We start from the raw sequence: 69,604 nt of genomic DNA, 5'->3' as shown, positions 1-69,604 counted from the left end.
GCGCGTTTCCCAGCGCACCCGATCTCTTGGCAGCGCCGGCCTGCGAGGAGCGGGGCTGGCTGCGGGCTTTTGCAGGGGGAAGATGTTTATTTTTCAGTCATTGTTGGCTCCCTCCCCTGGATTATTTTACTGCTGCAGATTTAAGCCCTCTACTTATTTCTTGATTCTCTGGCAGCGCTTTCGGCGAGCGCTCCCAGCTCTGCGCTTTCTCCCTTCGCCGTGTCTCGGGGTGGTGAAATTACAGGGTATGAGGGAAATGTGTAAATTATAGGGTTTATTAAAATGTAGGCGAGCGCGGCTCTCTAGGCGAAACAGATGCAGGATGGCTTGAAGTCAGCCGGCCTGACGAACTGCAGAGCAGGGAGGCAGGGGAATCATTAGAGGGACATTTCCCGCAGGGAGAGAGGAAGCGGCCCCGGGGTGGTGGTGGTGGGGGGAGAAGCTCCGCCGAGCTATTTGGGGACGTGGAAGGTTGGGATCCCTCCAGGATACCCCCTCAAAAGCAGAGTGGATTCCCCCCGGGTAGCACCCAGGAGGTCGGTCCCGGTGGGCTGGATGAGGTCTCCGGGTGCTGGGCTCCTGCACGCAGCATCCCTTCTCTCCCAGCCCCCGGGGCGGGGGTCCCAGCGCTCCCCAGAGTTTTTCCCCCCCTCCTTCCCCTACCCAGCCACAGACCCAGCCTCGAAGGCGATGATTTATTTAGGCTAAAGTGTAATTCTCAGTTTATAGTTTGGCTTCTCTGTTATTAACCTCAGCTGCTTTTGTGTTAATCTTAGGGATGATGAAGGGACTTTCTGCGCTCTTGGAAGGACCTCGGGGTTTGGGCACTGAGAATCCCTTTTCCCCCTTTCTGGAAGAGCAAACTGGCAAGAAATAGGGGTGCGATAGAAATGTAAAGTGGGGAAAGAGAGGAAAAAAGCCCCGGACGAGGAAAGTTATCAGTGCTGCCCCGTTCCCCATCAGTGCTCCCTGCAGCAGGGGCTCAGAGCCCCACCAGAGCCTGGGAGATGCCGGTGGGTGAAGCCAGCTGAGATGCCACCAGGAGGGTGAGGGCTCATGGCAGGAGCCTCTGCAGCTTTCCCCGAGGTCGGGTGGAGAGTGTGTGTCTTCTCCTCAGCAGGGCATCCGGCGCACTGCTGTGTTCTCCGGAGCAGTTGTCATCCTGCAGGAGAGCAGACAAATACCCAGCCGTCCCTTCTCCTCTTATCGCAGAACCCGGGGGCTGGCCCATGCTCATGCCATCACCCTTCTGACTGTTCTTGTTGTTGTTTCTCCACCAACCCATAATTTAATGCCTTGAAGACACCTTCTCAGCCGTGGGTAACCCCCCCCACACCACCTCCTTCCACGCCCGGGGCCGTGACGTCCCTATAGCAGTATTGGCTTTCCCAAAAATACGTAAGGAAAGCAGGTTATGCTGCTTTAGCTGCCTCCGTTATACACTTCGGCATGTGGCAGCAAGGCTTAAAACAAGGTAGCCAGGCAGGCAACCCTGACCAGGCTGCGGGGACGTCCTCTGTGGATCCCAAACAGTCCAAGGTAAACAGCTGGAGCATTGCTAGCAGCGTCACGCTCACGGTCCCTCTGAGATTGTCGTCAGCCCTGCCGCCCTGCGAGAAGCAGGGCACAGCCTCGGAGCTGCAGAAAATCCCGGGTGGAAAGATCTTGCAACTCTTTTAGTCTCGTGGTATCCATTACTACCGTAAAAGATCCCGTAATGGGAATTCTGGGGATGTTCTCTCCTATCCATCAAACTAACGGGACCGAGCCTTTTTTGCATCGCTCTTGTTCCCACACCTTGTGGAGCCGCTGGAGTCTTTATTTATTCGCGTATTTTCTGTTTGGTTTGGAGGGTGTCGGGTCTTGGCAGAGCAGCCGAAAGCAGACAGGAAGGTTAACAAAGGAAAGCGTTATTTACTAATCCCTTCGCACACTCCATTCGAGGTAACCAAAACAGGGTAATAAAAAAGAGTAATTAAGAAGGGCATTGCAGTATTTATTTACTCAACTCTCCTCTCCAAGAGCCCGGTTTGGGGATCTCGACCAGCCTGTTCACTGCGATGCGGCCGTCGGCCCCTCCCGCTCCTTGGGCTGCCGGTCGGTGAGAAAGGCTGCCCACCTCTCCCTCAGCCTTTCTCGGTTTTGCAGCATTGGTTGTCAGCCTTGCCTCTTAGTTTATGGCCCGAAAGCTCATCTGTAAGCTCATCTGCCTTTCTTTCTCGGTTTTTTTTTTTTTTTTTTTGGTGTTTCTAGCTACTACATTAATTTAAGAGGAATACACGGAATAGGAAATGGTGCTTATGCAGCTCTGGGAGAAGAGCTGAGTGGAAGAGGAGACAGGTCTGGGTAGCAGAGACTGGAAGAGCAGCTGGATTTTCAATAATAAGGATATGGAAGAGCTCAGGCTGAATAGTGGGAAAGGGAAAAGAGGGCACGTCAGCAGGGAACAGGAGGAGAGAGCCTCCTCGACCAGCCCGGTTCCTCCTCTGGGGAAGTCCTCGCTCTAGGCAGATGCAGGAATTGGTGAGAGCTTCGTTTTCTCATTCGGTGAAGTTTCCTGGCTAAAATGCCTTTGAAAGACAAGCAGATTTGCAAATAAAGGACTGTCAAAACCAGCTCCTCAGTTCGGATTTCTCTCGTTTTCCAAATAGGAAGGGGAGTCGAAAGAGGCTGGTTGCTGAATGGAAGTGTGCCTAATGCGACGTGGAGAGAGCTTATGCACTCAACAGTTGTATTCTCAGTGCAAATAGGGGGCTTTTGTGCTGTTTGATATTTCAGCAAAAGCTGAAGAGGAAATGAAGCAAACCCGTCTGCGTTTCCAGAGGGAATTCTGCTCTGTGCGTGCTAGAAATATCTCCCTCTTTTCCCTCGGCTGTTTTTATGTTACCTTAGATCACGATCCTGGGTTTTTTGATTGATACTTCTGGAGTGTTATTATTATTCCTAATAGCATTCATTTTCCATTTCCGATTGTTGGGTGGTTTTTAATGATTTTTTTTGAGACAACAAGGTTGCCTCTTCTCTTTTGCTGCTGGCTCAGCCCGAGGGGAAGGAGACCTTTGCGTAGATGTCTATACTTTGCCTCCGGGCTTATCTCGACCATATGTAATTCTTCCAGTGCTCTGCTGATTTCCCAGACACACGCGATGTGGCGAGTGCGACGCTCATTCCTTCGCGTAGGGGACCAGGGGAGTGGGTTCATGTGTTTGGAAACATCGGGACAGCTGGCCAGGCAGTAGCTATCAAGTGTGAGGGCGATTAACCGAATGGAAGGCTGGAGGCTGGAGCAGCAGAAGTACCGGGCTGTGAAGATGGAAGAAGGCAGGTGTCAAGTGTTGGCTCTCAGCTGCACACAAAACTTGAGTTATTCCATGATGTAATGCCCAGGCCAGTCCATCCCTAGAACCGAGCTTAGATGTTCCCCAACTAAGGAACTAAACAAAGCAAAGCTGAAGAGTCTCTGGTTAAAATTGTCCTGGTAGAGCCCTGGCTGTGCTTGTAGGACGTGTAGGCAATATTCCTGATTGATGTAACCGTGGAGAAAAGAGTGCGAAAGGCTGGCTGCGTGCAGGAGGCGGTGATAAAATAGGCATTATTCGGTGGAAGGGAGATCCTGCCTTGCTCCCAAGCGGATCTGAGCTTCTGCCACTGAAGTCAAGCGGCTTGGACAGTCGCCTGTGCTCTCTGCTTCCCTGGGCTGTTCCTCCTGCTACGGATGGAGCCATCTGGCTCTGACTTTATTTCCGCTCCCGAGCCAGCCTTGCCCATCCCTGTCACCTTCCAGAAGAAGAAGGTCACATAACTCACTCATGGTTTCTCTCTTGCGCTGTCTGCCTTTGAAGTCACCGCATTTTTGATCATCGAGTCCACTTTTGCTGCAACGGTTTGTGCGTTCCCAGTGTCTCAACAGCAGATCTATTGTCACGACAATTTTTTGCTTCCATGGGACAGAGGCAGCTGTCCCTGCCTGGGCAGCTCTTGCCCGACTGTGTCTCTTGCCCAGTTGAGGTGGGCTTGGAGGGACGTGAGTTTTGCTGGCTCAGAGCAAAACCAGCACGGGATCTGACACGTGAACTGGGCACCAGGCACGAGCGCTGTGTTTAGGAGCGTGTATACACCAATATGGATATTCACCCCATACTTTATGCCTAAAAGTGCCTTAGTTTGTTGTAACAGTCCATCTCGAGGTGAGCAACGTGTCTCTCTCCTCTCTACTGCTGTGCCTTCAGTTCCTCTTACGGCCACTTGGGACTCGACGTCTATTTTGTATCCCGAGACAGAAAAGACTAAAGGATTGCATTGTGCGATACAGGGAGGACGGATTGAGATGGGAGCCCTGAGAATTCCCAGCTGAGGCTCGGCGGAGGCGCAAATGAAGCCGAACTGAAGCGGGCTCCTTGGGGAGGGGGATTGCTGCTGGTGGGATGGCAGCAAAAGCGGTACTGGCTTTTCCATTTGAAAGGAAGAGCAAGGATGTGGGAAGGGAAGAGGGATACGAGTCCACTGTGGGAGAGCAGAGGCTGAAAGGAGGCCCCAGCACGAATTCTTCCCTTCCCGCTAACTCAGAGCGTTTTCTCTATTCTGTACAGAACATGATACTCTCTTAGGAGTGACCCCGCTGACCTCCCGCCTCCTGATAGGATGGCGAGTAAGTGAGTGCAAAATAAATGGCACCAAATAGACCTTTTCAAAGAGAACGAGGGAAATAAATCAGGTTATTCTGGTGCGGCATTGACAGCACGTCAAAACAACTCCCCAAAGCGTGAAACTTGGCTGGGGAATGGTAATTCCACTGCCATGATACTTACATGCCAGATGTATGGCTTATCATCGTGTCTGTCTGTCTGTCTACCTGTCTGCCTACCTGCTGGTACTGTAGTATCAATTCTTTAAGCGCGCATAAGCTATTTATGGTCTTATCGCCCGTTCTGGAGCGGGAAGCGGGATGTAAACGTGTGCGAAGTGCTCAGGGAGGGAAGTCTGCTAGATGGTAATGGTCGGTGGCTCACCGTAGCAAAATAATTCGCTAGTCAATGCCGCGTTAGATTGATGGCTGTATTTTACTTACTGCAGAAGCTTTGTGGTCTTGCAGAGACACCCAGATGCTAAGGCAGGTGGATGACAGCAGAGGCCCACGGATGGTGTGGACTCAGGCTGGTATTTAAGGCTTGTATTACCCAAACCGCCTTTCCACCTCTCTAAAGAACAGTGACAAACAGATCTAGGGCTCGTCCTGCCAGAAAAACTGCATCGCATCGTATTCTGCTGAGACCAAGCCTTCACAATGCACGCAGAAAATCACCGTGGGGTAATTCCACCAGGAAAGGGGGAAACGAAATCCAAACGCGATGAACACCTCCAAAGCCCTCGGCATTGATCTGTGCTGATCAGTAAGAGCTGATGAACGAGGTGTAAGGACGCAGGCTGGAGAGCTCCACACCCTCTCCTGTGTGGTTCTCCGGACACACATCGCCGAACGCGCCGTGTGCAGGAGTCTTTGAGAGGCAGCGCAGTTGTGGATTTCATGCCTGCGAGCTTCACGGTTACCCCAGTACGAGCGGAATAAAGAAGGCTTAGAAATGCTGATGAAGTTAGTTAGTATACTGGAACATTCCTGTAGATTTCTCGAAGTTCAGAAAAACTGTAGAAAATTATGCTCCCTGGTAATTTCCAGGGCTAAAATCTGAGCTCACATCCAGTAGTGCAGCTGCTGTAAATTTAGACTAATTAGCAGTAGTCTGAGTAATTTGGGGAGTAGCTAATGTTTTGGCATTTGTATGCTTGTTTGTTTTTCTCTTTGGAGGATTAGGGGGAAAAATATCTGTGCTGCACATTGGATGTGGTAGCAGAAGCCGGGGGAGGTTTCTGTTGCCGGTTTCGGACCAGATTTGCCGGCTGTGCAGAGCGTGTTTGTAGAAGCGGAGCTCAGGACACGGCCGAGGACCGGAGCACACAGAACCCCTTGATCCCAAGCAAACCCCACGGCTTGGTACCAGCAGTTCTTGCCTGTTGGGTATTTTGCGTTTCTGAAGGCAATCTTGGAGCCGCCTGTGTCCTCTCTGGGCGGGGAAGTGCAGGGGTCTGAAGGAGCACGACGTGCTTTAAACAAAATCACTGCTGCCTGCCAGAGGCTGATGAGACAAGAGCAGCAGAAGCACCCAGATATGACGCCTCATCCACAAAGCATTCCTGATCCGCAGGCACCCTTTTTGCCTAGGCTGAAATTTAGCAATTTAGGACTGAGTTGCTACGTCCTGAGTGCAGGATGTCTTTTATCTTACCTACCACTCTTGGAAATGACCAGGGCAGCAGCAGCATCTCTCCTACTCTCTGTCTGGAGACCTTAATAACACAACCAGGGATGAAATATCTACCCACTTAGGTACCCCCGCGTTGTAGAGCGGGAGGCATCGTGCTGTACCGCTTCATGCCCTTTTTGGTTTCAAAGGCCTTGCACTCGACGTGGATGGATCTGCCTGGAGGAGCGCTGGAGCGCTGGAGAAGGAGCACTGGAGGAGGAGCGCTGGAGACCCAGCCAAGCTCAGAACCACAGTGCTGATAAGCTCATCGCACGCATTCATCAGGGCTGAGAGATCTAAAAAGTACTTTGTTTAATCTGGTTGTTGAGGCTCTCTCTGTTATCCTTGGATGCGTAGGGGCGAGTCAACCCTAGTGTTGCAGGAAGGTATCTTAGGACTAGATAAAACGCTTTCCCTTTGACTTCAGAGGGAGCCTGGGGTAACCAGCGTGGTCTAAATGCCGAATCGAGGGAGCGTGAAGGCAATCGTTTAGTAGCAAGACAGGAGCAGAGCCCAGGTCTCATAATTTCCCAGTCCCAGGGCTTCCACCTTGTTTATTATCCTAATATCCCCCATCACCTTGGGTTATAAGCATCACACTCCAAACAAGAGAGAGGGGAGATGTCACACGTGGCTACGCCGCGTGTGTAATTGCCCAGTAGTTGGATGTCAGAGCCCTGCTACTGGAAGATAAGGGAGGGGTGACAGGAGCACGAGAAGGGACCACCTGCCTCATCGAGTGCAGGCGCTCGCAATTACAGGTGACCATGTAATAGCCGCTTAATCCAGCGGGGTCCCCAGAACATCCACCGCATACGCTGCAGGCCATAAAACACTTCCCAACACCCTATAACAAATTTAAGACCGTTAGTACAAAAGACCAAAAAGCCACAAAAAACTCCAACACGCAGGAGAGATCAAGGGCATTGCCAGTGTCCCGGGTCCCGGCAGTAGCAGGGAAATTGTTAGGTGAAAATGTCCAGATGATCTTAGGAAGTGGACCATGGCCCACCCTACAGAGGAAAGCAAGAAAACCTTACCAGTCCCTGCCAAATCTGACCCGAGGGGAAATTCTTTCCTGAATACAGGCCAAAACCCAAAGTAATTGCACATGTACTCTTTAAAAATGGATTTTATTTAGGAGAAACACATTGTCATCATCATCCTGTAAACTGCGCCAAATGTGTGCTAAGGACTTCCCATAGAAGTAGAAGTGGAAAAGCTATTGGTTTTTTGGAGAGATGCTGCAATGAGTGAGGTACCTCCAGCCCACCACGACCTGACCGGTGTTAGATGAAGGACCCTCTGTAGATACTCCAGGTTTCTTGGGGAAAGAGGCGTTACTTAGCTGGAGCTGCTTTTTTTTTTTTTTTTTCTTGCCAGAGTCCCCAGACAGCTGTGGTATACTGGATTTATGGCTTATAATCAATCTTAGTCCCTTGAAAGCAAGAAAAAGCTTTTTGGAGGGTTTACTTGAGGTCCTGGCCTGAGGAACCTTGCTTAGGGTTGGTACATCCATCGTGGGTGATTTAGCATAATGCAGCTACTCTCTGCCTCCGATGAAATTCTCTCTGATGCACAGGGCTTGTAAAAGTCCTAAGTACCACTTAAATCCAGCTAACGGATACTGGAGGACTTGTTCTCGTGGCAAATTTGCTTCTGTTTCCCGCAGTCCCAACCCAGTTTCTCCCTTTTCCATCTCTGTTCCCCTTGACTTGACTTTCTGTTCTCGGTTATGGCGGCAATTGCAGGGAGGGCTACGGAGGCTGAAGTTTAACTCTGTAGAAGCAGATGGATTTTGGAGCGTTTGCCAGTAAGACTTACCCAAATTAGAGGGCTGCTGATTTTCCAGCCTTACTGATGTAGCCAGCTATATGCTCTGGGTGGAATTAAGGGAACAAACAGATGCTCTCTTGGCCTCTTACATCCTTTTGCAAAGTTGTGTGATGCTGAAGCCCCCTATTTCCATGGCGGATGAGCCCACCATGGGATCTCAGAGGACTTGTCCTAGCCAAGACCGTAGACTAAGTCATGACATCATGAAAGACATCAAACTACTCCACCATGTTACAGATGGGCCCATAGTTGTTAAAAAAATGGCCCAAAACTGAACAGAGCAACTGGACTTGGACTTTCCATGCTCCTGCCCAGTGTGTGAGACCCAAAGATGTTGCTTGTACTGGGTGGGGGGGATCAGGGCTGACACGACTGGTCTCCCCAGGGTCTGGGGACCATCTGCAAGAGTGGGACATGCTGCTGGCCCTGAGACTGCACGGTGTAATAAGGACACTTATGCACTAGGGACTGCACAGACACCACCGAACCAGTTCAGAAGCTCCCGAACGGGGTGAGCAACAGCTCTTTCTCCCAGGGTTTCAAAAACATGTCAGAAACGTAGGTATTTGCACCCCACTGACATTGAAGTGGATGCCTAACTCTCTTGATGTTGTCCCGTGATTGTGTTGTGACAGTGGTGATGCATGTGAGGAACTAATATTTCCAGCTCCATGGGGACAAGAAGTCGGGGCAGGGAGGACCTCAGCTAGGGACTGTCTTAGGGTGAGGTCTTAGCCCTGCAAGACTTTAGTGTGTGCCATGGGTAGATCTGTCCTCCCTGCTCCATCCCGATGACCTTGGCTCTGTTCCGGCTGTGCTGAGGTGCCCCACTTGCCCCAGGAGGGTGGCTTGTGGACAACCTGGGCAGTGGCCACTGTTGGGAACCCGGCAGCGTGCTGCTCATCTGGAATCTGGTGGTAGAAAAGCCTTTGGCAAGGGGAATGCTGTGAGCAGCACCGGTGTCTCCAGCATGCCCGGCTGACCGGCAGGGATGGTCCAAGACAGGGCAATTGCTTCAAGCTGAAGCAACTTCACGCTTCTTCCTGGCCCTGAACCTGCTCTGGGTGGCTATCCAGAGCCAACATCCCTTGGAATTCCCTCTGAGGAAGCTCAGGCTGATTTCTGAGCACGCTGAGCTTTCTGGCAGCTTGGGTTTGACGGGAGCCTTGCCGCAAGCTCCCTTCTTACCCCTGGTGAAAGCCGGGAGGAACGTGGTCCATGCTGAGAGCTGGGTTCCAGCCCTCCCAGCCAGCAGAGCCCTGCCCAGCTCCCACTGGCGCTTCCCATGGGAGTCCTTACCCATCCAGTTGTCATTGCAAAAAATAAAACAAGGCTTAACGACAGCTAAACTGTTAAAGTTGAGCCAAGTGTTGCTGGGAGAGTGTTGGCATCTATTTTTTTTAATAGAAGGATTTTGTGTATATATATATAGGAAGGAGCAGGTTAAAAACAAAAGCCAGTGTTAAGTTAAAGCGTGCATGAAAGAAATAAAAATAGCCCAGGTTGGACTAGGTGGGGAGAAGAGGAGGTTGCGCTATTTCCACTAAAAATGACATTTAAATGGAGAGTGAGCTTGAAATTCTGACAGGACCGGCATACATCCCCTTCGGAGCCTGCTCCTGCAGCGCAAGGGCTGCACGGCTCTTCTTCCCAATGATCGCTTGCTAATTTGTGTGCCCCTTTTGGGTGTGGGGAAAGTTCACTGAAAAGAGGGATATTTTCTGAAATACTCGTATCGGAATCAGCTGCTACAGACAAACCGCTCTCCTGCTGGGGTTTTGATTTGGGAACTAACGGATGCATTCCTCTTTATTCCTCTCTGTGAGGGGAAAAAAGCATTAAAGGATGTGCTCGGGTACTGCTGGTTTTGAAGACCCATGAACAGAGCGTGGGGTTATTTGTCTAGACTTTAATAAAGCCCAGTTCCACCACGCTTCAACACCTGCTGAGCTTCAAGGCCAGGGCTGGAGCATGTTTGCTGGGATGGGGGTCCCAAATCACTGCATGGCAGGGCTGGGACTTTGGGATTTTTTTTTCCCCACGGAGCTTGGCTTTGCCCCACGTTCCCGTCTGCAGAAGGTCCAATGGGGATGTGAACGGCTGCTTCTCCTTCTGAAACCACTCCAAGGAAACCATACCGAAAAAGTCACAGAAAGGCAAAAGGCATGAGCACAAGACACAAAAAACATAATCAAAACAAACACAAACTAAAACAAAAACCCCACCTGCCTTCCTTCTTTCCGTGACTTTGACTGGATGGTTTAAAGCAGTGGGACCTGTTTTGACTCAACCGAGTGGGACCTTCCTGCGGGGGCTGCCGTAGCAGGGCAGAGCTTGGTCCATCCCCACAGGCCCCGCACCCCAGGGTGGCTGAGGTGGCCGTAACCCTAACCCCACGGGCTCGGTGGGGCCGGGCAGAGCCCTCGGCAAGCATTAATAACCCGGGGGAGAAGGTTCATGCTGCTCTGGCCAGAACAGGCCTCGCTGCGCACCGAGCCCCGAGCCAGTCATAGGGGTCAAGCTAATGCTGACACTGGGGCCTTTGATTGCGTTTGATTCATGGGCGTACACCACTGGTAGGTCAGATGGGCCGTTAATCCCCCAGTCCCTTCCCCCTTCCCCAGGAAAAAAGAAAAAAAAAAAAAGGAAAATGAGAAATAAGTTTAGCAGGCGACTTCCCGGCTCGCTTCAAGGCTTGCGATGCGAGCTGGCTGCGAGGTCCGGGTGTTCAGAAATATGTTTCTTCCATGCTTTGGTGGGCTGTTTTTTGGTAACCTGGTGAATAAAACACTTTGGAGGGAAAAAAAATCTCAGCTGATGGACGGAGCAGAGCTGGGACTGGCGGCAAGATGGTCGTGGTGTGTTTCAGGGGGACCTGGGCTCCCTGGGAAGCTGTGGGAGAAAGGGGGTGACCCCGCTTTGCTTTTCGCGTTTAACCCCAGGGATTAAATTTCTATTTAATCTCAGCACCCGGTGGGTCGGAGGAGTCGGGGTTGGTGCAAAACTGTGCGTCTCCACCCATTCCCCATCCATAGGAGAGAGCTTTCGCCCTTCTTGAAGGCATATTTGTACATGATCGGGAAGTTCTTTCTGGTTGATAAAATGCATTTTGTGTTGCAAAAAGACCTAACAGGCAGTTTGTGGGCGCTCTCAGCCAAGACACAGAAGGCGGTTAGTGGGACTGGGATGTGGGCACAAGCTCTCCTCAGTGGACAGTCCCGAGGGAGCGATTCCTGCGGGAAAGGTGAGGCTGGGAAACTCTCCCCCGAGCCCCGATCCCACCCGGCGGGTCCCCCCGGGATGTGCGGGGGGCTGCGGTGGCAGCTCTACCCTTGGCCGGGGCTGCGGGGCTGCCCCATCCTCAGCCTGTGCGGGTGGGTGGGAATGAGGAGAAGCGATCTCGGAGGATTTCGGAAGGGAACAGCCCGGGAAGCAGCGGCTGAGCAGGGTCCCGGGGCGGGGTGCGACACCCCCTTTGGAGGCTGAAAATAGCGTCTGCCGGGCCCCGGGCTGGGGAGGCTGCTGTGGGCAAATGACCAATTAGGGAATCTTTGTCAGATTCGGGAAAGCCGAGATAAGTCTCTTTTATCAGCCTATAAAAATACCACTTTCACTTATCTGGAGCTACCTACGCCGCCCAGCTGCGGGAGCCGGGAGGGGGGGATCGGAGCCGCTCCGCAGACAGAGGAGGAGTTACGGATGTGCTTGACAGCGAGGAGTGGGGGGGGGGGGCTGGAAAACCATTTTCTGCTGGAAAACGAACCCTCTCCTCTCTTCCCCCCGGAGCCCACCCGCTCCCCATGCCGCAGCCTGCCCGGGGCGGGGGGGGGCCCGCACTCGTAGGGTCCCGCTTCTTCCCCAAATCTTGCTTTTCCCTCTTATTTTCCTCCCTTTCCCCCCCCGGCATCATGCCGGGGGCGGAGGGGAGGCTCGTCCAGGCGGCAGAGAAGATGAGTTATTAGGACAACGCTAACGGCCTGAGCGCGGAAGGGGAGCACCCACGGACACGGGTGGGTGCTGTGCCCCCCCCGGTCTGCTAGCATGAACCCACGGGGTGTAGACACCGATGCGAGTGGGTAGAAGTTGGCTCTATGCCTGTTTGTGCACCCAGATATATATCGAAATACTCAGATCCACGCAGCTCTCCTCACCTATAGCCGCACCCCCGAGGCCGTGGGGACCCCACGTCCGTGGGTCCGGGTGTTGTCTGGACACACCAAAGGCGTTCTGCATCTGTGTAGGATCCGCCCTGAGCCCATCTCCGTATGGATACCCCCACACAAACAGAGGATCAAGACGTGGAGAGAGTGCTAACATGCATTCCCACTGTGGGAAAACATGCTGCACTTTGATTATTTTCTCTGTGGTTTCCAGTCTCTTTGGGCTGTAGGAAAACGATCAGATAGAGCGTGGAGCCGGGGGGGGGGGGGGGGGAAGGGGGGGCAGGTGGAAACCCCAAAACCATTAGGCAACCCAAATCAAATCAGTGCTTTCTAGGGTTTTTTTTGGGGGGAAGGGTGTTAGTGGAGAGAAAAACGCCCAGAAAACTACGTTTTTCGCTAAAACACCCCAAGCAGGTTTGCTCAGGTGGGACCTCGGGATGGGAGCAGCGCGGAGAGGCGGCGGCTCTCCCTCACCCCCCGCCAAGGTCCACAGGACCCCCCTCCCCCGCTATTTTTTTTTTTTTTTAAGGCAAAACAAGCAAATTTGGCTGGCACAATGTTAGATCCTTTCTACGAAGCCTTAACCCACGCGGGATTGGGGTGTTTGCTAAACTTTGGCTGTCGTGCCAAGGGCTGAGTGTCTGTTGCCCCCCAGATAGACGCGGGGAGCGGGTGGGGGACAGACCGGGGTGAAGCGCTTCTCTCCGGGCTTGGGCAGGCAAAGGTTTGCCCCAGAGTTTTTCTTGCGTCGTTTCTCGTTCGAGGAATAAACACGCGGGAGCGGAGCAGGGCAGCAGGGTGCTGCCACCGGGGCGACCCCGGGGGAGAGGAGGGAGGGGGGGGTTGCTCAGGGGAAGGGGCAGCCCCCGGGGGCAGCCTCTCCCACCGGGCCGGTACCTTTCGCACAGATTTGCTGGAAGGGTTTCCAAATTCTTTTCCAAATATAGCCCCGGGGCGACCGCCCGCCTCTCCCCCGTGTGCCCTTCACGGCTCTGAGGCGCAGCCGAGGGACAACGGTGACAGCCCCCCCGTCCCCCCACCCCAAGCTGTGCCCAGCACACGGGAGGAAACCCGGCGTGTGTGTGTGGGGGGTTACTCCCACGCAAAACACGCGTGGAAGCTGCGGGTCCGAGCCCCGGTGCCTCCCGCGGCTGCCCTCCGCTTTCCCCGCGGTTTCAAGCAGGTTTTTGGGGGAGGGAATAGGATGTTTTGGTCCCCCGCTGTCACCTCCGGGCCCTTCCCGAAGGCGGGGACCTTCCCCGGCTGCCCTGACACGGGGACAACGAGAAGGGCCAAGGATTCCTGCTCCTGCCCACGCGGCCTAACCCAAACCTGGGCATTCCCACCCAAAATGCCTTGGAGGAAAGGTGCGGGGGGGGGGGGGGGGTACGAAGGAAGGTCTCAGCTCCCGTAGGGGACACATACACCCCCTTTTTGGGAGAGACACCCCCCCCTCCGAGTGGAACCTGGGCTGGGGGAAAGAGGCAAAGGCCGGGAGGCTGGATACCCCGACCGGCATCTGGGGTGGGGGGGACCCTGAGAGCCTTCAAAGATCATTTTAACAGCGATAAATGTGATTTTTCCCCACTCCCCCACCCCACCCCCCTTTCCATTATAAAAGGCTCCGCCTGGGATATTTCTCCCCCATCACGTTTTTATAGCAAGATCAAGGACAAACTTGTTGCGCTCTGGTGGCGGGTCCTTGGGGTTTGGTGTATGTGTCTTTTATTTTTTCCTTTATTTTTTAAATTTATTTTTTTTTCTTTCCAAATGTTCTTCGGGGTAAAGCTGGGAGAAGTTTGCAATTCTCCCGCCGCAATTAAGAGGGAGAAGGGAGCGAGATCTTGATTGCTTCTGCTCGTTCTGATGGCTTCGGAGGTGGGGAAGGGGAGGGGGGGGACGGGTACGACGGGCGGGAATTGATTTTAGATTTCTCTTTTATGTCGGGTCTGGTTTCTGGTGATTAAATTTCTCTCTTATGTGGACTGAACCTAGGGATAACTGATTAATAACATGCCACTTGGCGCCAACACGGGGTCTTGAGGCCTTTAATCGCCAAGATGCACAAGAGAACAGAGAGAAACACAGAGCAGGACAAAACTCCACCAACTATTTTCGCCTGCTGGTCTCTGCCTCGGCGGAGTGTGGTTTTTTTTTTTTTTTCTTCATCTTTTCAGTATTTCCTGCTAAACTCGTAAACTTTATTTGATTTACAGCTATTTCATGAACCTGCTTAAACTAACATATGTTCCGTCTTGTCCGACCGAATCATAAAAAACAATCTTGGATCCAAACGAGATTTTTTCTTTTTTTTTTTTTTTGGGGGGGGGGGGGTAAAGAAACGAGTTATTAATGACAGAAAAATAGGCATTGTCCTGAACGGCGGCTACTTCGGCCCCCGGAGCAGGGAGGTTGGCGGCTCCTGAGCCCGGCAGCCGGAGGGGGGAACCGGATTCGTCTCCGCAGGTACCGCCCGGGCTCCGCGGTGGAGGAGGGAGAGTTTTGAGCGGAGATTTCAGCGCTTTATTTTCCCCTAAGAAAAAAAAAAAAGTAAAAAAAAAATTATTCGTTGGAAATGAACGATTTCCAAGCGTACAGTACCCAAAATGCGCTCGCAAAAGCATTAACCCCCAGCCCCCAGACACTCACCGCAGCAGGTAACACGCAGGTTTGTCGTGTCCCCCCCCCCTCAAAAAAAAAAAAACAAACAAACCAAAAAACCAAAACCAACCAGGCACGAAATGAGCTCGGAATTTCTCAAAAGCGTGAAAAAAAAAAAATATGGGATTTTCTGTGCCCGCGACCACTTCTCCGCCCAGATCAAAACAGACGAGCACGTAGCCAGCGCGAACGCTTAATATAAGCGGAATAAGTGGAATAAGTATAAATCTACAGCGATGTATCGATAAATTGGGTTCACCAAATCGAGTTGCCAACACCAGCATCTCCCCGCACCCAAACCCTCAGCCCCGTTCCCCACCTCTGTTCGCGTGGAAAAAATCTCTCCGCTAAAGCTACCTGCAACCCCCAAAATTTGGAGGCAGCAGGACACGGCTGAGGCCCAACGCGCGCAAATACCGCTGGTTTCCCCCCACACACACACCCATGGGTCTCTGCCTCTCGGAAACCGATTTTCTCTTCTGCGTTGGTTGCCGCGGAGCCATCCGCGGCCGCGCAGCGCACCGGGCCCTAAAATGGACAGCTTGCGGCCTCTTCCAACTGTGGCACAAGTCTCTAAAGGGGGGAAAAATGTTCTTTTTTTTTTTTCCTTTTCTTTCCCTCCTGTGAATGTTTTCTTTGCACTGAATATTTTTTAAAGGCAACAAAAAAACCGTTTCAGGCGCTGTTTAGGTGATTCCCAGAATCTGTATTTTCCCCGCGAGGATAAAAGGTGGATTTTAGGATGCCTGTGACACCCGCACGAACCGGGGTTAACGCGGTTCCCGTCCGCGGAGCGGTACCCCGCCTCCCTGGGAGCTTCTGCGGCTCCCGAAATTTGTGGGTGTCCTGTGGAAAACAGAGGAATAATATTGTGGTTACAGACGGGCTGCGCTTTGCCTCTGCGTTATTTGGGGCAGGGGAAAGAGAGGGAACGGGAGTGAGAAAATGGGAGAGAAACGGGGGAAAAGGAAGGAAAAAGGCAGGATGGGTTGGGAAGGGGGAAAGAGAGAAAGAAAAACGAGTTGGAAGGAAAGGGAGGAAGAAGGTTTGCAGGGATGAGGGAGAGCTGGAGAGCTGTGCGGGTGCCTCCGGCCACCCCCTCTTGTCTCCCGGGGGCAGCCGGGGCACAAGCGGGGCCGCGGGTCGGTCCTGCCCGGTGCTGGGGGGGGGGGGTGTCGGGAGTTGCGGGGGGAAGGAAAGAACTAATACAGGTGTCGCTTGTGTGGCCTTTTTTTCAGCCACTGATTCAAAGCCTTGCGGTTCGGGCTCCTCTCCCCACCCCACCCCCGGTCCATCCCGCCCCCCAGCTCTCCCTTCAAGGTCATTGCAAGATCACTTTCAGGGAAAGGCACGGGGGGGCGCGGGGGGACGGCTGAGGACTTTCCCCCTGTTGCCCCCATTAGCTTTCTTCCCAGGGCGAGAGCGAAGGCCTTATCTGCTTTTATTTTCTCCTTCGGGCCGAGATAACGCCCTGATTGACACCCTGTTTGGCGAAGAGCGGATTAGCCTTTCTATTCTGGCATCGATAACGCGCAACCCCCCACCCCGCCATCGGGAGCATCAGCCATCGATCCGGGCGGGGAGGGGGATCCCCGTGGGCACCCTGTGCCAAAAAAAAATAATCCCCGGAGTCCTCCCTGACAGGAGGGAAAAAGAGAAACGCAGCCTGATTCCCCCTTGCCCCTCTGCCCACGGGAAAATCGGGGGGGAGGGGGGGGCGACCCCCTGCTCCCCGGGGCTGCACTGAATTCCTGGGGAGATGCCTTTTTGGAGGCAGAGAGCGGAGAGGGGATAGGTCCCTCTTTGCTCCAGGGATGTTCCTAGCTTGATTTTGGGACCCTCTCACCCCTTCCCCGGTTGTTATCTGGGAGAAAAAGGGACCCCCATCCCCCGGGCACGCGTGGGAGGCTCCGAGGGACAGCGATGTCCCCTCCCTACCCCGCGCCACGCGGGGCTGCAGCCCTGCCTCTGCCCGGCTGCTTATTTTTCATTTTCCTCACCGTTTTAAAGCTGGGAGTTCGCCTGGGAAATTATTGGGCTGAAGGGAGGGGTGGGGGAAAACGGTTTTTAATTGCAAAGTTGGGTTGGGTTTTTTTTTTTTTCCTGAAGTAGCCAGAAGGGCGGGAAAAAAAAAAAGAAAGAAAAAAAAGGATCCGAAACCACAAACTTTAAAAGAAAAAGGCTGTTCACCTGTAATTGCGAAAAATAAAAAGCTCGAGCCATGTATCTACCCCCGAAGGGTCGTCTAAGCATACAAATTCTAGCCCGCTAAATGCAGGGTTTTGTAATGGAAATACTGACACGAGGAGAAATACAGACACATTTTGCTGATAAACCCTCGAATTAATGCGGTCAGTCACTGCTCTAGTAATTTGGGGGGCGGGGGGGAGGGAGTGAATGGACCAAAATGCTTCCAGAGGGGACGATTATTTTAAATACTTGTTTTCTCCCAGGTGGGAGAAAAGCGGGTGTGCGGCCAACAAAAGGGAGTTAGCAATAAAAGAAGGGAGAAGTGGTCGGAGAGGGGATATAAATTAACTGAAAATAGAAGGGGGGAGAAAACAAAAAAAAATCTCTGCTATGGGGGAGCTAAATATCTGTGGGGAAAAAATATAATAAAAAAAAAAAAAAAAAGAGAGAGAGAGTTAGAAAGCCCAAAATGCCGAAGTCTCGGTGTTTTCCAAGCCGGGGGCGGCCGCCGGTGCCCCGTCCCCGGAGCCGCCGGCTGCGGGCACAACGCAAAAGGCTTTTCGATTTGGTTAATCCGCCTCAAGAAGTGATTTTAAAGGGTGTGCGTGGGGAGGGGGGTGTGTGTGGGGGGGGAGAGTGAGTTCATGCTCGGCACTATTTCTTACTGCTGACACCTCGACCCCACTGCAAGCCAGCACCCCGGCCACCCCCCACCCCCCACCCCCCTCTTTCCTCCACCTCTCCAGGGTAAAATCCGAGAGGAGAAACCTCCAGGGCGAGTGACACCCAGGGCAGAGGGGCTGCGCGGGGCTCCGGCCATGCCGTCCCCAAAAACGGGGGCTCCCGGCGGCCTGAGGCCCCCGCGATGGGCGGCGAGGCCCGGGCCTGATCCTGCGCTCCCGACCGCGGCGAGGAGCTGAGCGACAGGGATCGAGCCCGGGGGAGGGCGGGGTGGGCTGCAGGGGGCTCGGGACCCCCCCTCTGCCCAGCCACGCACCCCCACACCCACGTAGGTAAGTGCCCGCCGTGTGGGTGTTTGGGCCCCTGGCTGCTGATGGGCGCTCTGGTAATTCTATGCATGCGGGAGCTTATATATATACATATATATTTTTTTTTATTATTTTTTTTGGAATACGGTGTATAGGCGCACATTAATCCACTCGCCGGGGGTTTGAGGTGCGCGCAGATTTGCGCACCCTCGCCTTGAGTTTGTGCGGGGCGTGGGGGGCAAGAGGGATGCTTGCGGGCACCCAAAACCTGGGTGGAAACCATAGGTGAAATGTAAATATTCCCTCGTAGGACTGAGGGACGGGGCAGGGGGGGGCTTGCACTTGCATAAACGCTGTGGTGCGGGGCTGCGTAACGACCTCATCCCCCGCAAACCCACGCACCTACGGTTTTGCGTGTGTCTGTGCATATATACGTGCACAAATAGGCATACAGCTTGCACGCGTGGCTCGATATTTCATGCGTTTACGTTGCGCGTTCGGCTTACTGATATAAAATTTATTTAAACGCTTGGGGAAGGACAAGGCGTCGTATGTGTGTTTGCGAACTGGGCGTGTGTGTCTTTCCAGGCTTATATATGCATGGACACCTATACTTTTTTATATATATGTATATATATGCATATAGATAGGTGTGCTGGCTTTCTACCGGCTCTCTTTCCCCGGTGCCGGGGGGGTTTTAGGGTCCAGCATCAGCAGGATCCCGGCGCTCCCGGGCTCGGCTGGTTCCCAGCCAGCGGTTCCCGGAGCCGGGGGAAGCGCTTCAGCCGGGGGGCGGGGGGGAACCTCAGGGGGCACTGGGATGGTGGGGGTCGGGTGCAGGGGGAGGCTTTTATTTCGGATTTGGGGTAAGGCGTCGGCAGGAAGGTCCTAGCCTGCCGTGGCAGCGCCAGCAGCTCCGGCCAGTCAGTGCCAGCCTGGCTCCCCGCAGGAGAAGGCGATGCAAAGTGCACCATCGTCATCCTCCCTGGAATTTTTTCCCCCCATCCCAGTTATTTGGGGGGGGTGGACGCGACGCCGATTTGAGGAGCGTGGCCGGATCCAGCGCTGTACTGGGACAAGGGGGGTTCCTCCCCAACCCCACTTTTTTTCTTTTTTTTAAATTATTATTTTTTTTTTCCTGGTGCTTTTCGCTAAGGGCCTGGCTTTCCCTGGGTGTCCCCAGAGCCTGGAGGCGGTGGGGAGGGCTCAGCCTGGGGAAACCGGGTAAATCCAGGCAGGATTTTGCCGGCCGGGAGGGGAAGGTGCCTGCAGCCCTCTCGGCCGGCGCAGGGCTGGGGGTCCCTGCCTGGGAACACTCACCGTCTGCAGTGTCCAGCCCTTGCAGGAACTTCTTGCTCTTCCTTAGGTGTTGCTCTTTATTTTCTCTCTCCCTATTTCTCCTCCTCCTCTTCCTCCTCCTCTCTTTTTCTGTTGGAGGAAACAACTATTTAGCATCTTTTTTTTTTTTTCCTTTTTTCTTCTTTTTGTGTGTGTGTGTGTTTGTGAAATCTTTCTGCAGCGCCCGCGAGCGCATCCCGAAATCCCTCCAGGTTGAGGGAGAACCGGGGACGCGGGGAAGGGCCAGCGGCTCCTTTGCAGCCACCGGCTGCACTTGGAGGGATTTGGGGGATTTGGGGTGGGTTTGGTTGTTTGGGGTTTTTTTTGTTTTGTTTTGTTTTGCTTTTTTAAATTCCCTTGTCAATCTCATTTGGCAAATAATCGCCTCGATTTACTACTTTTTTTTCTTTTTTTTTTTTATCACAGCAAATAATTGGTTCCCGAAGCACACTTGAATTAGTGCAAATAACCAGGTTATCATTTACTATATATAGCCCAGCGTGCTTGCTTCCAGAGGCGCCTCAGCATTCGACAAGTTTCCTCGCTCTAATAGCATTATTTTTTTAAAAATAAAAGTAAATTAAGCTGAATAATGCCAATACCGTTGGATTAACTGCGCTGCTCCTGGTGAAGCGGGAGCTTTGCTACCGGTTTCCCCCTTTTCATTCCCGAGAAAAAGTGCGTTTTCCTGGAGCTTCCAGCTACTCCTTGCCTGCCTGGGTGATACGCACTCATATGTGATATATACTCCCTCACACCCGCCTATATACATGGGTGTTGTGTGTCTCGGCGTGTGAATATATATATTTATGTGTATATAGACACACGCATCTGTACATAGAGGTTGCACACACGCAGCCTCGCTGTATTTTGTATTAGACCGAATGGATTTCTTTTTTTTTTTTTCTTTTGGGTGGGGGTTAAAGCAGGAATCTCACTGATAGGGCTTTAAAAAGAGGAGAATAATACAAATTAACCTTCCATTACTGCTGCAGTCAACCATGACAGAATAGGCCAGTTGCGTGGTTGGTGACGTCTCCGTGTCCTATAGGAGCAAAGCTCGTGAGATAGCAGCTATCGCCTTGAACTCTCTTTATTTTATTGGAGTATGGCTGGTAATAAACAGTAATATTTAATTTGTCTGAGACCACAAATCGGCTTCTAGCTGGAAGGCTCCTTCGCCTTGACATTACAGTCCTAGAGAGCCTGGACTTGGTCCTTTTTTTTTTTTTTTTTTTTCTCCTTCTTCTCCCCCTCCCCAACCCCTTCCCCAACCTGCAGACGGAAATAAATTCGATTTATTTGCATCGTTTTCAACTTGTCTTCAAGGTGTTTGGGAGCTAGTTTGGCACTGGAGAGGTGAGTGCTTTCCCAGGCAGCGGCCGTGCTCGGGTTCGCTCTTTAACAAACTTCAGGGATTTTCACTTTTGCCTTTCTTTCCGGCGAGGGCAGGGAAGCCCGTGTTCTCTCTCGCTAGCAGCAGCGAGAAACCTTTCTCCTCGCTGCTTTCCTTTATTTTTTTGTTTTTCAATTTTAAGAGAAAACCCTCTTCTTTTAGAGGAGCTGGATGCCCGGGGAAGGTGCTCCCCAGCACACGTGCGGGGCGGCCGGGCACTCCTTCCCCGGCTTCCCGGCAGATCGCCTGCTTTATTTTTATTCTCCTTCCTCCCCCCCCCTTTTTTTTTTTTTTTTTTTTTTTTTTCCTTCTTTCCTCCCCCGATTTGCACCTTCCAGAGCAGCTCCCGAGCGATGGGAAAGGCTTGGCGAGTGCCGCCCGGTGCCCGCTCGCCCCAAGGCCCGGGGCCGCTCCCGCCGCCCGCCTTCCCCCGGAGGCATGCGGGGGGTTTTCCTCTCTCGTTTGTTTGTGTTTGGAAAAGCTCCACGGCTCCTTTCCCCTCTAAAAATAATGAAATACGGGCCAAGCTTTGTTCTGTTTGTTTAAGTAGCGTTCTCTGGTTTATTCTCTGCGGCTACAAGTGCAGTTATTTTATTATTCTTATTTGCGAAGCGTTTACTGTTGGCTGTTTCTTCACAAGTAGCTTTCGGGACTGGCGTGCACATGGAGGGGGTTTGGTTGATGCCAAACGACACCCATCCCACCCATATCCCCCCCTTTCCCCCCCTTCCCTCCCCAATAGCCGCTCAGCCCCAGGCTTTTCCCTTCCTCACCTCAAACTTTCCGAGGGCTCCGGTGTTATCGCGCCCGGGTGGGTTTGCTGAAAACTTCCACGAAATTGCAAAAGAAATGCAAAAGAAATGCCCCAGAAGGCAGAAAACGAGTGAAGGATTTGACGGGGTGTGTGTGGGGGGGCCGGAATGGGGACACAACACCGAGAAGAAGAGGGTGGGGGCCAGGAGGAGGAGGAGGGTGGGCAGAGCAGATCTAAACCATGCCATTTATTCCGAGTCTTATCAAAAATCCGCCTCGCCAATCTGGTTCTCTTCAGCCTGCAGAATGCGACAGGGAGGCTGTTTACCCTGCGCTGACCTATTCAACTTTACCCTCCAAATAATACATTAAAAAAAAAAAAAAAAAAGAAAGAAAAGAAAAAGGGAGCGAAGGAAGATGCAGATAACCCCCCCCCCCCGCCTCCCCCCTCGCCATCCTCGCTCCTCGCTGACGGTTTGATTATTTGAGCACGGCAAAGAGCTCCGGGGGGCTGCGGCCCTCGGCCGTGGGGCGGGCGGGCAGCGCTGCGTGCGAGGGGTGAGGAAGAGGATGGGGCGGGGGGGGAAGGTTCCTGGATGCCTCCAGAAGTAGGGGCAAGATGAGAGGGGACGGGACCTTCCCTGGCTTTCGGGGTTTCACACCCCGAGGGGCACCTTCTTTGGGTTTTGGTCCCACTGCGCCGCGGTTCATCCCTTTTTTTCCCAGGTTATACCCATTTGGCGAGTCCATTTTGGGGGGGGGGGGACGGACGGACCCCCACCACCCCAATAAAAGGCCTCTGTGAGCACTAGCAAATATAGAGCTGGGTTTAAATCCACACGTTTAGGCTGCTTTTGGGGGCGGGGGTGGTGCGAGGTTAGCGGAGCCAGCGATTTATTTAAGGGGGTGAGGGAGGGGAGTGGAGGGTGGGGGGAATATTCCCAGGCGCTGAATTTTCTCTTTGGTTGGGAGAGATGGATGGAGGAGGGAGGGAGGGAGCGGGGAAGGAGGTAAAGGAGAGGGGGAGGGTTGCTGGGGAGTTTGATGATTGTCTTTGTGCCTTGTTCTTGTTTGCCGGCCAGAAAAATAGGCTGGAAAAGGAGGTTTGGGGGGGAGGGGGCGGGGAGGGAGGGCTGTGGGAGAGAGTGAGTCTCTCCGGAGCAGGGATCCCAGCTGGTTGGCCAGTGGGTCCCGGCACTTGGCGAGCGGAGCTGGACGAGCCCACGTCACCTCCGCGCTCCGCTCCGCCGCTCTCCGCGCCCGGCTCCGCGCAGCCACGGCGGCAGCGCCGCGAACCTGCCCGGAGGAGCGGCGGCCGCCAGCTCTCCCGAAACTTTTCTTTTCCTTTTTTTTTTTTTTTTTTTCTTCCTCCAAGGGGGTGCTGTTTTCTTTTTCCTCTCTCTCGTCCTCTTCCTCTTTTTTTATTACTATTATTATTTTTTTTACTGTTATTATTTTTAGGTGAGGAGTAGGAAGAGCGGGGTGGGGAAAACTGTATCTTCCAGATCAGGCTGAGAAAAGGGGTGGGGGGTGGGGGCTTTATCTTGGTCTCAGGATCCTTTCTAGTGCGTCTGACAACCTGGAAGTGTTTGGAGAGAGCAGGAGAGAGAGAGAGAGAGAGAAGCAGGCAAAGCAGGCTTGCATTGGATAGATTTTTTTCTTCCAGGCTGGGTTTTCACATGCTGATCCGCAAATAAATAAATAAAAGGAAATATGCACACGCGAAGCCTGATCCCATTGTAGTTTCCAGTGCAAAGGGGGAAAAATAAGACACATACATTATGTATATGGAGATGCATTGATTGCATGGAATTCAACAAGCAAGGTAACAGCTCTTCCATTGCCATGTATGTCCGTCGGGGTCTGTAATCCGCGGGTGCGTGTGTGCGGCCGAGGGAGAGCGAAAGTGGCTGGTTGGGGGCATTGTTAGGCACAAATTGTCTTTGCCGAGGAGCTGCGAGGCCTCGGGAGACGCGGGGTGCCGGGGAAAAAGCGGGGGGGCTGCTCTGCCCAGGGCTCCCGCGGCGGTGTGTGGGGCTGGGGAGGAGGGGGGTGGGGGGGGGGAACCGGGGCGAAGCTGGAACAAAAGCATAGGGTGGTTTATTTTATTTTTTTCTTTTTTTTTCTTTTTTTTTTTTTCTTTCCCCCTCCCGCAAACCCACTTGGTGCTACTTTAGCCCAGGCAAGATGCATTTTTCATACGGCCACCGCGGCCTGGTTCTGTCAAGCTCCATTTCTTCTCAGAAGCTCTTTAAAGGGGAAAAAAAAAAAAAAAAGAAAGAAAAATAGAAGCCACGGATCGCCAGCCGCTCTTAGTTGTTGGCTTATTTTTTGCCGTCACCCCCCCCCCTTTTTTTTTTTTTAATTATTATTCTTTTTATATCCGCTTAATTATGGCTCGACGCGGAGCGCATCGGGGAGGCTCGCTGGAGCCGGGCTGCCCTGCGCTGCCATAGCTGGCTCCCTCTTTGTTTTAATAAACATGCTTTATTTATTTAATTTCTTTTTTTTTTTTTTTCCTCCCCTCGCCCTCCCCTTAACTTTGCCAGCTCAGGGGGAATAATAGCTCCAAGCTGGAGGGAAATCGATTTAAAAAAAAAAATGGATAACCGGCACTTCCCAAGCTGCAGCAATGAAAAAAAACACAGTCTAGGGAGGGAAAAAAAAAAAAAAAAAAAAAAAAGAGGAGGAGGAGGGGAAGAGAAAAGCCTTAAATGGTCCCTGGAGCTGCGGCTCTGCCCCCGCGGGCTGTGCCCGGGCCCGGGGTGGCCGCTCCCGCTCCCCTCCGCGCACTTTCCGCGCTCGTAGCAGTTTTGCTTCGCTCTTCGGTCACTCAGTGCCGGGCGCCCGGCCGGTGTGCGGTGGGAAAAGGGCGTTTGGGAAGAGAGGGAGGGAGGGAGGGGGGGGCACGGGCCATTTCTTTACACGAGCTTTAGCTCCAGAGGTGTGGACCTGGAGTCCCTTCGCTTTTTGTCCTTTTAAATTATATATATGTATATATTACCCACCACTAGCGGGGAAGATCATTTTCTCCCCCCTCCTTTCCACTCCCAATTTTCCTCTGCATTTAAAGGAGAATTACCTTTTTTTTTTTCCTCCCCCCCCTCTTTTATTTAATTTTTTTTTAACGTCTTTTAAATATTGTTGCAGGGAGAAGGAGAACTCATTTCAGAACGTTCTCATGTACTTAAAAACAATATTGCCTCCATATGGCTGGCCTTTCAAAAATGAATCCCCTTCTTTGAAACATGCAAGAGATATTTTTTTTTTTAAAGCTACTAAAACTCTAAACTCCTTAAGAACAAAAACCTAACAGATAATTCAATTGCTTTTATCTTTTTTTATGATTTTTTTTTCCGCTTTGAAACTTTTACCATTCCTGATAGAGCCTTTAAAGCTACGTCAAAATACTGCTTTTAAGATTCGCTGTGGTTGCTTCGCGTCAGATGTAAACCGGGTATTTTTTTTAAGCCCGTTTTCCCTGCTGGTGCAGTTTTACTCTAAATGTTCTGATTTAGCTCACTTCAGCCCCAATTCCACCCACCCTGTTCACCAGCCCGAACTGCGCGTTACCTTGCACAGTGTCTCGACCGATTGATTTATTTGCACTTTTATATTTTAATTATCTCGTCCATCCTTTGCTTTACTTGCAACTGTCCGGGGTGGGGGGGTGGGCTGGGGGAGAAAAGGCTTTTAAAAAAATTATTTATTTTATTATTATTACGAGAAGTTGAATTTTCTGTGAAAATGGAGTTATACAAGGGGCCTCGCGTGTCGGTGGCATTTGCCTGGTTGAAACTGGAATGGGGTGAAAGCTCCCAGTTCCCTGGGAGGAAAGGGAGGGGGGGGCGCGGTTTAAGACCCCTCGGTCACAACGAGCCCGGGGGCGTTCAAGGCTCGGGGGAGGCTTTGCTCCCCCCACCCAACTTTGCCCCGGACCCCTGACCTCCAGAGTCACTTGTGTGATGAGTTGGCCGGTCCACGGCCCCCCGGTGCCTCGCTCCCCACGTCCTGCCAGTCAGACCTAAAAGACGCTGTTTACCTTTTCCAAAAGATGCATTTAATAATACCGCCTCCCCCTTCCCCTCCCTCCCACCCCTCCCAACCCCTCCCGCCCCAACCCCCCCCCAAATCCTATCATCCCTTGCGGGCTGCGATAATAAATAAAAGTCTTTATTTCTCCCTCTCCCAAAGTTAAAGGGCCTTGTTCCCTCCCCGGGCAGCTGGAAGTGAGTTGCGGGTTTGTCGGGCAGCCCTGCCTAACGCTCCGTTGCATACGTGTATATATATATATATATATATAAAAATATATATATATTTTATTAAACGTCAGCGTTGACTTATGCGTCTCTTATCTCTGCTCTCTCCCCGATGTGTGCCTGCAGTGGGGGATTCGACGAAGGAAGCTCGTAACATGGCGGATAGCGAGGAAGGCTTTGGGCTCCCGACCACGCCGGCCGACTCCGAGGCCAAAGAGCTCCAGGCTGAAGCCAAGCAGGACACTCAGCTGGGGGCCACCAGCAAGTCCCCCACCTCGCCCCAAGCAGCCTTCACCCAGCAGGTAAGCACCGACCCTCCTCTTCCTCTCGCTTTTGATTTTTATTTTTTCCCTTTCTCTGCGTTTTTCCCCCCAAATATCCGCTCAGCTGGGTGGCCGCTGGTGCTCTGGGCGGTGATGAGTCATTTTAGGCCCCACGGGAGGGAAAAGTCTCACCTGCTGGTGGGCCTCATCCTGTTTTCCTGTTATTTGGGGTCGCGTCCAAGCGCTGAACCTGCGGGGATGCCCACGCGTGAAGACTGGGGTGCGTGGGGGGGCATGCGCGGGGCGGGGAAAGCACCCAAAATAGCGGGGAGAGGCACCCGCTCCGGCAGCGGCGGGCGCGCACCCACCCGCAGGCATCCACGCGTGAGTGTACGCACGCACACGCCAACACACACACGGGCAGCTGCGTGTGCGTGTTTCCTATGGATTTAGGAACACCCGTGGGTATTTGTAGAGGTATAAATATATATGTATATTTAGATATAAATATATATATATATTTATATGCCCGGGCATATGTATAATGTAGGTACAGATGTGGCCACTCACAGCTCTGCCCACACCCCCGCAATGGGTCCTGAGGGCAGGCGGGGGGGTGTCACGCGTGGACACCCCCGCAGCCATCCCGGGGCCAGGGTCCCCACATCAGCCCTCGCCCCCCCCCCGAACCCGCCCCGTCCCCGGGGGCCTCTTGTTACCGGGACACGCGTGGGTCCCCACGCGGGACCGGGCGGGCCGGGGAGGGCAGCGGGGGGCCAGGCCGCCCCCCGGCTTCTCCTTCCCGGTGCTGGGTGCCGGCCCCCGGCACTCGGTCCCAGCCGGCTCCGGGCAGCCCGGGGAGGCGGAGTGGTGGTGGGGGGGGCGGGGAAGAGGGGCTTTTCCACCGAGAGCGCACCGCTTTCAGCGGCTGCGGAGCCCCCCGCTGGTCCCCCGGCAGGTAAAACCTCGTGGGTGGGGGGGAAAACCGCCCGCTGTGGATGCTGCCCACGGGGGTACCGGGCTTGCCCCGGAGCCGCCGTGTGCATTTGGAAATCGCCCCCCCACAACCTTCCCGAAGGGTTTGGTGGGGCGATTCAGCTCCATTTTCGGGGGGGGCAGAATATGTGCTTGGCTCTGGTGGGGGTTCTACTCTGCCTCTCACACCCCACGGGTGGCGGGATGCGTTGTCCCCGCTGTGTCCCCCAGGCGTGGGGTTCCTCTGCGAGCAGCCCTTGCGGGGCGGGGGGGGTGGCATGGTGAGGGGGGGATAAAAGCAGCGGGCGAGGGGAGCGGAGCTGACACCCCACGGCTGCAGAAACGGGGCCAACCGGGTGTAAATCACCCACCGGCGGGGTGTAAACCTCCCCCGGGTTGGCCGGGCCGAAGCGCCGGGGTGCTGCTCCGGGGGCGGCCGGGCCTGGGGTGGGGGGGGGGGGCGGTTCGGGCTGGAGCCGGCTCCGGGTGCTCCCTGCCTTCTCCTCCCTTCCCCGGCACCACCGAGGCCCGCAGGACCCTACCCCAGACCCCCCCCCCCCCGCCATCCCCGCCCTTGAGCAGCATCACCGGGCTCCGGCCTGAAAATCCCATTCTCCCCGGTTTTGCGGCCGGATTTTCCCGGGAATGCCCGGAGCTCCGGCCCTCTATCGCCCGGCCTTTTCCCTCCCGGGCCCCCGCCGCCCCCTTCCCGGTTCTCCCCGCACCGCTGACGGTTTGTGCCTCCTCCCCCCGCTACTTTTGCAGGGTATGGAGGGAATAAAAGTGTTTTTGCACGAACGGGAGCTGTGGCTGAAATTCCACGAAGTGGGGACGGAGATGATCATAACAAAGGCCGGGAGGTAAGAGGCGAGGGTGGTGGGGGGCACGTCCCCCTTGCCTGGCTGAATCTACCTTGTCTGTGTGTATTTCGGGGGGGGGGGAGGACACACTTGCCTATGCGGGAGGGGGCACAACGGCGGGGGTGGGGGTGCGCGTCCCCACGGCCCCGCTCTCCCCGCCATTGGTGCGGTCCCGTCTCTCGTGTGCGAGACACTCCCCCCCCCCCCCACCGTGTGTGTGTGTGTGTGTGTGTCACGACCCCCCCTGTATGTGTACGTGTGCTACAGCCCCCCGCCCCGTGTGCCTGTGCCACGGCCCCGGGAGCGGCCGCAGCGCCCTGCCCGGCGATGCCCCGGCGGGGCCGGCCCTTGCGGACCGCCCCCCCCCCCCCCCCGCCTCCCTGCCAGCAGCTATCCCCCCAAAATTGTTTCTTCTGGCTTCTTTCTTAACCAGAACAGTTGGATCGTTAATCCCAATTTCAGGCCTTTGGAAGCTTTCCAGGCGAAGGCGAGTTGCACCCGCTTGGCCCAAAAAGCTAATCTTGTTTAGAGCCGCTCGCCGGGCGATTTCGTTATTGTTGTTGTTATTAGTGTTATTATTTTTAATTTTAATTAAAGGAGCAGCTCGGCCCTTGCGCGATTTTGCAATGCCGTACGCCGTTTGCAGAAGTTTGGCGTTTGTTTTGCCCACGCTGAGGCGAATACATGCGGAACACCCACGCCACCCCATTTAAAAATATATATGCGGTCTTAAGCTCCTGTTTATATACTGATAGCAAAGCTGTTTAGATGCAGAGATAGATGTGGCCGCAAATAAATAGCATGCGGATCTAACTGCGCCCAGATACGCGTTTCTACACGGGTGTGTTTGTCTGCGTGGGTGTGCAGAAAAATATACAGCCTCGCAAAGCCCATTTTATTGGGACTTGCGCGTAATCGATTCCATGAGCGGTTTAGTAATCCCGATCCATAGATATTTATACGTGTTACGAGCGTGTTTGAGGCGATTTAACATTATCTTTAATATTAATACGTTAGGTTAAATCGAAGAGCGCCTAAGGCAGCGAGACCCACTGAAATAGTCTCTCCAGTCCCATCGGCAAACTGGGGGGCAGCCCGAGAGGGGCTCTTTTCGTTGGGATTTTTAAATTAAAATCCTCGGAGGAAAGGGAGGGAGGAAAAAAAAACCCACCCCTCCACGCGTAGAAATGGTAGTAGTTTTAGGTTGCAAGGGCACAATAAACAACGCGGAGTCAAACTTTCATTTTGCTCTGTCGCCTGGCATTTGTTGTGGTCTTCCAAAATTTGCCTGAAGAGGGGGGGGAATAAATATCGAGCTGGTTGTATAAAGTTTTAGCGAATGGGTCTGTCTCACGGCTCGCCTTCCCCTTGAACCTCGCTGCTGCTGGGGGGGGGGGGGAAAGAAATCGGTTTTAAAGAAGGGTCTTGTGTCCGAGGGGATGAAGAGGAGGAGGGGGAAGGTGCTGGGGACCGGGGTCCTGCCGCCCCCCCTCCCCCGCCGCCGGGACGCATGCTGGGGGGAGCGGAGGGACCTCCCGAAAACCCCCAGTTCCCACAGAAAAAAAAAAAAAAGACGACGACGGAAAAAAAAAAAAAAAGGCAGCTCACGGAGGGAGACATAAACCACCTTGCAGAAATTTCAAACAAATATCGCAGTGGACAGAAAGCTCATCTGGCGAGCAATAAAATCGACATTTACAGCGCGGGGGCTTTAGGGGAGATACGGGATGGGTTTCCTTATTTGTAGAATTTCCCATGTTTATTGTTGGAGAAGTCCGTGTTCTTGCTGGTCAGGTGTTTTCGATGGGGTTACAGATCACTCTTCAGGTGGAATTTGGTTTCTTCCTTAAAACGTTGAAGTTAAACCCCCGCTTTCTTCGTTAGTAGCTTTTTTTTTTTTCCACCCCCCTCCAGCTTTTTACAGCTGAATTAAACCCCAGTCCAGATGCCCTATCGCGGAGATAAGAGCCTCGGAGAAGAGCGTAGTATTTTTAGAGGTGTGGGGGTTTTGTTTATGCGTATTTTAAGTCCAGGGATACGTTTTCATCTGCTTTATTTTTAAATATTTGGAAAGCTCAAACTAAAATAACACCAGTGTTTTAAGTCCCTGCCTTGCAGTAATGGAAAATATTTCGAAAAGCCCCTGCCTTCAGTGTGTATCCGAGTGGTTCCAAGGATTTGTCAGGTGTGTTTGCTGATGTCTCTGTACAGGGATCACACGGATTTGGTGTCACACCTGAGTGCGTTTGCGTTGGTTTTTTTTTTTTGTTTTTTTTTTTTTTTTTTTTTTAAATTTCATATCTGCCCGTAGAACCGTTGGTACACAGAGGGGCGGTGGAAATGTATGCCTTTTAAATAGATGTATTTCTGTAAATATATGTATTTTTACTTGTTTTTGGCAAATCTCCCCTCCTGTTCCAGCGGTTTATGTATAGAGGGAAGTAACTTGCTTCCCAAAGTTCTCACGACCACATTTATTCGAAGAAGGGAAGACTCGAACTCTTGGCGAAACCAATAATTAAGCAAAACACGAAGAGACGCGCAGGCACACGAGTAGGCGAATAAATGACCCCGCCAGCCTCCTAATTACGATTCTGCCCTGATGAATCGCCTGTTTTCGCCTCAGCTGGGAGCCGGGGCGGTACCCAGAGGCACCCAAACATCTCCCACACCCCAGGGGGAGGATGCACACAAACCCCCCGCCTCTGTCCTTTCGGGAAGGTCCATCCGAAAGTGTGGCGTTGCCCCTTTTGTTAAATAACTCCCCCCGGCCCCGTCTCCTCTTCGCAAACACACGCGCGAAACCGCCCTGGAAAACTTTCTTTTTCTCCGCTTTTATATTTATGTACTGATTATTATTATTTTTTATAGGCGTATGTTCCCCAGTTACAAAGTGAAGGTCACTGGACTCAATCCAAAAACGAAGTACATCCTGTTGATGGATATTGTACCAGCGGATGACCACAGATACAAATTTGCAGATAATAAATGGTATGCAGACGTTGCGTGGGGGTGGGTGGGGGGGGGCGGGAAGAGACCTCTGTGTCGGGCTTTTTGGGCTGGGAGATAGCCTTGAATCCAGCCGCTCATCCTTCTTTTTTCCCCTGCAAAGGAGAGATGCAGGGGTTTCACCTGAGCCTCTGGGGATGCTCTCACCGTCCTTGGGAGAGAAATGCAGCCAAAAAAAAAAAAAAAAGAAAAATCTCTCGCAATTAGCTAACGATAACTGTAATCCTGGTTAACGATGAGATTATTGGCTGGTGTGGAACCAAAAGTTTAATTATGTTAAGGAAGGGAATATCTCCGGGCAGGAAAATCTGTAAGGATTGGTACACAGTGTGTCCTTTGCTCCTGGTTTGGGTGCCGGTAACTGGGGTGGGGGAGAATGGGGTTAAACAGGGAAACAGGGAGAGCGATCTCCAACGGGAAAGGTGCCAAAGAGCTCGGTTAATTCCCAGTGTTTGGAAGTGCCTTTTTTTTTCTTTTTTTTTTTTTTTTTTTTTTTTTCCTCCCGAGGACGGTGTGACCGGCCAGCACCGCGCTGCCTCCGCGGACGGGGATAGCTGAACGGGTGGGAACCGGGGGTGGGGGGTGGGTGTGGAGATGGGGGTGCAGGACTCCACGGGAGGGACCCCACGGGAGAAACCCCGCTGGAAGGTTCCCACAGGAGGGGATGGAAGGGGTCCGGGGGCCCGCGGGATGGACCCCACCGGAAGGGCTGGAAGGGGTGCAGGAGCCCACGGGAATGTCCCCCCCCCCTCCCCTGCTCGGAGGTCATTGCCTGTGTCCCCACGCAGGTCGGTGACAGGGAAGGCAGAGCCGGCCATGCCCGGGCGGCTGTATGTCCACCCCGACTCCCCGGCCACCGGCGCCCACTGGATGAGGCAACTGGTTTCCTTCCAGAAGCTCAAACTCACCAACAACCACCTCGACCCCTTCGGACATGTAAGTACCGGGGGCGGGAGAAGAACACCGCACCCGCGGAGGGCTGCGGAGGGTCCCACGCATGTCCCCGTCCCCCGGCAAGGTCTCGGCAATGTCACCCATCTCCAAACCCGTCGTGTTGGTGCGGTGTTATTTTCTTCCTTGAGAGGTGATGAACCCTAATGAAGGACACCCCCTCCTCCCCCCCGAAAAATGGAAGCATAAACCTTAAAATGAGCTATTTCGCAGCACTGGGTGGGAATAGATTACAGACCCCCGGGGCCTGGAGTCCGCGAGTGGGCGAAACGCGCCCGGCTTAATTGAGTATTTAACTGCCTGGTTTTAACCTCATGGAGAATTCTGGAGGGTTAAAATCCACCCCTTGCCTCGGTTAATTTGGCTACCAGGTAAAATCAATCAGGCATAATTATTCGGGGAAATAGGACCTAAACCCATGTGGATCCCTCGATCCAAAAAAACAAAAAAAGAAAGGCAACAATAATTAAAGACAATAATAAAAAAAAAATATATATATTGAAATCCCGCTAGACCTTCTGGGACGTAAAAAGGTCTTTGCTGGACTCGTGGGGCCGTGAAAGCTTGTGTGAATTCTGCAGCCAGAAACAGCCCTCCTTCGGAGGTCTCCAAAGATGCGTGTTCCTCTGAGCAAATATATATGTGCATGTATGAATAATATATATATCTATAAAATATATATATATATAATTACTTAAGCGGCTATGCGAATCCAGATCCCGCCATCCCTTTCCAAGAGCGTATTTTTCTCCAGTCTCATTTCAACACTTCAGTTTCTTTTTTTTTTTTCCCAACTTCTCTTTTTTTTTTTTTTTTTTTTTTCCCCTTCGCTTTTTAATGATAAATCTTGTGCTATTAAATCCCTGCCCACGTGGTCGCTAAGAAGCGAGGGTGGGGGCTTCCTGCAGGGCAGAGCGGCCACCCCAATCCCGAACATCCTTTTACCTTCCAGCTGGGGCGGGGGTGTGTGATTACTTTCTTTATTTTTTTTTTTATTTTATTTTTTAAATTTTATTTTAATTTCGCCTTGAGCTGGTGGCAAAAGGGGTTCGCAAGGGCTGCTTTCCAGGGATCAGGACCTTCCCCGCTCCCCCGGGAAGCGGGAGGGGAGAGCGGGGACTCCGCAGCAGCGCAGCTGGGGGGAACCTCGCCTCATTCCCCCCCGAGGTGGATTTGGGGAGCAGCCCCGATGGTGGGGGGGGACGGGGACACACGGGATCCGGCTCGGGCGTCCCCCGCTGCGACCAGGCGGCTCTGGGGAAAAGTCCCTCTAAACAAACCGAAGGCGCTGAGGGGACAATAAGGGACTTCAGAGGAGGAGCTGCACCAGGAGTCTCTCAATTAGAGTCGCTGTAATGAAATTAAGAACCATTAGATCGTTCACCGTTGATGTCTACGACTTTCCTGGATGTCAAAGCAATTTGCTTAAACCCCCGGGACGGGGGAGGCGGCAGCGGGGCGCGCTGCGTCTCGCTGTCGCCAGGGTCCGGCAGTCATTATCGTGACCGAGTGGTCCCCCGCCGCTCCCCGTCCCCCCCCCCCGTCCCCTTCCCCCCGAGATTAACCCGGTACCGAGCAGGGACCGCTTTTTATCTTGAACACAGCGCGTCCCCCCCTCCCCGCCACCCTCCTCTCCCATCCTCTGCGGGTGGCTGGTGGGGGGGGGACACAGTAAATCCCTCCATCCCTCTGCTTCCCTCCCCCTTCTTGCCTCTTTGCCCTCCTGGGTCTGGGTGGGTGTGTGGGGGGTGAGATACCCGCGTCGTCGTGGTGGTGAACTGGGAGGTTTGGGGTGGCTGTGAAGGGACAGGGAAGGCGGAGAGCCCCCACCAGCAGCAGGTTCAGGGTGCCAACGCCGTGTTGGCAGAGCAGCTCTGGCCCCCCCGCGGAGGGTGTGGGGGGCACAGCAGCACAGCCCAGGGGTGGGGTGGGCAGCAGGTAAGGAGCCACCTTTTACAGCATCACCTGGCCCTGATGGGCTCCTTGGTTGGGGGAGGAGAGTGTGTGTGTGTGGGTTCTTGAGAGGTATGCCCCCCCCATTCCAGCACCTAAATCTGGGGGAGCCCTGAAGAGGGCGAAGGTTTTGGGAAAGGGGGTGCGACGACCCCTCTCTCCCCAACCCCGGGCAGCGGGGGGGATGGGGGGGTGTGCGCCACTCTGTGTCCCCTCCATTCCCACGGCGTGTCCTCTCCTTGCCCAGATCATCCTGAACTCCATGCACAAGTACCAGCCCCGGCTCCACATCGTGAAAGCGGACGAGAACAACGGCTTCGGCTCCAAGAACACCGCCTTCTGCACCCACGTCTTCCCGGAGACCGCCTTCATCGCCGTCACCTCCTACCAGAACCACAAGGTGAGGGGCTGGGCCGGCCCTCGTACCGCCGAACCGCTTGCCCCCCCGCGCCGCTCCTCCCGGGGGCATCGGTTCCCCTTCTCCTCACCTCCCCCCAGCCTTCTTGTCTTCTTTCCCCCGTTCTTTCTTCCTTTCCCTTTTCCCTCTTCTTTTTTTCCTTTCCTCTTTTCCCCTTCCCCCTTCTTCTTTTCCCTTCTAATTTCCCCCCTTTCCTCCCCTTCTCCTTTTCTCTTCTTCCCCCCTTATTTCCCCTTCTTCTTTCCTCCCTTTTTCTTCCCCCCATTTTCTCCCCTTTTCCTTTTCCCCCATTTTCTCCCCTTTTTCTCCCCTTCTTCTTTTCCATTTTCTTCTCACACTTTCTCCACTTTCTCTTTCTCCCCACTTTCTCCCCTTCTTTTTTCCCCATCCTCTTTCCTCCTTTTTTCTTTCCCCATCTTCCCCCCTTTTTCTCCCCTTCTTCTTCCCCCCCTTTCTCCTCTTTTTCTCCCTTCTTTTTCCCCCGCATTTTCTCCCCTTCTTCTTTACCCTTCTTCTTTTCCCTACTTTTCTCCCCTCCTTCTCCCCCCCCTTTTTCTCCCCTTCTTCTTTTACCAATTCTTCTCCCACTTTCTCCCCTTCTTCTTTTCCTTCTTCTTCCCCCTTTCTTCTTTCCTCCTTTTTCTCCCCTTCTTCTTTCCTCCCCTTCTTCTTTACCATTCTTCTTTCCCCCCCTTTTCTCCCCTTCTTCCTTCCCTCTTTTTCCCCTCCCCTTCTTTCCTCCTTTTTTTTTTTTTTCCCCTCCCCGTCTTCTTTTCCCCTTTATTTTTCTCCTTCTTCTTTTCCCCTCGCCACACACCCATCCCATCCCCTCTGTTATTCCTGGCGACACAGACAAAGTGCCCAAAGACGGGGCTCGGGGCGAGCCGGGTTGGGGGGGGGGGGGCAGTATTAGCTCAACAGGATGGTTCGCTCAGAGAGGAGACGACCAAGCAAGGAAGTTGGCTTTATCTTCTGGGCCCCCCCGCCACCCTCCCGCATGGGTCAAAGCCTTGTAATCTGGAGAAGGGAGCCCGGCGCTCCCCTCCGCGGCCGGGGCGCTGATAACCCGGGCTGCGCCCCCCCCCGCCTTTGTCTGGGGCCGGCCTCCTGCCCCGGCCGGCCCTGCGGGGAGGGCGCCGGGGGGCTGCGGGCTTTTTGGCAGCCAGCAGGCTCTGGAAGGAAAAGGGAGGCTCTGAGCCTGAAATCAGCTCCCCGCCTGCCCAAAAAAACAAAGAGAAAAAATATACGTGTTAACTAAGGTGGTGGTTTTTTTTTTTTTTTTTCTTTTCGGGGCGCTGCCGGGTGGGTCCTGCTGTCCCCTCCGGGGGGACCCCGCTGTCGGGTGGTTGCCCCATCTCCATCCCCCTGCTCGGTTTTTGGGGAGCGAGGATGGAGGGGGAGGAAGGCTCGAGGCTGGGGTAGTTCTCAGCAGATGTATGTAGCGATGCCTTTCACCAACTGCCCCCTCTCTAGGGTAGAGCCCCATGAAAAGCCAATTTTCCTTTAGGGAAAAAAAAGGTGCAAATTCCTCCCCCAGTTGCATAGAAAGTGATCACTACAAGCTTTTACTGGTACTTACGGGCAGGTAGGATGGCTCCTTTGCGCTTGGCAGAGAGAAACCGTGTACTTGTTTGTTTATTTATTTATTTATTTATTTTCAAACGGAGAAAGGTCATTTAACACCCCAGATAAATCCTGGATGCTTTCCTGGAGATGTAAGTAGGGAGCTCCTAAACCTGCGCGAAATGATCGCGTTCCCCCCCGTCCATCAGTTGGCAAGGGAGATGCGGAGAGCAGAGGTAGGCTGGAGAAGAAAGAGTGTTTCACCGTAACTAGGGAGAAAAGAAAATACTTCCCTGCCCTTTAAAATAGGAGCTGTTGGCACAACCAGGACAAGCAAACTGAATCCAAATTGAGACCTCGCCAAATTATGCCTTAAATTATAACTCCGCTGTGGATGCTATAAAATCAAGTTTAACTTCTGCTTGATGGATTCGGAGAAAGAATATAATATTAATAGAACTGGGAGTTAATAAAACAGGACACACTGCTCGCTTTAAAGGCATTTCCCTATGAGAAAACAGGCCTGAATTTAACTGCTTTCCTTTGAAGAAAAATAGGACTGTTTTATAGAAAAAAAAAAAATTATCATGCAAATAAAACAAAAGCAAAGCAGAAACATGTAAGTACAGTAGTTTGGGAAAACTGCCATATTAGGAGGAGCAGGAATATTTGATTGTAAATCAACAACATCTGGTTGATAAGAAATGACATCTGCGTATCCGTCTCTGTCAAAACACACGCCCTGACAAACGCATGAATCCCTACAGACACACACGCGCCCGCATCCCAGCAGACACATGCACACGCACGCAGACACCACTACATATTTTACACACCCCCCTACACATTTTACATACATTTACATCCCTTTCTCCCCCCCCCCCCCCCCCCCGACACACGCAATTCCTCTTTCTCGCTGCGCGGAATCGTTGGGGGAACAAATAAAGAGTGGCTGTAGCCCCAAGATAAAGACCCAACCGAGAAAGATAGAGCCGTAAAAATAAACCAGGGAATGATCTACCCTAAATGGCATCTCCCTCCAGGGAAGGGAATAAAATTTGTAGCTTGCCCCAGTGCAAGACGGAGAATAATAGCGGGGCCGAGGCGGCTGCAGCTGATGCTGATGCAGATGCTGGCTGTGTGGAAGGGGTAACATCCCTCAGCTCCGTCGAGCGGCAAGTGGGGTCCTTTCCACGGGCAAAAAGCCGAGTTCAGCTTTCACAGCTGAGGTGTTGCGTGGCAAAACGTGTTTTCGTGCTGCCATGCAGGCTGCGTTTCCCCTCGCCATAAACGACGGCAGTCCCGCCGGTCTGGTGTTCTGCCTCCATCGAGCTCCCCAGGGAGGGTCCATCCCCCTGTCTCTTCGTCAGCTCACTGCCTATTTTTTTCCCATTTACAGCCATCTCTCTCTCGCTTCCACCCATCACCTGTAGCGCATCCGTCAGGCAAACCTTCCTACCCGCACAGTCGCACACTGTTTGTACGCACCGACGTATTTTACGTATAGTTTTTACCCACCCACATACTTTACACATAGTTTCTATACATCCATGTATTCCACACACACAAACAAATTCTGCGTGGATGTTTTAGGTTTCTAGAGCTACATTATAGGTGAGTTATATTCCAGTATTAATTGTATGACTTGCCCGCAGACGCGTTTGAGTCTGCGCTCACACGGCTTATAGAAATACCTGCCCGATTTCAGATCCGTCAATTTATTTCAATAGCACAGCTGCAATCCCACTGTAGGGCTTGTGCTTATTTCCCCTGATATTTTAGACAGCCTGAAAAGATATTTAAGCCCGCTGGGATCTCTCCCTCCCCAGCTCTGCTCCCCGCAAGGAGGTTTAAGCTAGGAAGAAAGTTTTGGTAAAGTTTTCAGTGCGGTTGTCAGCAGCTCGGCCGACCACCTCCCCCCCGCTCTCTGCAACCCTGCAAAAATACCCCAGAAATATCGAGGTGTTAAAATAGGTCACATGCACATTTCATTTCCTTGCCATTTACACAATGGGTGCTTGCAATCAGGTTGATTCCCAAATATTAACTTCCCCCTGCAGTTAAGTACCATTTTGCTGTAGCTTAAATCATTGTGTTACTAGCTTGTATTTATTAGGTACGAGCTCGCTGCTTAGGACCAGGAAATGAACCCTAATAGACAGAAATAATTAAGGTTCTGCCCTCATGAGGGTTCTTTCAAAAGCAAGAATTCACAACAATTATTCTCATTAATTTTTACAACCTACTTTCCCCGTTAGCTGGACTTGGGCTTTATATTGGTTTTCCCCCCTCAGGATATCCGGTTTTATGCTGATTTTTTCTTCTTTCCCCCCCCCCCCCCCCAAGTTATTTAACGTTCTTGGTAGCCCAAGTTCTTTTTGAGGAAACGTTATCCCCTGGTGGGATGCTACAGGCACCCAGAAATTCTATGTGCGCCACAGCAATGCAGAGAGCCAGGGAAGGGCTTGGCTGAAGACTAATCTGACGCGCTCCCCGACAGCCAGTGGGGGTGGAGGAACATGCTGCGTGGGCTTTCGGAATCTATAGCTTCATCCCACCCCCAGAAAGACCCCTGTACTAAAAGAGTGCCGTTGACTCGGTCGAGTCAACCAGTGCTCTGTCCTGCTGTGATTTGGAGAGCTGCCCGTGCGGCTCTCCTCCGAGCACGTGGCCTTTTGCTGCTCCATCGAGCCATCTCGCAGGGTTGTGTAGGTGTAGCTGTTGCTGGAGACGGGACAGTCCTTGGGCTCAGGAAGTTTTGCCCCAAGAGCTCTGTTCTCCTTGGCTTTGGTTGCCAGTAGTCACCTCCATAGATTCAGTAGAGGGTACCAGTGTGGTGGCCCAGTTGGCATCCAACGGAGCGCCTCTCTGCAGAGGCTGGACCCGGTCCAGTCCCCTGCACTTCTGTGTCCCCTGAACCCTCCCTACCCAGCCTGGAGCCATTGGCCCCGTGTCTTCCCACCTCCATGGCAAGAAGGGGCAGCTTCCCTCCTCGCTCAGCGCAGGCTCCTCTCCAAAGCAGGGTCCCCCAAGCACTCCCTGTGGTTAAGTGAGGTGAGACCTTGTGTCTCCTCTTCATTGCCAGGGCTGGTGGCTTCTCTCCAGCCCTCGGTTGCTTGGGGACTGCAGTGAGCTCTTTTCCTTTCAGTGACCCTCACCGGGCTCCTCACATCTCTGCTCTCAAATGCTTAGTCCCGTTGTAGGCTTTGGTGGGCAAGTGCTTCCTTCAGGAGGCCTTGCGTCCTTCACAATCGGTGTCTGAACCAGTCCAGTCTCCCTCTGCCCCTTTGTCCTCAGTCTTGTCCCTGCCTCTCTGGCAGCCCCGGGACAGGGTGCTCAGCCAGCCCTGAGCCCCCAGTCCCTTCCAGTCCTTGATCCAGGCCCCCTCCCCAAGCTCTGCAAAGACACCCTCTCTCTCTCCCACCTCCTGACCCACCTCCTTCCCCGCATCCCAACTCTGTGCAAGGTCTGTCTCTTCTTGTTCTCCATTCTTGTCTCCCAGTTCAGCCAACAACCTCCACAATGAGCCCCTCTGTCTCGCACCAGTACCTCCCACCAGCCACTGGCTCTCAATCCCTCCCATTTCCTTCACTGGCTTCTGGGTTTGGCATCTTTTCCCCCTTGCCAGCAGCGCCCCCCCCTTCCCCTGGCCTTTACCTCAGGCTCTCAGTCCCAGCTCCCCATCCAGCTCCTCTGGTTGGCCCAGCCAGACGTACGTAGTCTCAGCAGGCACCTTGTCTTCATCTATTTCTTTCCTTCCCCCTGCTCTGGTTTGGCTTCCTCCTCCATGCTGACTTGGTTTCCACCTGGGGTACGTGAGAGTGCAAAAGAAAAAGGCTCTGTGCTTTCGAGCCTGAAGCCCAACCTCCCAGTTTCTCCCAGCACAGCTGTCTGCAGGGATGGTCCTGGCCTGTCTCTGCCACGCTGAGCAGGACCACGGTCACCTGCAGGGCAGGGACGGCACGTATCCCCACAGCGCGGGGAGGTCCGTGTGAGCTCAGCTCAAGGGTAATCGCCTCAACCTCTTCATCACCAAGTGGGGCGACCTGAATGGTGATTTTTTTTTTTTCCCCACTCAGGCTTTTAAGTTGTCTAAGTGGGGCAGATGTTCACGAGAAGAGAGCTCAGAAACTAAGGATCCCCTCCTTGCAGAACATGAAGTCCCTTTTCCAAAATGCCCAGCCTTTAGGACAGTTTCAGAAGAGCCCAGGAGGGTCAGGGCGGTGTGTTGTCCCTTAGCTGAAGTGCTCAAAAAACCACAGGACCAGTTGATGGTAAAATAAGTAAATAAAAAGGAGCCAAGGGCAGACGCCTGATGTGGAGGATTTCGGTCCTAACAAAGTTTTGTAAAGTTAGAAGCAATTGAGAAAAATCTTATTATGGCAAGGGCTTGACAATAAGTAATACTAAGTGGTAGTTTTGACCCTGGCCATAGAAATATTCATGAGCCTGTAGGCACACTCCCCCCCCATATAAATACATGGCTGTGCAAAAAACCCCAAACCTAAAGCATCTTTCCTCGACCTAACTAGATGCAAAGCTAAATTTTATCATGCTGGAGCCAAAGACGCCGTTGGAAATGCCTCAGCAGAAGCGCGTTGTGGTCAGTTAGCCCAGAGAAAGGAGTGCAGAGGAGCGGCGCCGAGATTCCATTGGGAACTGTCGCTTCCCGTTAAAGTGAAGAGGAACCCATAGGTCAGACAAGCCCTGAAAAGTGTAAATGTGGAAGGCTTCACCCGGGAAAGCTCTCGTCTCAGAAGTGTCTGCAGCAGCTTTAGAAATCAGTGGTCAGAAGTGAACTGTGCCCTCGGTTTCTTTCAGTAACAAATACATAAACAAAGCCCTACAGTTTTATTGAACCTGTGCTATATAATTTAGCCCTGGGCATTCTGTCTTAATGACCTCGCAGGACGTTGTATTTTTTTTATTTTTCATGATGTAATTGTCATTTGATTTTCTGACAGCTTTTTCTTCTCCCCCTCCCCCCCCCCCGCCAATGAGCTACAGTCAATTAAACAGAGTTTCTCTATGGCAAAGTTGATCCAGAAGAAGGTTATTTCCACCCAGTCGTTTGCTTTTCCACCTCTGAAATGGTTTGTAAGTCAGACAAAAACTGGCCAAACAAAACATCTTCCCCAGGCTATTTTCTAAAGCAGGGATTCACCAGCTTTTTCGCTATTTTCTATTTTGTTTTGTACGATTTTCTCAAATCTGGCTTGGACTCTCCTGGCTAAGTCCTAGGGCTGACGCCATGAGTTATCATCTAGAGGAACTTTGCTCTTGAAAGCACCTGCTGAAATCCATCTCAAATACACCAAAGACCTGAGATCTAATTTAAAACCTGCAGCCCCTGGTTTCTAGATGCCTTCAGTCATGCAGATCTTTAGTTTTAAGGAGGCTGAAGTTAAGTGTGCTTCACGTGGGGCTTCCTGCTACCAACATATACTTTAATGCCATTGCTTGTAAGAGTCTTCACGATGAGGGTTAGGGGACTTCTCCACTCATAAAGCAAGGTATTCGCAAGGCGGAGGTCCCATACGATATTTTGTCCGACATTTTGTGGGCGATTAAAGGCTTGATTCATCAAACAGGGCATTCAGCTGAGGTCCTCAAACGTAGGTCCTTAAATTAGCCATGTTGTTGGCTCCTTCTCCGGTGAATGGAGGGCGTTGGGGACCTGTGAAGGCAATGCTGCCCACCTCAGAGCCCCAGTGCCCTCTGGCAGTCCCCATCTCCCTCCCTTGATTCCAGCAGGAATGCCGGGAGACGAGGTTCCCAGTGCAGGCGCCTTGGTTAAAATGCCTTCGGTTAGGTTGGGATGAATCCGGCCCTTTGTACATTTGTGTGCCGGTGCCAATACTGTAAATCCTCGCTCCGTGAAGGACTTCACTTATGCAAGCAAATATTGCCATTGGGTTCGGCAAGGGAGGACAACTCGTACATTTAGTGTGCGTCGGGATGCAAATTGCATAGAAACATTCAAAAAGTTGAATAATGCCTATTATTCATTATAGAAATGCCACCACCTCTCCGCTGGGAACTGATAGGCAGTTTCTTTGCAAAGTACACAGCTGGTTGTCTAATTATTAGGAGCTTTTAATTATAAAAAGCGCCCCTGTTTTACTGTTAGAGAACAGCGCAAATGGCAAATTGGACCAAATAGATTGTTTGTTCGCCCTTCTCTTTGAAACCTGAAATGCGTGACCAAAAAAAAAAGCAGCAACGCCCCGTTTATATACTAAATTACGTCCTGATTTAATGGGAATGCTCGTGGGGACAAGCGTAGGGGTGATGGGGTCTTTGGGCGAGTTTTGGGGTTGAATTGGGCAAAAATGTCAAATAAATAAATGGCCTTTGGAAAAAAATATGCTATAAGATGAGAAAATAGCAAAATAGCCTGGTCGTGCAGACACCTGGCGGGGTTTGCTATTGACAGTAGCCGAGCCAGGTTTTTCTCTTTGAATTTTGGCAAAGAGGTGGGTCCAGTTGTGTGTGCTCGGCTGGGTGAACATGAACCTCTCTCTGTTCTTACCGCCATTAATCTCCAGCCCTTTCCTTCCCGTTGGCCGACTTTCAATAGGAAGGAAGGACAGTGTTTCCACAAAGCGCGGTGAGCACATGGAGTTCCTCCAATGGTAAACGCAGGGTTGCCTCCTCTCCTGGGCAAGTGCAAGTGCTTCTCCCGACTCCTGGCTGAGGGCTTGGACTGCCGGGCAGTGATGGAGAAAGAGAAGAAGGGGAACTGTTGCCGCCTTCTGTTTGAATATTAAAAATAAGCTGAAGGCTGGTACGGGATTTTGCATAAACTGATCCTCTCCTCCTCCTTCTCCAAGGCTGGGGTTCCTTGATTGCAAACTCCAGCTGTGCGCCGTGCACAGATTTATTTCGCATCTGAGTGGGTTTATGGTTGTTCTGTCGCTGGGTGAGCCGGAGCTCGCGCTGCCTTTGCTTTGCTATGCCAGCTCTGGAGCGAGGTTGGCACTCAATTAGGGCAGATCACGCCAGATGCAGACTCAGTCCTGCTCTGCAAAGACACCAAAGCACTTGCATCAAATTTGGCACGGCAGAGTGACTCTGTACAAGATCGCAGGGCATCCGAGGGTGTTGCTAGTCCACAGTTAATATTTGCTTAAATGACAACCCCTGGCTTGAGAAAACCTACTTGGGTAAGGGTACGTTCTGTACAGCAGCTGCTTTAAATGTTGTAGATGGACTTAGATGTTGTAAGAGGACCAGAGGTAGGTGTCAGAGGGGGGGTTCATCCCAGGGTACTTGAGGTGCTGAAGGTAGCCAACTAAGTGAGCAAACTAGTCCCTCTTAATTCCTCCTAGAATTAATGGGGAGATGAATATTCCCCCAGGGCACGATGGTCAGAGGTGGAGTTGCCCTCCAAGTACCTTAGGTAGTTGGTCCATGCAGTGCTTACAGGTGGGGAAGGCTGCCAGATGCAGAGCAGCTGAAGTACGTTTAGCTGGTCTGAAATGCAGAAAGGGTGAGCCTTACCAGTCTGAGTGACAGGATCCGGGAGGTAAGGTTTTGGTCATGGCTGCGCATGGATGAGAAAATACTTGTTGGTGCCAGCGGGGTTTGTTCAGCCGATATGATTTGCATCCCTGGTTCTTGGGTCAGCGCAGCCCTTTCTGTCTCAACAGCAAAAAGAAAGTAGGTAACTAAGAAAGCAGATTTCCTTCAGAGAGAAATTTATGTGTGTGTGAGCAGTCCCACGTGTTAGTTGTGGGACAAGCCTGAGAGAAGCGAGAGGTTGTTGGCAGGAGATAGTTTTCCAGTGGAGAGATCTAGAGGAAGGCCCATCAGGAGTGGACAATGCCTGGGCTGAAGGACGACTTGAGTCCCTGAAAGCTGTGTTTTCCCTCCACATCCCTACTGGCTTGGGTTTAATAAACAATATTCCCCCTCTCCCAGGCCATGCCTTGGACTTGCGATGAACCCGTTTGTGTTTCCTCCCTTTCAGATCACCCAGTTAAAGATTGAGAACAACCCCTTCGCAAAAGGTTTCCGGGGCAGCGATGACATGGAGCTCCACAGGATGTCCAGGATGCAGAGGTAATGTGTGCCTCTGTCGTGGGGACCCTCTCAGCCCCTCCCCAGACCTGCCTGGGCTTTTCTTTGCGTGTCGCTTGTGGCTTGAGCTAAACCAGGGCTTGGTGGCAGTCCCTTCTCTGGCATCTGCTTGTGCATTTTACGTCAAGCTGTTGAAATACCACCAGGACGTGGGGCCAAAATCCAGGACTTCCCACCCCGAGGGGAATGCTGGGTTACAGGGGCAGGATCTCACCTGCAGGTTGTCCTCTTGGCCTCAGGGACCTTGTATTTCTTTCTGGCGTGTCCCTGTCCAGAACAACCCCTAGCTTTGTGCTAAACGGATGTCCCTGCGGTGGCATGTGGGCTTCAACTTGTTTGAAGCAACAAGAGACTTGGACTAGCTCTGAGGAGGTCTGGTCATCAGGCCACCGCGGCAGAGCTCTTGGGTGATGTTTTTGCCCCAGGTGGCAGTGCTTTAAAGACAAAGATCTCAGCCCTGTTCTGGGAGCAGGTTTGTTAAGGATGCTCCAGATGCCTCTGGAGATCTTGGTGTGGAGACCTACCTTGTGCTGGTTTCTGGCTTTTTGGGGGTCTTTGGCAGGAGGGGAGTGTTTGCCTGGTCAGTTCTGGATGTGCAGAGCAGGAACATAGGCTTCAGGTTGAAGAAGGAAGGTATTAGAAAGTGTTGGGATCTCCAGGGCCAGGGGGCTGAAGAGGTCTTTTTGAATCCGAGTTTTGGATGTAAGTACTTAAGCTGAAAATCAAGCCTAAATCCTGTTTAAAAGAATCCTGTTTAAAGTCCTTTTCTAAATGTCAGGTCCTGCCGGTAATTAACTTCATGCCTTTCACTTCACTTGGAACTTCGTCCATGTGTCAAGTCGCTTCCTGGTGCAAATGTTTTGCAGGAACAGTGCCATACCCATGATTATGCCTAAGACAGATGTAGACTCTCAATATAGCATTTTTCCATCTAGGAGGGCAGGAGTGACTCAAATCCCTTCTTCTCCGGGACCAGCAGAGCTGCTTCTCTGGGGAGGGCTGTAGGGACCTGCGTTGTGACCCTCTACCAGGAGGGCTCTCTCCACAACCCACCCGGGAGCCGGCTGTAGGTGGTCACTGCAGGCTGGAGTGCAGATGCAGAAGCCTCTTCTGGTTGCCATAGTCGGTGACCTGAGCGTGGCTCTCCGTAGCCACACCAATCGCACTGACAGGCAACAAATAACGCCCGTAACGCTGCAAACCCTCAACCCCGTAACCCTGCTCAAATGGGCAAACGTACCCCCGCGCGCAAACTGTTTCCAGGCTCAGACCCAGAAAAGCCAATAAATAAATATAAATAAATATATATTATATAAATATATATACATATAACACTTCTCGCGATCTAAATCATCTCTGTGGTCGGCTGAATGTGCCCTGTGTTCCCTGCCTGCCTGCCCTTTCCAACGACAGCCCAGATCCTGGCATAAGAAGTCAATATTTATTTATTTATGGGTGCACTACCACTTGAAATAGCTTCTCCCCCCCTCTTCCTCCTCTCCTCCCTCCCGTGCCAGCCTCCCAACCTCTACTGGAACTTGAGTAACGATGTCATGTCCCCCCACCCCCACCCCGCATATTTTTGCAGCTAAACTACCCTTTCATTACGGTCAATGGAAAGATTTGAAGGTTTACATTCATCGTGGGTTTTTTTTTTTTTTCGGGGCGGGAGGGAGGAGGTGAAACAGTGAGGGCTATTAGAAGGGCTTGATGCCATATGAAGAGCGTGGCATCCAGCCATGCTGAGCCTGGTGCTAAAAATTGCTTGGCATTTTTACGCGGGCCTGCGGTCATCGTCGATGATACAGTGAACAGAAACGCTCGGAATATATAAATACACCCGCCCAGGCCTGACAGGATTGAAAGGGTTAAAAATCCCCCGCGTCGACTTTACAGGATAATTTGTGATGCTCACTTCCTTAATAACTTATCCTCTGTACAGATAGCATAGAAATGACTGTGTTACGTTTACAAAGATGGCATTTTTTTATTTTTTTTTTTTAAGGGAGCGCAGGATAAGATTATTATAGCAAAATAAAGGCCCATTCAAGGTTGAAAATTAGACAAATTTGTGGTTTTTTATATATATCGGAATATATACAAAATTATATATATAAATATATGAAAACATATATAAAATAAATTACAGATATAAAAATTAGATTGTATGTGTAAGATAAAGAACCATTCAGGATTGAGTACGTTAGAGGAGTATGACCTGCCTTTGTGGGTTCATATAGGTTTCGTATATAAATATATATTAAAATATAATTAAATATATATGAGGCATACTTTAATAGATGAATGTGTGTGTGTGCGCGCGTATGTAGCGAAGTTGTTTCCCAGTGATGGACCCGCTCCCCAGCTGGCAGGTATAGGTATGTCTACCTTGGCTTTAGTGGAGCGATGTTGATTTGTATCCTTGGAGAAGACGGGGGGGGACTTATTTTTAGTGCCATTTCTTCATTATAGGAAAACAAGTAGCTGGAAAAAAACCCAAAAAACCCAAAAAAACCCAAACAACCACGCTTTTTCAAAACAGCACGCGGCCTTTTGTACCGGAAACCGGTGACCTGACATTCATCAGGTCACTGATCATCTCATTAAAGGGTAAAGTCATGGTGGGAATGAATTTTTCATGCTGCGGAAAGCCTCGGCACCTCCATGTTTTCTTTATTTAAATCCCAAATCTTAATTCCCTGCATTGGGTTATTGCAGAGGGGCATCTCCTAGCTGAAAGCAGTGGTGTCCCTGCCCAGGGCAGGTGGGTTGGAACTAGATGATCTTTAAGGTCCCTTCCAACCCGAACCATTCTATAATTCTATGAGAAGGAAACCCCAGCAGATGAGGTTGAGAGGCAGGGCTGACCCATCTGGGTGCGTCAGTTGCCTTGTGGCATCCCGTTTTTGGGGAAAGCTGGCCAAAGCGTGTCCCTCTGCTCATCCCCTACCTCTCGGAGCAGTCTTGGAGGCCTGAGCCCTGGTCAAGACCTAAAACTTCGGGTCCTAATGTGTTGCGTGGGGCTTGGATCGGATGGGAGTAGGTGTGTGGTGGTTGAAGATGCCGTCTAGAAGAAGCGTCCCCAGGCTGGGCCGGTGTCTAGGCTTCCTCTTTGCAAAGCATGTGATGGGCACGTTCAGAGAGCAATGCTGCTTTCCTTTGAGAGCGCACCCTGTGGATCACAGGGTGGGTGAGGAGCCCTCCCTCTGTCTGTCTCACCTGAGGGGTCTGAATGATTTGCTTAGAGCTTTTAAACAGCTAGATGAAGTCCATCCTCATAGAAAGAGTTGCCATTTGGCCAGCTCTGGTGATCTCCTTGCACCTTTGGCTGTCAGAGGATGGGAGGGACACCAGTTTGCTGGGTCCAAAATTGTCTCACTTGCTTCAGAAGCAGGTCTTGCAGTGCGGTGAAGGTGCTGGTGGAGTCTTGGCCTGATGATTCATCTGTTGAGCACCTACCCCTGGCAGACAGTAGGGGCTGAGAGTAAGGAAGATGAAGTAAGGAAGAAAGGCAACTTCCAGTGCCAAGAGTGAGCTCAGAGTAGGTCTTGGGTGCCTCGTCAAGGACTTTGCCTCCATCTCTGCGTGCTCTGGCCAGGCAAGAGCAGCAATGCCTTGGGGACAGGAGCTCAGCGGGGTGGATGGGGATGTCTTTACAAGTCCATCCCTCTCTTTGGCTTTCTCCTTCCCAAGGCCTCCGTGTTGCTTTTCCTCCTCCTGTTTCCCAGGAGAAAAGTTAATAAGTCTGTCCAGGTAGAAAGCTTCATTCAGTAGTGTTATTAAGCCTTTCAGCAGGAGATGATTTAATTCAAAAAGAATAGCCACGAGCTCCAGAGAGATCCAAATTCCAGTGAACACAGACTTCTGGTACACATTCATTATCCCCCCACACCCTTTCTTTTCCGAGACACGCGGGACCCTGTTAGCAGTTTCTTTATAGGATGAATACTCTGGGAGAACAGGGTTTGTTTGTTTGGCTGGTTGGTTTTTTTTCAAGTTTTCGGGTTTCTGAGCATGAGATCAACTTTGTGATTTCCTTGATTTTTAAAAAAAAAAAAAAAAGGAAAATTAAAAAAAGAAAACGAAAGAAAAAGGAAAACACGCTAGAGAAAAATATGTAGCGGGATGCGAGTTATACTGCATCTGTGGTCACGCTACAGTTGAAAAACATAGATCGGGTAAAAATTACATAGCTGTGATGCTGGGAATGTTAAGCAAAGTATTCCTTTCAGATCTCTTGCCCCACCGCGCTGTGAAAATTCCTTTTGTCTCCGGTTAGAACTCCTGCCTGTGCCAAGGGGAATTTGGTGTGGAGAGCAAGAGCAAAACAGGCAGCAGAAACCCGCAGAGGGTGAAGCTGATGCAGAGGCAGGATGAGCTCTGCAGCGCCGTTGCCAGAGTAGGACTTTGCCCTTAAAATTCCCCATGCATGAGGGTCAACGGAGCTGTGTTAATAAACCATAGCCATTGAGCGATCGGGGGCGTTGCATGCAAGTCGTAGCTTTTATGTTTTTAAACCTGTGACTGCCAACAGACAGCGGGGGAGAAGTGTTTGTGGGTCTGGGGCTAGAGCACTGTAAAAGAGCAATGCTGTTAAACCCTTTAACCAATTTTTCCTGATCGTCTGCAACTCCCATTGTCTTCGGCGGTTATTATGGGTGCTGAAGAGCTTCTGGAAGTCTCAGGCCCTAGTTACTCTTCATTCATATTAATGCAATTAGTCCTTGAAGCTTCTTATTGAGAAAGCTTTTGAGAGGAAAGATGATTATGTGAAAGGGTGGCACTTAGTTCCCTTGATGAGTATCCCGGGCCCTCTCAAAGTGAGACAAAGATCCAGAAAGATCTACTCGACAAAGCAAAGAGTGGCAGCGTAGTTCGACGTTATGTGTACGTTTTCTCCGTCAAAGATCATGAGCCATAGTTTGCTGCCTTTGGCGTTAATCCGCAGTAGTCTTCCTGGCTCCAAAAGAATTATTCCAAAGATTTCCTGGTGTAACTGAGAACAGAAACTGGGCCAGACACAAAGGACATAAAATCAGTACCATGATTCAGAGCTGGCATAATGGAGAAGAGGGTGCATTTTGCGGTGCCAGTAGAATAAATGGATGAGCCTCTAGACTCCAAAAGGGTTGTCTACCTGGTCACGCTAACGTCATGTTGGACTGGTAGGCACCAGTCTGACCAGTGCAAGTAGGTCTCGGTCCACTGCAAACGACCTTGCACTTCTTGCGTCTTCCCATTGCATCTTTACATCCACTCTCGTTTTCCATGTTCTGTCACTGAAATGTCCCAAGAGCCACATGCTGTCGGAAACATTTGCAGCGTGAGACGTATAACATCTGTTGGAGAGATGATGCTTTCCTGCAGCAAACATCCGCAAGGAAACTTTCCTGGTCAAAGCCCCAGTGGAAACAGTATGCTTGAACCTTGTTCTATAGGATTTGATGGAATTCAAATGAAATCCAAAATAAGGCTCTACAGACTTCACTGGAGGGTATCCACAGCTCTTTCAAAGTGAGAAAATCAGCTCAAGAAACACAGGGTAGTTGCAGTTTCCTCCCTTGCGCCTTCTTTGGGGGATCTACCCAGGAGGACCCAATCTGTAGAAGCTCAGCCCAGCATGAAGGGATGCTGACGCTCTCTCTCTGTTGGCCAACATCCACTCTCCATCTCCCCTCGTGTTCCTCTTACTCCAACATGAACAGCACTATTTGTCTGCGGGAACCTAGCTTTTTATTTCCCTGATAAGGGTAGCTCTGGATCTCTAGCTGGTTCTTCTCGCTGCTGGTTCTCAGGTTTGTTGCAGTGATCTCTTTGGGCTGTGCTGGTTGTTCAGGTACCACGCGTGTACCCAAAGCAGCCTTATTGGACCCTTACATTCTGGCAAGACCATTTGAGATGTTGGCGGAGCCATACTGCAGTGAACAGCCTCCCTTATTTCTCAGTGGACAGTTTGACTTGTATCACTAGACGTCCCGCCCAGCGTTTTATTTTCTGTGGGGCTGGCCTGCAGTCCCGTCCCCGTGCAGAGAGAGCTCATAGTTGATCCGAGGCAAGAGCGAAGGAAGTACTCAGTAGTATTTTATCCACATCACACTCTCCAGAGAGTCTCTTGAGGGTGGTTCAACTTTATTTCAATATGTTGGATATGAGCTGAAATGAATGCACCTTGACAATTGAAAATTGTTTTCTAGGTTTTTTTTTATTTGTTTTTTTCTTTTTTCTGGGAGATTGTATATTTATTCCAGTCACTTTTTTTCTCTTCCTCTATCTGTTACGGCTGACTTCCATTTCTTTCCAACTCTGGAGTCTCAGCAGGAAGGACAACAATTGGTGGCCTGGGAAATATAAACCCAAATGCTTCTGAGTTGCGTTTGCACATCTGGAACTGGGGTCTGATGCTGCACCACTGTATCCACGGGTGCTGGGTGGGTGCAGGGGGCGGGACTGACGGGACATTTGTCCTTCTGTAGTGACTCACTGAGGAGGAGTTAGAATCTCCTGGAATAGTGGAAAGAATGGAAGGGAATCGCCGTGTTTGGCCACCTTTGGTCAGATTCTAGGCTAGGAATTGCCATTGGGAACAAGACCTAGACACTGCCCAGCCCAGGGGCTTCAAAGGATGCTGCAAGAACATGGTAGCAGCTACCCATGGGGAAATCCTCTTTGGTATCATGCCTCATCTTGACCTTGAACAGGTACCAGTATAATCCTTGGGACCTGACATTTAATACGTCTTTTGAAGTCTTGTTACCATGAGCTACAGCAGCTCTGGAGAGCCTCAGTATATAATGCTTTGTTGCAGTGTATAATGCTTTGCTGCACAAACATCAGAAGCATCTTTGAAAATAATTTGCTTAGGGTCAGTAGGGGATGGATGCTTCAATGCAGAAGCTTCCTGCTCGTAAACCATGGATCTCTGGAGGTTTTTTTAACAAGGTTTTGCATTTACTGGTATGTTAGGAAACTTCAAGCCTGAAAATTATCACTCTCTTACAATGTAGTGATAAGGAAGAAAGTGGACTGGATGCCGCTCTGTAAAGATCTATACTTACTGTTTTTCCACAGTTCTTATTAGTTTGCAGAGGCCAACAAGATTTCCAGCTCTGAGATTACAAAACCTTCTTGAATTTGGTCCTTCAAACCCTTTCCTAGATGTGAACTTTTGGCCTAAGGGCTCATGGTGAGGGCGTGATTTGGCCAGGGGAGGGGAAAAATGTCATGAGATATGAAAATGGGACTGAGTGTACTAATTCCACCTGGCAGAGGTCTGATTTTGGTGGAAGTGCTCCGGAGATGCAGGAAGGATTCCCTTGTAAGGCCTGTTCTGTAGGTTTGGGGTTATATGATAAATTCTAACGAGGAATGCTTGTGCTATGAGGAAACGGTTATGCAGAGCTGGTGTCCGATCCTACGGGTCTGGGAAACATCTGGCCAGGTGGGAGTTAAGAACAGAGTCCAGACTTCAGGACCGAGTGCCTTCACTGTAGACTTGGACCTCATCCCTGATTTCTTCCCCCAAGCTCTAATGAAAGTCAAAGTAATATTCTCTCCAGGTGGCCCTTCAGCTGGAAGCCCGGAGACTGTACAGCACCTTGCAAAATGCGGCCCCCCCTTCCTCCCCGTCCCCCTCTGCTATCGTAATACACCAACTATGGAACTGAATATTCATCATTAGCCTCCAATAGACATTAAATAGTCCAGTGACAGCTTCCTTCCTTGTAAATTCTTTCCCCAACCAACATTTTTTTTTTCCTTCTAATTTTACAATTTTTAATGTGAAAAAAATGTAGCCCATTAACATCCCGATGTAAAACTAACTCAAATTCTGGCCCAGGAACAACAGTCTCTTCCTTGCTGTGTGGACAATTTCTTATATTGCCCGTGTAAGTCAATCTTTAATGCTTTTTTTTCCCCCGTTTCCTACTTCGCTGCAATTTTTTTGGACGGCAAAATTTCTGGGCGCGACAGTCATTTTGTGCCAGCAGCGAACAAAACCTTTCGTTCCATTAAACGGTGGCCCAGAATTACAACCAGCTATTTTGACAATAGTGACTTTTAGGCACCGAATTAAAAAGAAAAAAGAATCCGATACATTTTTAAGGACCGAAGGACAAACTAAAATGGTAGCTGTGCACGCTGCGTATTGAGTGGGCTCAGGAAAAGAGTATAAATGTTTCAAGATGACTGTTGCTTTACAAGGTACCAAAGATATCTCTTTATTAGCGCTCAGCTCCGATGAGGAAGAAAAAGGTAAAAATACAGAGATAACCGCCTTTGTGTCTAGAAAAATGGCAAAGTGAAAGAAAGAGAATATTTTAGATATTTAGTTAGAAAATACTTTCCTTCCTCTGCCTCCTCAAATAGTGGATTTTTTGGCAAAAATAGCACCCAACATGTTTTGACTGAAATGGAAATATTTCAGTCTGGAGAGAAGTCATTGCGAGACCTCCTGGGAACTGCTGTTTGGAAACTTGGTGTCTCCAAACCTGTTCCCTCTCCAGCGTGACTCCCTGTTCCTGCCGTGTCTCCCGCAGAGCACCGCGGTCCCCTCTTACCGCCATGGAGGCTGTCGTGTCCCCTGGGAAAATGCAGTCTGAAAGGAATTTGGTCCCCGGTGCACGACAAGAGTGTGGGATCCTGAAGCCACCTATGCTGGCACTTCAGGGTAAAAATGTCGCTGTTTCAGGCATGCAGCTCCTTTATGGAAAGGAAATATTTCTTTTTTACCAAGAAAAAACAATTGTGTTAAATTTGCCCCTTCTCAGCTCTCCATGGAGACAGAGAAAGTGTAGATTTAAGTGAGAAGTGTCTGGGAAGGGGATGGCTTCTCAGTGTTTGTGTGGTGCTCCGTGCAGTGAAGGTCTGATGTTGATGGGGTCCCTGAGAATTTGCTGTAAGAAACCCCCATGCAGATCTAATCCCCTGTGTGAACGGGGAGAGGATGACACTCCCAGAGAGACATCCAATTCTCCCCTCACCGAAGCAGGGAGAAACTGCGGCAGCGGTCATCTCCACATCCTCTGAAAGAGACACAGAGAACACGATGTGGCTCTATGTCATGGTATGTCCTTGCTTCTCCTCCGCTGTAACCCATCAGTGTCCCACTGAGAGAAAAAAAGAAGAGGCTCTGTCATTTCTTGGGGGGGTTGGTGGTGTTGGAGCTGGGGAAGAAGGAACCAGCAGCCTCTCATTAGGGAGGAGAACTAAGGGCAAGGTCCGTGTGTCACCTACCAGTGGCTTGTCTCCTTGGAAGGGAAACATGATGGGGATACAGCTTTGGGATGTCATGCTGATTCCATAAGGATCCCTCTGTGAAGGTGGAGCGTGGCAGGAGCAGGCAGCTCAGAACTGTGGCCTGCTAGGGCTGGGAGACCCCCTAGAACCCAGGAGGTTTGAAGGCCATAACTCTTGATCTTCCTGAAAAGCCACCAAAGCTGCCCTCCGGCAAGATCTCCTAGGATGGAAAGGCTAGTGCTGGGTGTCCGCAGGCAGAGAGGTCCTCTGAAGCCCACCTCGCACCCTGGCATCCATTGCTCTCTTGTGTATCTGAGGGACAAGTCTCTGCTTCCTCCTGGCCCATCTCTCTTTCATTTCCTTGTGCGCAGCCTGGACTTCAGTTTGGGGAGAAAACTGCCTGGTCAGCCACTCCAAGTGGGTGGAAAGCCATGCTCCTGTTGGCCCTGTGGGGAGGAGCTGCTGGGCTTCCAGGGGAAGAAACCCCACCTTTGGAATAGGCTCTGCTTGGCAAGAAACCAGTGCCCAGGGTTTGGAAAGCTTCTGTGGCACAATGAGAGACACATTTATTTGGTTTTGAGCTCTTGGGTGAGTTTCCCCTCCGTTACAGCTCGGTTGTTGATGTTTCTGGCAGCCACCACAGCAGTGGTTTGGATGAAAGCTCCCTGCTGTGAGTAGGTTTATATAATTGGTATTGTTAAATTTTGTAAATAAGTTCTGAGCTGCTACAGTGATAGGTCCTCTCTAAGGGGCGTACTTGGAGAGTCAGTGCTCCTCCTCCACATGGAAGTGGCCAGGTGAGCTGGTTGATGGGATTTAAGGATCTGTCCTTGCTCCAGCGTAATGATTTTGGGCAGGTGAGTAGAATAACCTCAAAGCCAGCTTTGTCCAATGGTTATAGCCTCAAAGAAGAAAGCTTGTGTTGAAACCTGGGCTTTGGTTTGTGGCTGCTTTGAGCCTGGTTGCGCTTTGCGAGGTGCTACCTCATCTTTATGCATTTTTAGCAAGTCCTTGGGTTCAGGCAGCACTCAGTTGTCTTGGAGACAGCCCAGGATGGGCTTGCACCTCGCCTGAAGTCTCTGGGACCCCCTGCTCAGCTTCAGTTCTCCCCAGTGTAGAGCAGGAATAATCTTGTCCAGCCATGTTGCTGACGTGCTGCTTGGAGAAATGTCTCCAAAACACACTGTAGGGTCTTGTAGGAGAGGGGATTTCCAGCCAGTGTTGGCAAAGCATCCTCGCTTCAAACCTGATTTCGGAGCAAGGGAACAAACCAGACTTTCCATCAGTGCTCGCCCTCCCAGCCTGGCTCTGCTGAGGTGTGCGGCTCTGGCGTGCATCAGGTCTCGGTGATTTATTTATTTCTCTTTTTCTGAGCGCTCCGGAGTGGAGCTTTGTTCTCTGGTCTAGGGATCCCCCATCCAGGACAGGGGGGCAGACCCTGGGGAAAAGGAATGGGGACAACTACCACAAGGGGAACAAGTCGACCTAAATATTTTATCCATCTCCAAGCCAGCTTGGCAGAAAGGACTTTTTTATTTACGTGCCTGCGCACATCCACATATACAATATCACTTGTATATAATTTATAAATGCTATCATAATATGTAAATATAACTCTCTTGTATTTTGCTATAACTGCATATATCTGTTTTATGTATGGGTGTAAAATAGCAGTTGTGGTGGAAGATGCACGAATCTAAAGGGAAAGATACTAAAAGGAAAGTGAAATAGAAGAGTGCTGCAGGGATAAAGTGTGACGGGGCTGCGGTCTCCGGGGAGCGATGTCTCTCGCTCCCTGAAAGTCTAAACAAACACCGTGACACTAATGTGCTGCCTTCATTTATTAATCCACGGATCTATTTATTAATTGATTGCTTCTCTGCCTTGTGTGTGTGTGTTTTTTTTTTTTTTTTTCTTTGCTTTTAGTAAAGAGTACCCGGTTGTTCCCAGGAGCACAGTGAGACAAAAAGTGTCCTCGAATCACAGCCCCTTCAGTGGCGAGACCAGGGTCCTTTCTGCCTCCTCCAACCTGGGCTCCCAGTACCAGTGTGAGAACGGGGTATCCAGCACCTCCCAGGACCTGCTACCGCCTGCCAACCCCTACCCGATCTCCCAGGAGCACAGCCAGATCTACCACTGCACCAAGAGAAAAGGTCAGACCTTGGCTGCTCCCCGCTCGGTGCTTTCCCTTTCCTAACATTGACTCTCAGCCTTGTTTTCTGACGTTTCCCCTTGCCCACAGGCTGGGCAGCCCCCGCCTGCTTTACGGTGGTGCTCGAGGACGAGCAAGGGATGAGGGACATGTGCTGGAGGGGGGCAGCTCCCCCAGGATGGGCCGGGAAACATCTCACCAGTGTTAGCCTAAAACCTCCTCTCTGCTGCTGGGCTGGGAGCGAGCTGTTTGGAGGGGTGGCAGTACCTTCCACCCAGGTTGAATCCACATTCAGCAAGATAGCTGGTGCCAGAGATAAAGATGACTTATCTGTCTCCATAGTCCCTCAGACGGGGCTAATCTCCAAGTGGAGATACCTTGACAGCTTGGATTTTGCACAGTTTTCAACTAAGAGTCTCAGTTGGGAGACAGTTGTCGGTACGCAGAGAGCAATTCCACTTAAATGCTCGGTCTAATGAACGGGGCGTGGGATTGAAAATCATGATATCCATGTTCGTTCCCCTCTGGTGCGACTGACCTGCTTTGACAGAGCTTGAGGGATCAAACTGTGAGGGTTTTTACACTGACTGCTCAGCTCGTCCTGGCGTGAAGAGCCCCATGGCATCGATGGGATAATTGTTCTCAGACAGGAGCGAGCGCTTTGCAGTCTCCCCCTTCCTCTCCCAAAGCAATGGGAATGCTTAGATGCAGAAACTTTTGCAGGACTCGGGCAGTAAAAGCCTCAGATCATCTCCTCCCAAGACACTCAGAAGAAAATGGGGTATTTCCAGGGCTGAATGCAACCCTATGGGGTGGACAAGACATGGTTACTGCCTACCTTTGCTCCCTTTTCTCAGGATTTGGTCTATATTGCATGGGAAAAGCTAACAGGAGTCAGCGTGTACCACAGCACTTGGGTGCACCAAGAATTTCTCCAGCCCGGTAGCCTCTCCCCGCGGCAGATCCCTTCCTGCTTCCCTGCACGGTCCTATCAGTCAACCACATGTCATTATTTTTAGTAACGTAACCCCCGGGGCACTGGGATGTGCGGTGTAGACACACAGTCTGAGGTAGCGGATGCTGGGAAGCGCTGGCAGATGAGGCAGGAGGGCAGTGGAAATCCCTCTCGCATCCTTGGCGAATCCCTTGAACATTGTAGGAGCGCGTGTGCGGTGTACCAGTACATGCGCAAAACAAAAAAAAAAATTAATTGATAAATCGTAATATTTTCCTGACATGAGATTGAGCCAAACGGCGGGAAACAGAGGCGACGTGTTCTGGCCCCTCCAGCCGACCAGGCGACCCTCGTGCTCTACAGAGTGGATCAAAGCCGTGGTTGGAAATGGAGATGCCAGCCTTGAGCTAGCCGTAAGGCAGGGAATAAGGAGTTGCAGTGGACTCCCAGAACGTCCCCTAAGGTCAGAGGTGGGTTGTGTGGCCCTTGCTACCCCCGTGCTGGTTGCGGGACTGTGGGCGCGAGGCTTTAGGACGCAGCTGGGTTGCTGCAAAGCCCCGCTGTTGGCGATGGAAAGGCAGGTCCCATTCATCCTTGGCGTCCCCCAGCCTGCGACCCGTCCTCGGAGCTCCTTTGCCCCCGGGAGCTGAGCTTTCACCGCTCCTCTTCCCCTTTGCGAAAACTAACCAAAACAAGCTGGCCCAAATGGCAACAAACCCTTTGGACAATCTCCGACTGCTGCGTGTCCCCCCGCACCGCAGGGCAATTCATCATTCGCCTCTGCATTGTAACGTGATAAGGAATCAACAGAGGTTTCCTTCCAGTTTTGGGATTCCCGCTAAGTGGTGTCTCCATGGGTGGTTTCCCTCAATCCCCCAATTATCTCACTTCCTCTTATTGTCACAAAAGAGACGACTATCTGCCCTGTAATAAGCTCCCCGGCCCCTTTTGGCCTGCGTGGCCCTTGCAAAAGTGCAGGAGACTGGCAAAGGGAGTCCTTGTCTGCACGGCTGATGGCCCCTCATTATCTCTACGATGGCTGGAGTGGCACAAGCAGTTAAGGGCTTTTATCAAAGCCGCCAAATGCTTTAATCAAAGAGAAGCAACGTCCTGTCCGATACCACCGGCTTCTTCCGTGAAGCTGTACATCTCAGGAGCTTGAGTCTCTGCTTTCCTCCCTCTGCCTTTTTCCCCCTCCCCAAGCATCTAGTAAATCGAAAACAGCCACCAGGGCTTAAAGAAAAGAAACACAAAGTTAATGGGAAACAGAGAGCCAACGTAAGCTGCCAAGCAGCTCTTTGCAAAGTGAAATTAATTAAAAAAAAAAAAAAAAAAGTCACTAGAGATGAGCAATTCTGTTCAGATAAATCAGAACGTGATCCAAGGTTTCGTCTCAAACTCAGGCTGAGCGTGGCACTTTCTTCTAGCACTGAGCGAGGATCTTTACTGAACTCGGGAAAATAACCTTACCTATAATATTCCTCTTTTTCTTCCTTTTCCAGCCTCTCATTTCTAAGCAAAGGATTAAGCTTTCCCTCTCAGCTCTCCCACTTTCCTACTTTTCTGCATAAAAGCAAGAGCGTGCTTACTCCTAATGCACCTCTGTCCATTTTCTGGACTGGAAGCACCATTGATTTTGTTGGTTGCTCAACTTCCCAAACATGGTCTCCTCCTCGGTCAGTTTAGGATTTGTCTCAAGCGGATTATTTCCTTTTCTCAAGGCTGCGGTTATGGATAGGTGCTTGCAGGGGCAGAGGGCAACTCGACTGGGTATGAGACCAGCGGGTGTCTGTATCTTCTGTAACAAATACCACCGCTGTTTTCCCAGATAGTCTCTCAGATATGGCTCCTTCCAACTTTGACATCTTGTGATGGTTCTACGCATCCTTTTTAATCAGGAGATCAAGTCTTGGTTTAGGCTCGGTTGAGAATAGGTCTGTATTCAAGCAACTCAAAGGCACCTTATTCAACTTCTCCTTCCTTGGTGAGCTGAGACAAAGCTTTAGCTCTGTGGTTGACAGTGTTGTTCTTAGCTGTCAAGTCAAGATGGATTCACTCTGGAGATCTGATATGGAGTTACATTAGGGGAGGGCAGCAGGGCTGCAAGGGGATGTTATCTCGGAAGGCTCCTCTGTTTCAGGGAGCTGATCTTCTTCTGGGTGAGGAAGGAAGGACACATCCCAGAGCCCCAAATCTGGCAGTTCCTGGTGTGTGGATGGGAGTGGGAGGTCGCAGCATTGGGAATGACCCCAGCGTGGTGCAAAGGGGTCGCTGCTCCAGGCACCTTCTGAACATGCCGAAGGCTAGGGAATGGGAATGGCAGTCTTCAAGGCGGGAATCATCCTGCATTGTACCCCAGCTCCACACTGAGATTGCTTATGGCATTTCACAAAAAGACTGGTCTTGAGAGGATGGATTAACTCCAATCCTGTATCCTACCAAGGAGCGGCCTCTGTTCTTGATGTGGATTTTTAGGCTGCAACAAAGACCACTTAGAGCTTTGCCTTTTTTCTTGTTGTTCTCCACCTCTCCCTCTCTCATTGTTGTGCTTGGAGAAGCCCAAAAGGACATACCAGCAGGCAGCTTGCTTTCTGTCTTTCATTTTAGCCCCACGTCCCATTTAGGGCATCGGGGCTTGTTTTCCCTTGTGTTATCCTCTCCCTCAGACTTCCTGTGAACTAAAAAGTCATCTCTCTAAACCTCTGCTCCCTCCCAGCCTTACACAATCTCAACCACTTGGCAGATTTCTGGGATGCTTGTGATGGTGAACAGGAGGCGACTGGAACAGCCTCTCCCTGGGGAGGTTATAAAATTTGTCATGTTGGCACTCGGAGGGAGAAGAGGGACGCGGCGGAATCCACTGGCTCCAGCCAGCGAGGACCGTATCCTTCAGCCACCTAGCCTGGACGTGGTCCTGCTCATGGGGAAGAATGTATCTTTCACCTCCTTCCTGCTCTGCTGAGGTCGGTGGAGACACAGCAATGCCTTTCCCCCTTCTCCACAAGAACAGGCACCATTAGGGTGGATAGACCTCTTCATCGATTGAACTGATTTCTCCCTTATCCCACCCAGCCTTTCTTTCACTCAAAGAATCTCTGGGACAAAAGTTGGGTATGGGATGTCTTCTTGGAGGACATGCTGCTCATCCTGCTGATGTTAGGAGACTCAATGAGTTGACCAAGGCTCAAGCTATGCTGCAGCGGAGGTGTTTGCGGCTTGGGTAGATGCAGTGGAGCCCAGAGCAAGGCGGCTGCTGGGCCACCGAGGGTGAAGAAGAGCCTGTCTGTATGGTGGGGAGATATTCAGGGGGCCGGTGTGCACCCAGCTTTTGCTGTGCAGCCGCGTTGCTTGTGGCACTGTAGTTTCAGCAGCTTCATATAAGCATCCCCCTCTCCCATCAGGAGGTGCTGGCAACCTGCTTCCTCTGGAAGAGGTTCCAGCTTTCGGTGTTGGATTGTCTCTTGCCCCACCACCCTTTCTGTCACATTCCCCTGTGATGCAACACAGCCTTATTGCAAACCGTGCCATTGCTGAAATAACTCGTGTCTCTTAGGTTTCATGTCCTGGGACGTATGTCTTATTTGCTCTTTAGGGATGCCCATTTTGGTTGAATCCATCGTTTTCTTTTCTTCTGCGACAACCTTTGCCGGCCTTGCACGCTGGTATTGGCTATTCAGGCTCGTGCTAGAAACCAGACTGGATGAAACAACAGTGTTGGTGATAATCACCCATTGTGTCTCCCTCACAAAGTCGGGATGAACCTACTGTAATGCCCTGGAAGTGTGGGTGAGGTTTAAAAACTAAAACAATTGGGTCCCATTCTTTGTTGTTTTGTGTCCCAGGGAGCTGATTGTCATGAATTGGAAAGGAACTTTCCTGATTTACACCAGGGGAAGAGGTGGGCCCAGTGCATCCCGAAGTCCAGAGATTTTACATGTTTGCATTTTATTCTGGATGGCCCCTAATCTTGGAATTGGGAAAATTCCATTTAAAAAACCATTTGTGTGGTATTTACAACCCAGCTGGAAGTAGTAAATACCGGAAATCTTGGAACTGCTTATGCTCTCGCTCAAGCTCCTTCATTAGATAGATCATCAAATTCCTTGTGAGGGAGCCAGTTTCCACCCCATTCTGCAGGCTCCGTTTTCCTTGGATCCACTTCGGAGCAGCTTCTCCCAGGCGTTGGCAGCTTCCCCTGCTTGGCAGGACCTTTTGCTTTTTGAGGTTTGAGCGGTATCTAGGGGCTGGTCACAAGAGCCGATCACCACCCTTGGCTTCCAAGAACAGCAACAAACATGGAGGATGGTCAGCATCTCCCAGGATGGTCAGCGTCTCCCAGAGGTGCCCAGCACCTCCTAGGGCTCAGTGGCAACAGGAAAAGCACAATGAAGTGCTATCAGAGAACCAACATCAAGAATCAAACCCAGAGCAGACCAGCTACCTCCTGTCTCCTGCTTGCACCGATGCCGAGGAGGTGAGAGGACCTCCAGGGGGAGGATTATGGCCTGGGGTTGCACTGTCCAGGCTCCAGAGGAGGTGGGGTGGACTTTAAGCTGCTGCCTCCAGCATTGCGTGAGAGCTCTGTTTGACTTGTTCCCCTTTTGCTGTTCTCTTAGTTGAAGATGGCCCCCTCCCACCCCCAGATCTGCCCCACACACCATGGGGATGCACTTCACTTGCTCTGTGCTTGTCTCCCGGTCTCCTCTGCGAGGAGTGGTGGAACATTGCTAGATCAGACTAGAGAGCCTGGACCAGTGTAAATTCACCAGCTGAGGATCTCTGGTCTGCATCATCCCATCCGATGGTGAAGATGGACTGCTCTCCTCCCTCTCCACCACTTTGGCATGACAATGATGGGAAAAGCATGAGGAAGAGGGGCCAGAGGACAGGTAGAAGACGTTAGGGTAGGCTCTAATCCTTTGTTGGCCACTGTGTCCTCTTTGGAGATGGGCATGGTGTCTCCTTACACATCTTAAAATCTGGAGTGACGGTGCCCTTTCCCCATACAGCATCGGTGAGCCTGGCTCTGGAGAGGCCAGCAGAGCCACCGCGAGAGCTTGCAGGAGAAGAGAGGGCACCTAGAGGGTTTCCACTGCAAGGCTGGTTGTTTTTGTTTTTCTGTCTTCACCTGTGAGGAATTCTGGACGCGGATCCCTAACTGTGGCTCTGCCGGGCTGGGCAGCGAAACGTCTGGGCTAAATGGAAAAATCAGCAGCCTCAGGTTGTAAGTCAGGCGCGTTTTTACACAACGGAAAAAACCCAGAGTCTGACCGTTTTGTGTTGTATATTTAAAAAAAAAATAATAAAATAAAATAAACAGTCAAACCCCAAGCCAATGATTTCTAATGCCAGCAGAGTAATGCGGTTTAATGCTGAAAACTTTATTAGCAGAACAATGCTTCATTTTACAAGACATTGTTTTTCCACCCTAGTGTTCTTATTACTCAGTGGTGGGTTAGGGATCCAAATCTTTTCGGCTGTCTGTAAAAGCTAGAGCTCAGGCTGGTCTTCCCCATGTAGCTCCTGTGATAGAGCCGCGGTCAGGCGGGGGCTTAGACCTGTGCTTCCAGCTTTGGTCTTCCAGGGGATTACGTCCTCTCCGTCGCTCCTGTGTGAGAGAAACCTGCACAGGATTAAGGAGACTGATACACTTTTGCATCTTTTCTTGCCGTTTTATCTCCATTAAAGAAGTGATTGCATGGCTTATCCCTTCCTACTTTCTGTCCCCGTTTGAGAGAAGGCAGAGGAGGAGAAGTGGATTTTCAGAGCTCTGCGTTGCTGGGCCTAAGGGCCCGGGTTTTGCTGTTGTCAGGAAGAAAGCATGAGACGGGACTGCGGCTCTCCAGCTGAATTTAGGGGCAGCAAAGCCTAGGGGACACCGAGGGGAAAGTCCCCATGGCGTGCACCTCCGTGCCCGATGTCCTCTGGGGTTCTTGGGCCAAGGAGACTAACGGCAGCGGTTGCTCCAGCTGGATTTGGTAGACACCTGAGTGGGAGTAATGGGTTATTTTACACCGGGGGGGGGGGTGGGGGGGTTGCACCTTCCAGGAGAAAGCCCAGGGCTGTTGATAACAAGGAGGGTAGGCGCCTGGGCATCTTTACAAGAGACCAAAGGTGCTCGTGCTGCCCATCTGCACCTCCTGAAGGTGAGACGTGGGCACTCGCGTTGGAGCAAAACCTCCATTTTGGCAAGCGCTTCTTTACGGGGGCAGATACTTTTGGTCCTCTCTTTTTTTTTTTTTTTTTTTTTTTTTTTCTGGTAGGGAAACGTTGTGGTTTTTTGGTTGTGTTTTTTTTCTTTCCCCCCCCCCCCCCTCCTTTTGGTTTTGGCAGTGGGGGGAAAAAAAAAAAAAATCGGAGCTCAAACTATGTTGGTTGCGAAAATTTGAAAAAGGGCCGTTTCTCGCAGTGTTCTTTCAATTTTTACCCCCGTGGAAAGGGGCTTTAAGAGAAGCGGGGTGTTTTTTTCTGCCCGCACCAGGAATCCTGTTCTTGAAGCAGCAGCAGCAGCAGCAAAGTTAATCTGAGTCAGAACAAGCTCCCCTTCCCTTGCCTTGCTGTCCTTAAAATCTCTCGGTGAAGTGCTCGTCCCTGGGAACTCTGCCATCCATTCCAGCAGAGCTGGATTTCATTTGATGACCCTGCGAATGAATAAATAAGTGCATATTCATTTATTCATTTTGCTTCACCCTCGAGATTTCACCTAAATTGTTTATCTCCTTCCCTCTCTTGGCCCGGGATGCTGCAGGAAACAAAGGGCTCTGAAATTTACTTTTCTTTTTTGTTACCCTTGGCTCCGGCACACAGCTCCGTGCGGATTTATGTGCCCGGCTCCCTTGGCACAGCTAAAAACCAGGGCTGTAAAACTCCAAATCTGATTGTCTCAACTGTGCCATCGCTGATTGTCTCCCCGGGGGCGGGGGGGGCGGGAGCTTTTTATTGTGATCTCCATTTTTGTCTCATTTATCGTGAAAGCGTATGGGCTTTTAGTTAACGGCATCAGCTCTGAGCCTCTCAGCGGGGGGTGGGGACCTCTCTTAGGTGCCCCGTGTCCGCCGGCAGATGTTACCCCTCTGGTCAAAGTGCTGGCAGCAGAAAGGAGATGAGGAATTTGGGGGTGTGAAAGGGGTATCGCCAAACAAGCTAAACCTCGGGGGTCCCTCCAGCATCTTACAGCCTTGATTTTCCTCCCAGAGCTCCCAGCTAATCCCTTCCCCAGCCCAGCAGCCAGGGCCAAGTGCGAGACGCGGTTTCGGGAGGATCGATTGAGATCGAATCCAAAGAAAGGATCTGGATTTACGCAGACGTAACTGAGGGAAGTGTCCGGATCCGCTCAAGGCAGACCGCCTCCTTGGGAAAACCAGGATTGTGGGGAGGGAGGTTCAGCCGAGGGCATAGTATTGTTGTTCGCTACCAGGAGTTTTCTCTCCCAACAGATGAGGAATGTTCCACCACCGAGCATCCCTACAAGAAGCCCTACATGGAAACTTCTCCGGCAGAAGAGGATCCTTTCTACAGGTCCAGTTACCCCCAGCAGCAGGGACTGAACACTTCATACAGGACTGAATCAGCCCAGCGCCAAGCGTGTATGTATGCCAGCTCCGCTCCCCCCACGGACCCCGTGCCCAGCCTAGAAGACATCAGCTGTAACACGTGGCCGAGCGTGCCGTCCTACAGCAGTTGCACAGTGTCTGCCATGCAGCCGATGGACAGGTTACCCTACCAGCATTTCTCTGCCCACTTCACCTCGGGGCCGCTCATGCCCCGGCTCAGCAGCGTGGCCAACCATACCTCCCCCCAAATTGGAGATACCCATAGCATGTTTCAGCACCAAACCTCCGTTTCTCACCAACCCATCGTCCGGCAGTGTGGACCTCAAACCGGCATCCAGTCCCCTCCCAGCAGCTTACAGCCCGCGGAGTTCCTCTATTCCCACGGCGTGCCTCGAACCCTTTCGCCCCACCAGTACCACTCGGTCCACGGCGTGGGGATGGTGCCAGAGTGGAGCGAGAACAGCTAACAAGGCGGTGAAGGAAAGCGCGAGAGCATTAGCCATGGGGAAACAAAGGAGAAAAAAAAAAAAAAAAAAAAAATTTAAAATAAAGGGGGAAAGGGAAAAGAAAATAATTAAAAATACCCTGTCGATAATAAAAGCGAGAGTATTTTGCAAGACTCCTTTAACTGAATGTTTCACCGCTAGCACTCGAGAGGGACGGATGCTGATTGACGAAACCACAGATGAAATAGCCATCGGCCTCGGTGTGACTTGCCCCTCGTCACCCCCCCCCAGCCCCCCCCTGCCTTTTTTCTTTCGTTTCGAAAGAAAAAAAAAAATCAACAGATTGGCACACTTCTTCCCCCCTTCCTCACCCCCCCCCCCCCCGCCACGGTCCCCACCCAGTTTGTGTCGCTGCCACCGCCAGCCCCGTGCCATCGTCCCCGTCCCCCCCCCAGCTCTTTGTGTTCTCCGAGGGACACGGACCTCCTGCTGCCTTTCTCAACACAGTCAGAGTGCTTGAACGAAAACAACTAGGATGTTACTTTTGGTTTTGGTTTTTTGGGTTATTTTTGTTTTTTTTTTTTTTTTTTTTTTGTGGTGTTGATGTTGACGATGTTATATAATAAATAATAATATATATATTTTTTTTCTTTCAATTTTCTCAAAAAAAAAAAAAAAAAAAGATAAAAGACACCGGCCCTTTTTTACCAAGGGTGGCTTTGGAGTGGTGTTTCTTTTTTTTTTTTTTTTTTAATTGGTATTATCATTGTTACTTTTCAACAGAAAGAGGTTTTACGAGCCCGCAAACGAGCAAAACAGGTACCTACCTCGCCCAGGCGTTGTACCAGGAGCGAAATCGCTCCCTGCAGGCTGCCGCGTTTCCTTACGAACGCCCGCAAACGCGGCTCTGCGGGAACCAGCCCCGTAAATTCATCTCCGCTTGCCTGTAATTCTCTTGCTCTTCTTTCCTTTCCCATCTCCCGGGCTTTCCCGGTCCATCAGCTGTCTCTGATGGATGGGTATCTTTCAAACTTGAAAACATCCACTGCTTCTCTCCTGACGAATTTTTACCAGCGTGCGGAAAGCGGGGGCTCCGAGCCGGCCGTGAAGAGGAGAGGGGGGAAAAGAGGGGGGAGGAAGAGGATGCAGACAACGAAAGGAAAAAGTTTGCTCATAAAAAAATGATGGTGACGCTTGTTTGCAATCCCGGACTTTCATTTTATCGCGCGATTTTTTTTCTTCCTCTCAGAAAAAAACCCACAACCAAACCCAAACAAGAAAAAGGGGTCTGGGTGTGTTAAGTGAGATATTAAATAAATGTATTTAAAAGGAGCAGAGAATGATCGCGAGGGGCTGGGAGTGGGGGAGGCGAGAAGAGAAGGAAAAGCAAATGTGCGTGAGTAAAACATGTCTACTCCGGAATTTTTCAGGTGTAAAATTTCCTGGTACTATTTATTTATCCATGGGAGTTCAGATAACTCATAGGATGTCACAAAGCCGGCAGAGCAGCTGATTCAAAGGGGTTAAAATTTTTATTGAAATGGAAGTTTGCTTTCTTTTCTTCTTCTTTTTTTTTTTTTTTCTCTCCGAGCTGTGCACACTCTATATAATTTACATATATTTTTAATTAAAAGTAATTCTAATTAACAAAAAGAGGTATACCTCCGCGTCGGCAACTGAGAATGTGGGTGTGAATGTGTGGGAATGCCGGTGTGTGCGTGGGAGGGATTGTAGACAGGTAGCCAAAGCTAAAAAGAAAAAGAATAATCCCTACCAGGCTACGCTTGCCTATTTTTGTGTGCCAATTTATGTCTAATAAACACCACGTGCTCTCAACGGCAAGGGACATGCCCACCTATTTTTAATTATTTTTTTTTAATGGTTTTGGGGCGGGTTTTTTTGGTTCTTTCTGCTCGATGCCCGTAAGTTTGATTTGTATTTATTTCTGGGACGGCATCCCGACGGGGAAGGGTGTTGGGCAGTGATGGGCTGAGCTTGAGACTTCTGTGTTTCTCCACTACAAAACTGGGACCTTCAGGTCCTTCCTGTCCAACCCGTCCCCAGGGGAGATGTTCTCCTGGGGTCGCTTTCCCACTGAGGCAGATTTAGAAGCGACCTTGGGAATCCAGGTGGGTGCTGGGGTGGCACCGGGAAGCCCTTGTGGAGGTGGGTGCTGCCCCCTGTTCCCATGTGGATGGGGTCGGTGAGGGATGTCTGGGCCGGGGGAGGTGTGGGGCCATGTCCCAGCCTCAGCAAAGGAGGGGAGGATGCTGGATGCTCTGTGGATTGGAAAAAAGATGGGAAAGTCAGCTCCAGAGAAATAAAGAGACTGAACTTGAGAAGCTCAGCAGAAAGGTCTCCTCCGTGTGGCTGGTGAACCACGGCCAACCCAGGGAGCAGCATGGCCAGGTCCTGGGAATGAACCGAGGAGGTGTCCCTGGCCTGTCCCACCAGCAGCAGTTCCTCTGGCTGCAGCAGTGGCACTGCCGATGTGTGTCTGGCAGCCGTGGTGGCCTCCTCTTCACCAGAACTCTAGGGACACTTTGCGAAGCGAGTAGGATTAGTAGACCCCCCTTCGGAGGTGATGCTCCCGCGCAACTGTCCCACGGAAGGTAGGACCTTGGGGACGGTGTCTGCTGGGGCTATCCCAGCGTTGGCTACAACGCAGCTTTCCTCCCTCGGCTGGCTCTGCTTTCAGCGTCTTCTGCTTGCAACAACCGTGTTTCATAAATGCTGGGTTGGACACAGTCAAAACGCGACGCTGTGCTACCTGGGGACCTCGCGCTGGGTAGCGGCCACATTTGCAGGCAGGAGGAGACGTAGGCATCGTGTAACCCTTCTGCGGGCATGGCTGGGACCTCAAGTTGTACGCAAAGCTGTTTGCCTTCGTGCAGCCACCCCCAGGGAATTACTCAAACGTTGCATTGCTCAGTAAATCACATGCTCTTCCTCCAGAATATGCAGTTGTCCAAGATGAATGCCTGAGTAAATTGCATTTCGAGTTAAGGAATAAAAAATTACACTGTATTTAGCTGTCAATTACATTGTGCTTTCCAGGCTTCGTTATCCCACTGCTAATCATGTAATCATCTTATCACTATATGGTAATTTACATGTAATTAAATGGCCAGTGGTTACTCTGTAAGTAAAGAGGTCGTACCAGAAATGTGTGCCATGCATCTCAAAGGGTATTAAGGAAACGAAACCCACATGGTAAATTATTTCTCAAGCTTCAGTAGGAAAGCCTCAAGCTTTCAACTTGACTAATTTCCTCCGAGTTCCTCGCATTATTTTCTTCAGGGAAATGCTGAGGCTCTTTGGTGGAGCCCACGATGCCGCGATGGGCTCTGATCGCTGGCTTTTGGCCGCTGAAAAGCCAGGTAGGTCCCCGAGAGCACAGCTTTGTTGGAGCCACATTGGCATGAGGAGCAAGGAGGCCATCAGTGGCAGGAGGACGGACCTGTCACACCAGTAAAGTCTGGGATGAAGGCAAAAGTGTGTGGGAGGATGCGATATAGCTTTCTCCTCCTCTTCTTGAAGAGTTTGTTGCCGGCTACTGCTTCAATATGGCATTTCTGGGCTTTAGCCTTGATGGAGCCCAGTTGTGCCATATGTGCACAGGCTGCTCTTCCATTTCAATGAGCGGGGCTGTGAGGAGCCACACAGGACGCGAAGGAAAAAGGTGACTTGTTCAAAGGGCCATGGTGTCTCCCAGCCTGGACGTGAACGTGCCTGCTCTATGTTGAGCCGTGAGAAACAGCTTGTACTTCTTCCCAACTGGTCCAAAACAATACTGGGAGCTGCCAAGGAGGAGGGCGTTCTCTCCCGTTGGTTGTGATTTTATGTTCCAAAGCGCCTGAAGTGATTTCCTTCATTTCTCCTCTTACGGACTTATTCCTTAGTAGAGTATGATAATGATGACAACAACAGTAAACAAACAAACAAAAAAAATGGGGAAAAAATTATATAGGAGTTACTGTCATTGAAAGACTTGCACAAAAGAGGTTGCAAAATTCACCCTGTTCAGAGCTAAGCTGGCAATTCCTCTGTAGGAGGCCTTGAAACTTGAGGAAGACCATCCCAGCGTGGTACAAGGGACTGAGCACGGCCACCACCAGCCTTTCCCCTCTTCTTTATAAGTCCTAGGAGCCATAAAACAAACCCTCGGTGTTGCCCGGTGGTTTCCCATAAGCATCACTGAGGGTGTTGGGGGTGGGCTGGACCTGGGGTGCTTCTGCCATGGGCCTGGGGACGGGGATGGTGGAAGAGTCCAGGAGAGCTGGACTTCCTGGGGTGGGCGAGGAGGGAGCTGGGGTCCAAAGGGAACCCCATCAAAGCCAGTGGAGGCGGAGGACTGGTTGGTGGGTGGAGAAGGCAATGGTGGCCCATCCTCCTCCTCATGGGCAGGGGATCTCCTTGCCTCAAACCTCTCCTTTCTGGTGAGGAGCCTTGGAGGAAGCTCACTGCTCTGGCAGCATGGAAAGTAGCCGTGAAACGTCCCCAGGCAGAAGAAAAACAAGGCTTTCTACATGAACCATCATAAATAAGCGCAGGCTGCGCAATTCCTTCAAGTGGAGGAGGAGAGAAAGAACCCCCAACCTCTCCTAAAAACATCTTCTAAAGAGCGAATGTGAGTTCCCAGGCTGCGGTCACAATGCTGTTTTTTCAGCTGCCTTCCTGGGCTAAAATACTCCCCGCAGTTACCGTGGCTCGTACCTGGGGAGGCTGCAGGTGCCCTGAGCACAGAAAGCCCTTTGTCCGCCCCTATCAGCTCACCTTCGCATTTCAAATTTCAACAGCTGGGATGCTGGGTGGCTTTTGGAGGTGGCTTTGCCCCACCGTGGTACCCGCAGGGATCAGCAACTCCCAAACCTGCACCGGTGAGGTTCTCCCTAGGGACAAGGATGCCTGAGAGGGGCAAAGTCACCCCTCTCCTGCTCGAGGCTACGCTCCCAGGGCAGAGCCGACCTCCCGAAAACTGCCTTCGTGCCTCGAGGGCTGAGGGAAAAACATATCCCAAAGCCTCAAGATTCTTGCTCATAAATCCAGCCCACAATATCATAGATTTTACGGTGCTGCCAACTCCGACAATTTTATGATGGGTCTCATGTGATTTGCAGAAGTGTTTATTTTTATTTTTTTTTCTCTCTTAAAGTTTCCAGTTCCTGGAGTCCTGTGATTATATGAAACCCTCGGGGGATTCTGAGTCTTCCCCCCGAACCCCCAGTTTTTTCTTCTTTGTTGAATTTTAGGATATAAGATAAATTAGGAAATTTCACTGGAGAGGAAAGTGAGGCAGAGGC

General features: G+C 51.3%; 1 protein-coding gene and 1 long non-coding RNA gene across 5 annotated transcripts; one reads left to right on the top strand and one right to left on the bottom strand.

The window, feature by feature from the left end:
• Positions 1–14,186: 14,186 nt before the first annotated feature.
• LOC134523048 (uncharacterized) lies at positions 14,187–21,775 on the bottom strand. The gene is made up of 4 exons (XR_010073197.1): positions 21,646–21,775; positions 19,459–19,566; positions 15,725–15,805; positions 14,187–14,831 (listed from the first exon to the last, which is right to left on the bottom strand). It is a non-coding gene; the product is annotated as an uncharacterized LOC134523048 (long non-coding RNA).
• Positions 17,873–64,397, top strand: TBX5 (T-box transcription factor 5). Of its 4 annotated transcripts, none has more exons than XM_063351458.1 (9): positions 17,873–18,162; positions 26,011–26,186; positions 27,888–27,982; positions 30,854–30,973; positions 31,780–31,927; positions 34,143–34,295; positions 43,849–43,940; positions 55,122–55,348; positions 63,739–64,397. In XM_063351458.1, exons 2-9 carry the CDS (start codon positions 26,040–26,042, stop codon positions 64,320–64,322), a joined length of 1,566 nt encoding a protein of 521 aa, XP_063207528.1. In that variant the 5' UTR covers positions 17,873–18,162; positions 26,011–26,039; the 3' UTR covers positions 64,323–64,397. The 4 variants fall into 4 exon arrangements, with proteins under 4 accessions (XP_063207528.1, XP_063207530.1, XP_063207527.1 ...); XM_063351460.1 differs by lacking the exon at positions 17,873–18,162 and adding an exon at positions 20,586–20,835; XM_063351457.1 differs by lacking the exon at positions 17,873–18,162 and adding an exon at positions 23,211–23,450.
• Positions 64,398–69,604: the final 5,207 nt, after the last annotated feature.

The sequence above is a fragment of the Chroicocephalus ridibundus genome, chromosome 13 (assembly GCF_963924245.1).
Source record: "Chroicocephalus ridibundus chromosome 13, bChrRid1.1, whole genome shotgun sequence".
Lineage (NCBI taxonomy): Eukaryota > Metazoa > Chordata > Aves > Charadriiformes > Laridae > Chroicocephalus > Chroicocephalus ridibundus.
Note: the sequence above shows the minus strand (reverse complement) of the source record. Positions and strands in the feature narration are given on the sequence as shown.

Bases quoted from the DNA above. Each gene is read 5' to 3' on its own strand.
- TBX5 (XM_063351457.1), top strand. The intron at 27,983-30,853 runs GTAAGAGGCGAG...TATTTTTTATAG, and splicing joins ATCATAACAAAGGCCGGGAG to GCGTATGTTCCCCAGTTACA. The intron at 31,928-34,142 runs GTAAGTACCGGG...CTCCTTGCCCAG, and splicing joins ACCTCGACCCCTTCGGACAT to ATCATCCTGAACTCCATGCA.